Source organism: Gopherus evgoodei, chromosome 1 (assembly GCF_007399415.2).
Source record: "Gopherus evgoodei ecotype Sinaloan lineage chromosome 1, rGopEvg1_v1.p, whole genome shotgun sequence".
Taxonomy (NCBI): Eukaryota; Metazoa; Chordata; order Testudines; family Testudinidae; genus Gopherus; species Gopherus evgoodei.
In genome coordinates, this window is record NC_044322.1 from 120,806 (window position 1) to 192,191 (window position 71,386).

At 46.4% G+C, this 71,386-nt stretch overlaps 4 protein-coding genes and 2 pseudogenes across 4 annotated transcripts; 3 read left to right on the forward strand and 3 right to left on the reverse strand.

The window, feature by feature from the left end:
- Nucleotides 1-2,140: 2,140 nt before the first annotated feature.
- On the forward strand, nt 2,141-3,094 carry LOC115645433 (olfactory receptor 52E4-like). Its single transcript, XM_030550085.1, has one exon. It carries the CDS (start codon nt 2,147-2,149, stop codon nt 3,092-3,094), a length of 948 nt encoding a protein of 315 aa, XP_030405945.1. The 5' UTR covers nt 2,141-2,146.
- Nucleotides 3,095-9,125: 6,031 nt separating this feature from the next.
- On the reverse strand, nt 9,126-10,073 carry LOC115645438 (olfactory receptor 52E2-like). Its single transcript, XM_030550099.1, has one exon. It carries the CDS (start codon nt 10,071-10,073, stop codon nt 9,126-9,128), a length of 948 nt encoding a protein of 315 aa, XP_030405959.1.
- A 14,492-nt stretch (nt 10,074-24,565) lies between these two features.
- LOC115647895 (olfactory receptor 52R1-like) lies at nt 24,566-25,546 on the reverse strand. The gene has a single exon (XM_030554817.1). It carries the CDS (start codon nt 25,544-25,546, stop codon nt 24,566-24,568), a length of 981 nt encoding a protein of 326 aa, XP_030410677.1.
- A 7,223-nt stretch (nt 25,547-32,769) lies between these two features.
- On the forward strand, nt 32,770-33,718 carry LOC115647903 (annotated as a pseudogene).
- A 9,899-nt stretch (nt 33,719-43,617) lies between these two features.
- Nucleotides 43,618-44,564, forward strand: LOC115645445 (annotated as a pseudogene).
- Nucleotides 44,565-57,342: 12,778 nt separating this feature from the next.
- Nucleotides 57,343-58,290, reverse strand: LOC115647917 (olfactory receptor 52R1-like). Its single transcript, XM_030554846.1, has 2 exons — nt 57,603-58,290; nt 57,343-57,533 (listed from the first exon to the last, which is right to left on the reverse strand). Exons 1-2 carry the CDS (start codon nt 58,288-58,290, stop codon nt 57,343-57,345), a joined length of 879 nt encoding a protein of 292 aa, XP_030410706.1.
- Between the last annotated feature and the right edge of the window lie 13,096 nt (nt 58,291-71,386).

The window sequence follows — 71,386 nt, forward strand, 5'->3', positions numbered from 1 at the left end:
AGATTTTCCCTGAGGTGTGTTCTAGTTGGGATGCTCTCCCTGCTATACATTTTGGAAAAGGTTTGGTGTTTTCTGCACTTTCACATTTTGAGGAACCGGGAAGGGTTGCGGAGGGTTGCAAGGGTGAATAGGAATCAAGAGGACTTGTAGCCAATGGGTGCAGGGGATAGACCGGAGTATCACACTGTCACCAGGAAAAGGCAGGTCTACATGATTGGGGACTCCTTACTGAGAAGAATAGACAGGCCTGTAACTAGAGCTGATCGGGAGAACAGAAGGGTGTGCTGTCTGCTGGGTGCTAAGATAAGGGATGTGGACCTGAGGCTGAGAAGGATCCTTATGGGAGCGGGCAAGAATCCATTGATTGTCCTTCACATGGGAAAGAATGATATGGCTAGATTCTCACTGGCACATATCAAGAGAGACTATGCCAGACTGGGGAAGACGCTTAAGGAAATCGAGGCTCAGGTGATCTTCAGTGGGATTCTGCCGGTTCCTAGAGAAGGGCAACAAAGATGTGACAAGATTATGGCGAACCAGAGATGGCTCAGGCAGTGGTGCTATAAAGAGAGCTTTGGGATGTACGGCCACTGGGAAGCATTTATGGACAGAAGAATGTTCTCTCGGGATGGACTTCACCTGAGTCAGGAGGGAAATAGACTTCTAGGATGGAGGCTTGCCCAACTGATTAAGAGAGCTCTAAACTAGGAATTTAGGGGAGATGGTTGGGAGATTTCCAGGTAATCTCCACGCTGAAATTAACCTTGAGAGGGAAGAAAACAAAGTAAGAGGAATACAGCCTTAGACAGAAGAATTGACATAAGGAGGAAGGGTAGTGTAGATACCAGTCTAATACGTGATGCTGGTGGTACAATGTCTGTGCCTAACCGGGTAAAGAATGTCAGTGAAGCCAAAAGGCAAAAATTAAGATGTCTGTACACTAATGCGAGGAGCCTAGGGAACAAAATGGAGGAACTAGAGCTACTGGTGCAGGAAGTGAAACTGGATATTATAGGGATGACAGAAACACGGTGGAGTACAGGTTTTGAAGGCTATGTGCTGTTTAGAAAAGACAGAAATAAAGGCAAAGGTGGTGGAGTAGCACTGTATATCTATGATGAGGTTAACTGTAAAGAAATAAGAAGTGATGGAATGGATAAGACAGAGTCTGTCTGGGCAAAAATCACATGGGGAAAGAAAGCTACTAGAGCCTCCTCTGAGATAGTGTGTAACAGACTGCCGGGATCTGATTTGGATATGGATAGAGATCTCTTTAATGTTTTTAATGAAGTAAACACTAATGGGAATTGTGTGATCATGGGAGACTTTAACTTCCCAGATATAGACAGGAGGACAAGTGCTAGTAAGAATAATAGGGCTCAGATTTTTCTGGATGCGATAGCTGATGGATTTCTTAGCCAAGCAGTTGAAGAACCAACAAGAGGGGCTGCCATTTTAGATTTGGTTTTGATGAGTAGAGAGGACCTCATAGAAGAAATGGTTGTAGGGGACAACCTTGGTTCGAGTGATCATGAGCTAATTCAGTTCAAACTAGATGGAAGGGTAAATAAAAATAGATCTGGGACTATGGTTTTTGACTTCAAAAGGGCTAACTTTAAAGAATTAAGGAAATTAGTTAGGGAAGTGGATTGGACTGAAGAACTTGTGGATCTAAAGGCGGAGGAGGCCTGGGATTCTGGGATTCTGTGGCCTGCTTTGTACAGGAGGTCAGACTAGATGATCATAATGGTCCCTTCTGACCTTAAAATCTATGAGTCTATAAGGGGAACGGCCTACTACAGTGGCTATCCAGGCTGGCTGGTGTTTCCTACTGGTGCCTATTAAGGTTTCCCACACCATGATGTGTAGGAATGAGCATTGTCTGGGTCATTTCTTCATAATTCATTTCTCTAAGTAATGAAAATATCATTTTTCAATGTGTGAAAAGCAATCAATCTGCTTCATCCATGACAACAACCTCCAGTAGTGCATGCAGTGTCTCATGTTAACATTGTCTCGCTATCTAGGCATTTGTACTGCGGCCATCACCCTAGAGCCTGGGCACAGACAGGAAGTCAGAGGAACATACGGTACATGCACTAGACACTGTTCTTCCTCAGAGCTGAAATACCTTCTCCCCTACTCCATGTCAGATTCCAATACAACTGAATTCACCAACCCCTCCACCTTCATCCTGCTGGGCATTCCTGGCCTGGAGACAGCCCATGTCTGGATCTCCATCCCTTTCTGCACCATTTATGCCATAGCCGTCTTGGGGAACTTCACCATCCTCTTCATTGTCAAGAGGGATCCCAGCCTCCATGAGCCCATGTACTATTTCCTCTGCATGCTGGCCGTCACCGATCTTTTACTATCTACGTCCACCATTCCCAAAATGCTGAACATCTTCTGGTTCAGTTCCAGGGAGATCGATTTCAGTGCCTGTCTCATCCAGATGTACTTCATTCACTGCTTCTCAGGGATGGCATCTGGAATCCTCGTGGCCATGGCTTTTGATCGCTACATGGCCATCTGCCATCCCCTGAGACATTCCACCATCCTGACAAACTCTGTGGTGGTCAAGATCGGCCTGGCAGTGGTTCTGCGTGGTGGTATGCTCGTAATGCCCAACCCCGTCCTGGCAAGGCAGTGGCCATATTGCAGAACCAATATCATTCCCCACTCGTACTGCGAGCACATAGCCGTGGTGAAGCTGGCCTGTGCTGACATCCGCATTAGTAGTTACTATGGACTCTTTGTGGCGTTTTTGATGACAGGTCTGGATGTATTTTTTATCACTGTGTCCTATATCCAGATCCTCAGGGCCATCTTCAGCCTCCCCACAAAGGATGCCCGGCTCAAGACTTTTGGTACCTGCAGCTCCCACCTCTGTGTCTTCTTAACATTTTGCATCCCATCTTATTTCTCCATCCTTACACACCGGTTTGGCCAGAATATCCCCCTGCACTTCCATGTTCTCCTTGCTAACGTGTATCTCCTGGTGCCCCCCATGCTGAACCCCATCATCTATGGAGTGAGGATCAAACAGATCAGAAACAGTCTGCTCCGGTTCTTCACTTGTAAAGGGACCTAAAGTTTTCTCCCGCTGCTTTGGCTTTCATGCTGAGCTCCATGCAGAGCTGGTTGGTGCCTGGTGCCACACCCTCTTCCCTGAATCACTGACTGGACAGTCAAAGAGACATTAAATCTTTTCCTGATTTCAATGTGCTGTGTCAGCATTAGAACTTGGAGAATTGGTCTATGTAGAACTCACTGGGTTGCCACTTTTCTATTGCTGGTAATGGACCCCCAAGTCCCCATGCCGTACCCCCGCCTCTTCTGCCAAGGCTCTGTCCCTGTGCCTCCTCTTTCCATCATACTTTGCTCCTCTACTCCCTACCCTCGTCACATCCTGGATCATTTTCACCTCCCTTACCCACCCCCAGCTGCAAGGAAGTTGTTTCAGATTTCTGTCGGGGTGACCACCGTAACGGTGATTCCTGGGGCTACTTACGGTCTTGAAAACTCTATTTTTTGGCAGATAACTTAGCAAGATATGAGGCAAGAGCACTGTATCTAATTCTAATAAAAAGAGAGAAGATTAAATAAATACTAGACCCACTCCACTCTAATACTTACGTTCTCACATCAACTCCTCCTGTATCTGATCAGGACTTGGGAGGTTTGGGGGGAACCCGGGCCTGCCCTCTACTCCGGGTTCCAGCCCAGGGCCCTGTGGATTACAGCTGTCTATAGTGCCTCCAGTAACAGATGCATGACAGTTACAACTCCCTGGGCTACTTCCCCAAGGCCTCCTCCAAACACCTTCATTATCCTCACCACAGGATCTTCCTCCTGATGTCTGATAACACTTGTACTCCTTAGTTCTCCAGCAGCACACCCTCTCACTCTCAGCTCTTGTGCCTCTTGCTCCCAGCTCCTCACACACCCCAAACTCACTGACTAGCTGGGAGGCTTTTAACTAGTTCCAGCCAGCCCTTCATTGGCTTCAGGTGGCCCAATCAAGATAGTTATCTCCACTGCCTTCTAGAAAGATCTCAATTGGCTCCAGGTGTCTTGATTAACCTGGAGCATTTGGTTACCATGGTACTAGGAATTTGGTTAGCCTGGGGCTAACATACCTGTTCCTTACTACTTTAGTGTAACCATCTGGCCTTGCCCCATCACACAGAAAGGTAGATTTTAAGTGGCTATAAGTAATAAGTGTATCGATCAATGTAGATTCCTCAAGAAGTAAAACAAAATGGCAATCTGAGTTCTGTAAACTAGACAGGATTTGAGTCAAGCAATGTCTAACCCTCATGGTACAGTTTTCCACTCCTCCATACACAGGCTGGGATTTCTCCTTTCCAGCCTGGGACCACCTGCCCAGTCAGAGTCTTTCATAGTGTTGCCCTGTGGATGGTAATTAATTTTTTACAAGCAAAAGCCCCCAGTACCATTAGTGGGAAAGTTCAGGCACAAGAGGTAGTCCAGCTGTACGTGAGCTGGTCATACATCCTTTCATGCAGCAGGCAGCAGGCTTAAAACAAATAAGAGGAAGTTCTTCTTCACACAGCGCACAGTCAACCTGTGGAACTCCTTGCCTGAGTAGGTTTTGAAGGCTGGGACTATAACAGCGTTTAAAAGAGAACTGGATAAATTCCTGGTGGTTAAGTCCATTAATGGCTATTAGCCAGGATGGGTAAGGAATGGTGTCCCTAGCCTCTGTTTGTCACAGCATGGAGATGGATGGCAGGAGAGAGATCACTTAATCATTACCTGTTAGGTTCACTCCCTCTGGGGCACCTGGCATTGGTCACTGTCGGTAGACAGATACTGGGCTAGATGGACCTTTGGTCTGACCCAGTACAGCTGTTCTTATGTTCTTGCTTCAGTGTGTCTTAGTAGGGACCGTTATCCATATTCTGGCTAGAATGTCCACAGTTAAGTCCATCAGATGGGGATATGTTTCTTCCATGATCCATTGTGTTCATTGAGGGGTCACCAACTTGAATAATCCATTCACAATCTGCTGTCTAGACTGAATGTAACCTACCTTGTGGGAACTACCACAGGAGCAAACACATTTGAAATACTTGTACATAGTCAATGTTCATAACTTTAGGTACAAAAATGATACGTGCATAAAAATAGGGTAATGATATTCAGTAAATCATAACATTTCCATTGATATATTACATGAAATAGAGAGGAGAAAAGCAAGCTGAGGTACATAGCAAAAGACAAGGAACGAGTGTTTTCCACGCTATCCATCACACATGCTGAAATTGTCGCTTTCTCACTTTCCTTGTTCAGTGACAAAGAGTCCTGTGGCACCTTATAGACTAACAGACGTATTGGAGCATGAGCTTTCGGGGGTGAATCTCTGCCTCATCAGATGCATATAATGGAAATTTCCAGAGGCAGGTATACACATGCAGGCCAGAATCAGTCTGGAGATAATGAAGTTAGTTCAATCAGGGAGGATGAGGCCCTCTTCTAGCAGTTGAGGGGTGAACACCAAGGGAGGAGAAAGTGCTTTTGTCCTTGGCTAGCCGTTCACAGTCTTTGTTTAATCCTGAGCTGATGGTGTCAAATTTGCAGATGAACTGAAGCTCAGCAGTTTCTCTTTGGAGTCGGGGCCTGAAGTTTTTTTGCTGCAGGATGGCCACCTTTAAATCTGCTATCATGTGTCCAGGGAGATTGAAGTGTTCTCCTACAGGTTTTTGTGTATTGCCATTCCCAGTATTTGACTTGTGTCCATTTATCCTTTTCCGTAGAGACTGTCCAGTCCGGTCGATGTACATAGCAAAGGGGCATTGCTGGCATATGGTGGTGTATATTACATTGGTGGACGTGCAGGTGAATGAACCGGTGATGGTGTGGCTGATCTGGTTAGGTCCTGTAATGGTGTCTCTGGTGTAGATATGTGGGCAGAGTTGGCATCGAGGTTGTTCCATGCACTATAAGGTGCCACAGGACTCTTTGTTGCTTTTTACAGATCCAGACTAACACGGCTACCCCTCTGATACTTGTTCAGCGGGTGTCACTTGCACTCAGAAATTACTGGGTGGGCACAAGCTAAAGCAGAGGACACATGACCTCACCACATGACTCTTCCTTGCCCCATCCCCAGCCTGGGGCCTTCACACTCTTTTCTGCCCAGGTGCCATTTAAAGTTGCCAGGCACCTGGTTTTCAACTGGAAAAGAGGATCCGGCAGTATCTAGTTACTGCAGGGTGGAGGGAAACCTTGGGTCATTAACCCATGGCAGCCTGTGCTACCCCGGAGCTGCCTCCTACCTGCAGGCAGGCTTCTTATCAGGCTGTAGGAGCTCCCAGCCCAGCCCCAGGCAGAGGGAGCCCGGCTGGACATGGGCACCATTAAGGAAGGCACAGAGAAGGCCAAGAGAAATGAATAGGTTATGGAGAGATTAATAAGACTGAGACTTTTCAGCTTGGAAAAGAAACGACTAACGGGGGCTATGATGGAGGTTCTATAAAATCACGACTGCTGTGGAAAAGTTGAATAACGAAAAGTTATTCACTACTCATAAGACAAAAACTAGGGGTCACCCACTAAGTTCTTCTAAGCTGTGTGACTATGCAGCAGGCTACCACAGGCCGTGCAGGATGGGGAAAGCACCCCTCCCTCAGCCCAGCACCTCTCCCTGGTCCCAAGGTGCTGCACCGAGAGAGAGCTGGGGTGCATCTTCTCTCTCTGCCACAGCCCAGGTGTAGCCTATAGGGCTCACCTGCTTGCTTGCCTCTATATCTTTTCTTATGGATTTCTTATTGCCTTATGGGTTTGATTCTTTGCTTTATTTCAATAGGTTAAGTTAAATAGGTGGTGATGCGCTAAAGCAGAAGGGCCACACATGAGGTGTTAAAGCAGGCTGGCATAAGGGCTTTCCTAAGTTCATACTCTTTTCCACGTAACAGGTCCACCACAGCTTGGAAAAACCCGAAATAACCGGGTAGGACAGAAATACCAAATGTGACACCGAACCAGAAAAGGGCCACAGTAATGAATTGACATATATGATAATAAGTAGAGATCATTGCTATACTAACCTACAGGAAAAGACACTCCACCACTGGTAAAGTGAGGAAATACACACAAGGAAAAGGGAAAAATCCCCTGCTGAACATGCATCAAACACCATGTTGTCAGTCTAACATATTGTAAACGTGGCATCCCAGCCTAGGGGCAGCAGGAGGAGATGTCGTCTTTGGGAGGTGGCAGACTGATGGCCACCAGTGATGATGGGGAAGGTGATGGTGATGAGGAAGAGGATGGCTATCACTTCAGGGTTGGTGTGAGTCTATGAAAGTGCAGATGTACATTCTTTATCTAGCTTGTTAAGTTGGGGTATTTGTGACTGTGAAAAGGTATTAATAAATGATATTAAATATTAAAAAAGGTCTTATAGTGTGAGTGTTGTAACTGTGCACATCAGAATTCCCTACTATATAGTAATTTAAATAATATTGGCCTGATTTTGGGACAAGAACCTATCAGCCCTAGACTGATCACTGGGGGTTCTTAAGTAATCAATATAATTAATACACAATCTAAAGATTAGAGAACATGGGGCATCCTGCATTCTAAGCCTGTCAACCCTGGCCCTATCCCAGAGCCTGCAACCCCGTGCACGCTAATTCTCTGCCCCATCCCTGAGCCTCTTCCTGCTCCCTGAACCCCTTATCCCTCGTCCCACCCCAGAGCCAGCACCCCCAGCTAAAGTCCTTGTACCCCCACACCCTAACCCTCTGCTCCAGCCCTGAGCCTCCTCCCATACTAAAAACCACTTGGCCCCACCCCTGCCACACATCACCTCCATATTGGTCCACATACCAAAATTAATTCCACACATGGATGTAAAAAGTTAGAGGGAATACCGGTCACCCAGTGAATAAATAAGCAGCTGATTTCAAGCAACCAAAAGGAAGTATTTCTTCACACCAACCTGTGGAACTCTTTGCCAGGGGATGTTGTGAAGGACAAAACTACACCAGGATTCCATTAAGAACTAGATCAGTTCATGTAGGACAGGTCCATCAATGGCTATTAGCCATGATGGGCAAGGATCCGAAACCATGTTCTGTGCCTCCCTCACCCCTGTTTGCCAGGAGCTGGGACTAGATGAAAGGGGATGGATGACTTGGTGATTATAGCATTGGCCTGCTAAACCCAGAGCTGTGAGTTCAAACCTTGAGGGGGTCTCTTAGGGACCTGGGGTAAAAATCAGTACTCGGTCCTACTAGTAAAGGCAGGTGGCTGAACTCAACAGCCTTCTAGTTTTATAATATAGGTATAGCTCCATATATTATTATTATTATTATTATTATTATTTATTTTGTATACCTGTTCTGTTCATTCTCTCTGGGGCACCTAGCACTGGCCACTGATGAAGACAGGACACTGGGCTAGATGGACCAATGTCTATTCGTAGGTTCTTATGTTTTTATATGGACTGCAGAGGTATCTTCCCCCTGCTGTATCCCACTAGACCCCCACCCCCTTCCAGAGCTGAGAAGGAACTCAGCAGAGCCTCTCTCTCTCTGCAGTGTTAGGAACAAAGTAAGAATACACATTAATTTTATTTTTAAATTTAAGCCTAACCAGTGTCCCGGAAGTGAATTGCCATAAGACGTAAGAAAATGTTACTCCTAGAGCTGAATGGGTCTAATATTTGTTTATTTACTATATTGGGGAATTCGATATAGTTTTCAAATGTCTAAGTTGCCCCTGGAATCACAGTTATCGTTGTCTCCTCCACACCAAAATCTAAAATTGCAGCCCTTCCACTGGGGAGGAAAGACATGGAGAGGATCCAGTGAGTGACAGGGAGACGAGAGGAGAGGAGCAAGAGACAGAGGAGAGGAAGAGGTGGGGTAAGGCATGTGGTCTCAGGGGTCGAGTTACCTGCAGTTAGAAAGGTGGCAGCCCAGTGAGTAATACATAGACAGATTCCCCACTTTGTCATGCTTTCAGAGCACAGGTAAATCAGGAAAGGATTTAACGTCCTTAAATAACCCCTGATTCACGGAAGAGGACCCAGCACCTGTCACCAGACAGCTCTCCACAGAGCTCGGTCTGCAGCGCACCAGGAGAAAACTTTACATCCCTTTATGAGTAAAGAGCCGGAGCAGCCTGTCTCGGATCTGTTTGGTCCTCACTCCGTAGATGATGGGGTTTAGCATGGGGGGCACCAGGCGGTACATGTTGGCCATGAAAACGTGGAAATATAGGGGCACACTCTGCCCAAATCGGTAAGTGAGGGAGGAGAAGAGAGCTGAGATATAAAAGGCTGAGATGGCACAGAGGTGGGAGCCACAGGTCCCAAAAGTCTTGAGCCGGGCGTCCTTTGTGGGGAGGCTGAAGATGGCCCTGAGGATCTGGATATAGGACACAGTGATAAAAATCCCATCCAGACTGAGCCCACAAAATACCATGAAGAGGCCATAGTAACTGCTCACGCTGATGTCAGCACAAGCCAGCTTCACCACGGCCATATGCTCACAGTGCGTGTGGGGGATGATGTTGGTTCTGCAATATGGCCACCTCCTGGCCAGGACAGGATGGGGCATTACGAGCATGCCACTGCACAGCATGACAGCCAGGCCCATCTTGGCGACCACAGGGTTTGTCAGGATGGTGGAATGTCTCAGGGGATGGCAGATGGCCACATAGCGATCAAAAGCCATGGCCACGAAGATCCCAGACCCCATCACTGAGAAGCAGTGAAGGAAGTACATCTGAGTGAGGCAGGCACTGAAATCGATCTCCCTGGAATTGAACCAGAAGATGCTCAATGTCTTGGGCAGGATGGATGTGGACAGACACAGGTCAGTGACAGCCAGCATGCAGAGGAAATAGTACATGGGGACATGGAGGCTCGACTCCCTCTTCACAATGAACAGGATGGTAAAGTTCCCCAAGATGGCTATGATGTACATGGTGCAGAAGGGGATAGAGATCCAGACATAGGCAGCCTCCAGGCCAGGAATGCCCAGCAGGATGAAGGTGGAGGGGTTGGTGAAGTTGGTTGTATTGGACTCAGACATGGTGAAGGAGTGAAGGTGTCCAATTCTGAGGCAGAATGGTTTCTCCTGCATGTACTCTATGTTTCTCTGACTTCCTTTATGTGCCCAGGGTCCTGGGTGATGGTTGCTTTTCAAATGCCTGGATGGAGAGACAATGTTAATATGAGACACAACATGCATTGCTGGAGGCTGTTCTCATGGGTGAAGCAGATTGGTCGCTCTTCACACACTGAAAAAGGACATTTGAACAACTGACCCTGCTAATACCAATTCCATATTTCATGATGCTCCCTGTGTCAATAATTCCTACATGTTGTGGTGTGGGAAACCTTCACAGGCACCAGCAGGAAACATACATCTCATTGTTCCTGAGGCCTTGTCTACACTGCCTATTGCTTTTGCCAAAAGGCAGCTTTTGCCAAAGAAACTGGGGCGGTATATATACTACAAAGCCACTTTTGATGATGGAACTCCTCAGTTTCAGTGATGTAATAAAACCACCTTGGCAAGAGTTGTAAGGGTTTGTACACACAAGTTTTGTCATCAAAGTGCCTAGTTAAACACTCGCACAGTTTAAACTCAGTTGCTGTGCTTATGTCCTTCCCCCTTGAAAGCCCAGTAACTTTGAAATTCCCCTTCTGGTTTGCTCAGTGTGGGGTGTTCATATCACATCTTCCTGGTGGTTCTGGTGGCTCCACACAGCCAATGCTCTCCCGGTAGGACCACAGCAGAACTGCTGAATATGCACAGAATATGGGGAGAGGAGGCTATGAGGTTCCAGCTGTGCTGGAGCCATAGGAATCGGTTTTCACGGAGCTTCTGGGGAAAGAGCTCTGATCGGGACATGCTGCAGTGCAGAGCAAAGGTGAAGAAGAGAAGCGCCCCACAACTGCCATTTTTATAAGGAGTCAGATGTTATCCTTGGCAGCAACCCCACCTCCATGGCCAAGAGTCCTGTGGGTACTTCGGCTGGGCTGGAGCTGGCGGAAGCTGGACCTAACCCAAAGGAGGAAGTCATCGAGGAAAAGGTGGGGCAGAAGAAGATGTGGTTCCCAGGTCAGAGTCGCCCAGGAGGTGGCCAGGTAGTCTCAGTAGTCACAATCAGGCGAGTCAGAAGCAAAGAGGAGACCCCTGGTAAGTGGTTTTGCTTTATGAAGTGTGGAGGTGGGTTGGGGGCAGAGAAATGTACACAGCTGGCTGGGTTTCTGTGTGCTGGGCATTTCCCAGTACAGCTAGGCAGCGTGGTGGAGCAGATTGTTGATTCTCACTGAGATTTCACAGGATTCCTCCAGAGAGATCTTTAGGAAATTTTCCTGCTGGTACTCAGCAATCCTCTGCTGGAGGGTCCTTGGCAGAGCTGCTTTGTTCCTTCCCCCACTGAGGGACACTTTTCCATGCCATTCGGTAATTACTTGGGCCAGGAACAAAGCAGCACCCAGAGGAGCAGCACAGGGACCTGGGCAGAAGCTACAAGCATGTAGTAGCTGCACCCTTGCCTCCTTGCTTCCCTTCCAATGTGAGATACCTGCCACAATGACCCCTGCCTGTGGAAAAGGGTGGGAAACTGTAGACAATTGCCCCCTGAGAAGTGCTCTGCACCCTTCTCACATTGTTTTTATCCCAGGCACAATGTCCTCTGTCTCTGCACCGCTTGTGGTGTTTGCTGGCATGTGTGCTTCCCAAGGGCCAGCAGGAAAGTGATTGGTGTGTTACCAAAGGTGTATTTTAGTATCGTTTCAATGCTGTAGGTACACTTAATAAGAATGCTTCTGTTTATTGTTTCTTGTGCTTCACCAGACAAGTTTTTGAAGGGCAGCATCCCCTCCACTCCAGCCGAGCATCTCTGCTGGATTAGAAAGTGCCCAAGATGGAGCAAGGAAGATATGTTCCAGGAGGTGCTGCAGTATTGTGATACCTACAAGACAGAATGCAGGCAATGGAGCGAAAGTGAGGACGAAGAAAGCAGGAACGAAGAAAATGAGGCATACTCGCAATGGAGAGGCTGATAAAAGTTCTGGAGTGGCAACTCATCGTGCTGAAGTCCCTCCTGACACTCCAGACTTAGCAAATGCAACTCACCCTCTCCTTCGGCACATTCAGAACTCGTTCCCATGATCTCTCAAAATGGCCCGCATACATTCCTCTCCGATACCTGGTACTTTGGGTCAGCCCTCCCCTGGTACCTCGCCCACCAGGAATGTGCATGTGTCTGTGTGCGTGTGCATAGTGTTGTGGGGGTTTTGGCTATAAAAGCAAAGTTGTTTGAATAAAACACACTCTTTATTTGTTTCCATGGAAGTTGTGACAGCAGATGGCAGCAGCAAACGAGCAAGCAATTTTATCATTTATCCTGGGCCTGAACAATCACAACTGCTTCCTACCCTACTGACACTGGATGTCATTATGCAATACAGTCCCAAGCACAGCAACATACATTACTGGTTCTCAGCTTCAAAGTGTTGCCTCAAAGCCTTCCTGATTCAGATTTCTCCTCTTGTGCCCCTCTAATGGCCTTGGTGTCTGGCTGCTCAAAAAAGAGAAAAGAAAGGCAAATACAGGTCAGTGCTGGGTTAAAAGTAAACAATTTAACAAAATGAAAGGAATGTTTTAAAAATTATTTGACATAGTTAGGAAAGAATGGAAAAGCTGGTATGTGAGTAGTGTAAAAAATAGTCTAGGAATATAATCAATGCCAGTCAACAGCATGGTTTATGGAAAACCGGCCTTGTCAAATAAGGAGAGTGCATGTTTGGTTGATCAAGGGAACCGGGGAGATGCAATACACTTCAATTTCTCTGAGGCATTTCATTTATTAGAGGAAAACATTGAGAGAAACAACATGAACACTGCAAAACCAGTGGAGCGCACATAAAATGGACTAAAAACTGGCTAACTGACAGATCTCAGAAAGCCGTTGTCAGTGGGCCATTGCCAGTGAATGGGACTGTTTCTAGTTAGGTTCTGCAGGGATCAGTTCTACGCTGGATGCTGTTCGATATTTTCATCAATGACCTGGGAGCAAATAAAAAATCACTGCAGATAAAATTTGTGATGACCCAGAAGCTGGAAGAGTGGTTACAATGAGGAATCCAGGGCAGCACAGTGATTGATCTGGAGCATTTGAAGAGCTGGGCCCATGCAAACAAAATGTGTTAATACAGACAAATGCAAAGTGATCCTCTTGGAACTGGGAAGGGAGGCTCAGCCCACAAGCAGGCACTATTTTATGGAATGCAGGGACTCAGGAAAGGATTTAGGGGTCATTGTGGGCAACCAACTCATTGCGAGCTCCCAGTGCAATGCTGTGACCAAAAGAGCCAATGCAACCCCTGGATGCATAAACAGGGGAGTGCTGAGTTGAAGTAGAGGAAGGATGTTGCCTCTGCACATGACACTGGTGAAATCAACTGCCTCCAATTATGAGATCCACATTTCAAAAACAATCTTGAGAAATTGGGAAGGGTGCACAAAAGAGCCACAAAAATGATTGGAAGCTGGAGAAAATGCCTGACAGAGAAAGACTTAAAGAGCTTCATCTATTTATCTCAACGAAAAGATGATCAAGCAGAGACTTTCCTAGGGAGAAAACCTTGGGTAATGGACTCTGTAATATAGTGGAGAAAGGCAGAGGTAGGCCCAATCACTGGAAGCTGAAGCCAGACAACTTCCAGATGGAAATAAGGACCAAATTTTTACCTCTGAGGGTGATTAATCATTGGAACAAACTGCGAAGGGAAGTGGTCGATTCTCCAGCTCCCCATTTGTGCTGACCCAGACAGGATGTATTTCTGAAAGATCTGCTCCAGGGTTTGTCTACACTGACAATTCTACAGCAGAGCTGCCATAGCGCTTCAGTGTAGACACGACTTACACCGTCGGCAGGGGTAACCCACCTCCCCGAGAGGCGGTAGCTAGGTTGATGAAAGAATTCTTCCGTTGACCTCATGCTGTCTACACTGGGATCAGATTGATATAGCTACATCTCTCAGGGCCAGTTTGGGTCACCAGTGTATAGGACGGATGTAGAGAAACTGGAAAGGATACAGAGGCAAGAGACAAAGATGATCCAAGAGATGGAAAACAAGCCAGATGAGCAAAGGCTGAAGGAACTAGGAATGATAATTTGGAAAAGAAGAGACTGAGGGGGGGACATTACAGCACTTTTCAAATACTTGAAAGACTGCCATAAAAATGGCATGCATCTGAGGAAGTGGATATTCACCCACGAAAGCTCATGCTCCAAAACGTCTGTTAGTCTATAAGGTGCCACAGGATTCTTTGCTGCTGCCATAAAAAAGATGGAGAAAAGTTATTCTCTTTGTCACTGAGGGCAGGACAAGAGGCGAAGCACATTTAGATGAAATCTCAGGAAAAACTTCCTAACTCAGACCAGGAGGACAATGAAACACATGCCCTTGGTGGTCATGGAAGCTCCTTCAATAGGGGTTTTCCAAAGGAGGCTGGATAATCATCTACCTTGGATGTTTTACACAGATCAAATCGTGCATCTTGGCAGGGGATTAGACTAGATGACCTTTACTGTCCCTTCTCACTCCATTGCTCTAAGATTTCTGTGATGAAAAATCCCAGTGTAGACGGGGTCTTAGTCAAATAGTAGTTATAGAGTCAATACAGAAGTGACTGGATGAAATGTAATTACCTTTGTTATACAGGAGATCATACTGGATGATCTAATGGTCTCTTGTGACTTTAAACTCTAAGAATCTATCAATAAAGGAAGAAGATCTGGCATTTATATTTACTCTGTCTCATAAACCACAAACAAGATAATATTCAATTACATTGGAAGTCTGAACATACAACATTCAGAAAAGAAAATTGTTTACATAATCTGCACTTGGCTTGTGGAACTCCTTGGCACTGACATTACTGGAGCAAAGAGTTTAGCTGCATGTGATTCACAAATAGATTGATGGTGCTAGTGGCACCAACTTTACTTCAGGCTGTCTGACACCTTCAATTAGGAGACCTCATTTTCAGTTGCTTATAAATTTGCCAAACTTTAACCCTTTGGACTAAAATTTCCCACACTGGGTGTCTGCTTCCAACTGAATTGTTTTTTAAAAGTTTCAGGCATAATAGTTCAGCTGACTTCTTGAGTGAAGCCAGGAGATATGATGTCTTGCCCATGTTTAAAAATTCTTAGAATTGTTCCAGTGAGGAGCATGCCTTACAGGAGATAAAAGCCAGGTAACGGTCCCTGAAATGCAAGAGCAGGAGATGATAGCTGGCTCCAGAGTTCTTATTCCACGGGCAGTTTTCCCTCACTGAAAAGTACGAGCCACTGAATTGAGATGTGTATTGTACATCTACTGACACCTTTCATCCTGAGCAATCCGCTGTGTCACTGAAATGCAGCCACCTTGGGGCTGGAGGGCATCAGCTGGGGTAGCACAGGGAAGAGGGACATTTTGGCCAGTGATACTGGAACAAACCCATCCCCTGTGGCAAGGGCCTTGGGATGTTTAATGGCAGCACAGAGCAGAAAGGACCCCAGACTTACTCTCTATCCCAGCATGCCCACATTGCACTGGGATTGTTGAGCAGAGTTCCTCAGCAAGAGATAGATACCTGTAAATCCTGAGATGGAAGTGTCTTCCCTGGGAATCCCCCTCAGTTAGCCATGTCCCACACCACTCTCAGCCCAGCATCTGCAGCAGCATCCCACACCGAGAGCTGATACAGGGGTGTGCACCATCTATAATATAGCTCTGAGCAACCCCAGTGGGGTTTGTTCAGCCTCTAGTGAAGAAGCGGCATCTGGATGTAAACAGGCTGGAGACAGGAGATAATCTAGCCAATGTCTCACTTTCCATGTCTGAGCTTCTGTGCTAATTCTCCAGCTTTAGGAGTAAACAGTAAATAAGGGACCTTCCCAAAGGGAGATGAGAACTCTTGGGCTCTGTGCTGAATCAGAGAGGAATTGGCTGCTCTGTACGTTTGTGAATATTTAAAAAATATATTTGATTAGGTAGAAAACTAGGGACAATACCTGCATTTCCATAGGGTCTGATACCCTGTAAATGCCCAAGATGGATGGGTAAGTAGTAGACAGACAGATCTGGAGACAGATGGCTAAGGGGAGACACAAACACTTTCTGCAGGCACACAAGGCTGTCGCTAAAGAAGGAGAGATCAGTACTTCTCATCAGTAACTATCATCAGAGTGTGCAGCACCTTTCACTGAACGGTCTTCAACACACCTAGCAAAGGAAAGTCATTATGAACATATTATAGAATCATAGAATCATAGAATATCAGGCTTGGAAGGGACCTCAGGAGGTATATAGTCCAACCCCCTGCTCAAAGCAGGACTAACCCCAACTAAATCATCCCAGCCAGGGCTTTGTCAAGCCTGACCTTAAAAACCTCTAAGGAAGGAGATTCCACCACCTCCTTAGGTAGCCCATTCCAGTGCTTCACCGCCCTCCTATACAGACAGGTAAACTATCCTTATTATACAGATAGGTAAATTGAGGCACGGGGAGAGGTGACTTGGCCAAGGTCTCACAGAGACTGAGTGGCAGGATGACAGACAGAACCCAGGAGTCCTAACTTCCTTGCTGTAATCACAGTCTCTCCATCACACCAAGGGGGAAATGGACTCCAGCTCTGGCAGGGGCTGTTCATTGGGTGGGTTGCAGAGGAAAGGCTGGCAGAGGGTGTCTGAACCTTCACCATCCTCTGAAGGTGAATCTGAGGTTTTTAGAACTAGCTGGAGGTTGTGAGCTCCCCACTCCTGTGAGGGGTGAACCCCAGGACTCCACTTCTGCTCCCACTCAGAAACCTGCCAACGCATCACAGTCACTTCAGGGCAACAGACTCAGGAAAACCAACACCAACAGAACGTTCCCGTGGACAGAGGGCAGCTGTTGCAGCTGAAAGCCCAGTACCTGGCAACCCTAAATGGCTCCCCCATGCTGAAACTAAAAAAATGGAGGAGCTTCGATTCCCACAGCTGAACTCTCTGCCTGCTCATCCGGCTCATTGCGGGTATTTCTCCGGTGCGGAGCACCTGGGTTTTTAAGCACTGGAATGAGACTGAATGAATTCTCCTGTCCAAGCCCAACAGGGGCACCGTGTCCACCTGATCTTTCAATCTGGCTGCAGACAAAGGCCTCAGGCTTTTAGGCCTTACACTGCGGCTACAGGCCTTATCATATGGCTACAGAAAAAGGGCCTGATCCTTACAGTATGACCAGGCCCCGGAGGTCCCCATGACAGGCCCCGTCATACACCAGGTATCGCCAGGCCCCAGGGGGTCCCCGGGAGCTGCCCCAGGTACGACTGGCCCCCAGGGGATCCCCAGGAGCTGCCCCTGGTACGACTGGCTTTCAAGGGATCCCCAGGAGCTGCCCCAGGTACGACTGGCTCCCAGGGGATCCTCAGGAGCTGCCCCAGGTACAATTGGCCCCCAGGGGGTCCCCAGGAGCTGCTCCAGGTACGACTGGCTCCCAGGGGATCCCCAGGAGCTGCCCCAGGTACGACTGGCGCTCAGGGGGTCCCCGGAGCTGCCCCGTTCTGCCCTAGGTCCATCCAGGTCCATCACACAGTGCAATATTCCCACTGGTGACCAGGGCCAGAGCTGCTGGATGGCGTCTGTCCCAGGGCCCCCTCCCTGGAAGAGTCTCTCTGCTCTGCAGTACGAGGGGCTCCTCAACGTGCAGGAAAAGGGCCTGATCCTTACACCTTGCTGGAGAATCCCACCAGAATTGAGGCCTGAGCAAAGACTCTGAGCAGCATAAGTGCTGAGTTCCTCTCTGTTCTGGGAGGTGAAGGGCTTGCGGGGATAGTCTGGGGAGATAGGAACTCCAGGTGGTCTTTTTCCTGAATCTTTGTCTAACTCACTTGGTGGTGGCAGGGATACTGTTCAAGGACAAGGTTGAATTTGTGCCTTGGGAAAGTTTTTAACCTAAGCTGGTAAAAATAAGCTTGGGGGTTTTTCATGTGGGTCCCCACATCTGTGCCCCAGAGTTCAGAGTGGGGAAGGAACCCTGACATGGTGGCTGCGCGGTGGGATCATTTTGAACCAAAAGCCCAGTAAGATTTTAAAAGGACAACTTTTTTTCCTCTTTGGCTGCTTGGAAAGCAGAGCGGGTTTTGGTTGGTTGTTTTTTGGTGTTTTTTTCAAGTTGCAGCTGGAAGTTTTTTTCTCCGCCTCAAGGCAGAGGTGTGAAGTTGCAGCAAGAAAATTCACAAGCTAAACCAAAAGATAATCGAATGCATTTCTTTGCTATCACTTACTATTTCTCAATACTAGATGCTTAGTCCAGATATGCTGAAGGAGATGTATTTTTCCTGCCCTGGTTCCTTGCTGGCTCGAAGAGAACAAAACAAAGACACAAACAAAACCTCCCCCCACAGATCTGAAAGCGTCTTCTCCCCTCATTGATCCTTTTGGTCTGGTGCCACCCAGGTGATCTGAGCTTCTTAACCCTTTACAGGTAAAAGAGGAATTAACCCTTTACAGGTGAAGAGGGATTTTATGCTACCCTTAGCTGTATGTTTATGACATCATCCCCATCCCCACTCTTCCTCCTCCCTCCCAGCACCCCCTGCATGCTGCAGAAAAGTTGATCTGTAGCGGGTGGGAGGCACTGGAAGGATTTGATTGACAGGGCTGCTGGTGGGTGAGCAGCTGGTTGCCAATAGGTCCTAAGCAACTGTTTTTTTCCCATGAGTGCTCCAGCCCTGGAGCATCCACAGAGTCGGTGCCTATGAGCTGTGGAGCAGCATCAGTGCTCAGGTTGCTTTGTGCAGGCTACTGGCGGAACATTAGGCTCCTACCGGGTCAGGAAGCAGATGAACTGGGGTTTGAGAAAGGCAGCAGTGCCTACATTCAGTATTTACCTGAGTACCTTTGTGGATCTAGCCCTGGACGTCTTTCTTGAAGATGCTTTAGTCAAACACAAGTTAAGGTTGTTCAAAGCCGTGGGGCTAGCTGGCGACGCTTGGAGGAAACAGCCAAGTTCACAGACATCCACCTTTTACTTTAAAAAACTTTTTCCTCTGTTCTTTGTACAAGGAGCATGGTCCCTGTGGAAAAACAGTTTTTATCTGTTCTTTCTGTCCTCCAGTGGCTGTAGTGTCTCAGTTCCTTTCCCTGCTAGAACCCAGGCAATGCCCTTTGCTAGGTGTCTAACAGCTGTTGCACCATCAGGGAACAAGGATATGGTGTGATGCTACGTGATTGAATAGGGCCATTTTTGCTAAGTATAATTATCCTGTTTACATGCACGTATCAGCTTTGTGTCTGAAGTTATCATTATTAACAGTCTACTAGTATCTTACACCTTTACCTCTGAGGATAGGACGAAAAGCAATGGGCTTAAATTGCAGCAAGTGCAGTTTAGGTTGGACATTAGGAAAAACTTCCTTTCAGGGTGGTTAAACACTGGAATAAATTGCCCAGAGAGGTTGTGGAATCTCCATCTCTGGAGATTTTTATGAGCAGGTCAGACAAACTCCTGTCAGTGATGGTCTGGATGGTTCCGGTCCTGCCATGAGTGCAGAGGACTGGGCTATCTGACCTCTCGAGGTCCTTCCAGTCTTGTGATTCCATGTGTTGTATTCCTGTGTAAAACCCTTCTGGTGGATAAGACGAGATGTTGGTGGCCCTTGGAGGAGACTTAGCGATTACAAAGGGCCATAGAAGAAAGGCGCCTACGCAAGACTATGGGAAAGGCTGATCGTGTGAGTCATCAGAGCATGTAAGGACATAGAATATGCTCATGTGACCCTGGACTCATCTTAACTCCATTTCTCTGCACTGGGTTTCACACAAGGAAGCTCTGAACAAGGACTGGTGACCCCAACCTGCTTGGGTAATTTCTGGAGAGACTTTTGCAAGCAGGCAGTTTAGTCCATCACTGCTGTGATCCTGATCTCTGATCACTGAAAAACCACTCGGATGTCTCTGATCTATGAACCATTTGTAACTCTTCTTCTTTTCTTTTATTACTTAACCTTTCGTGTCTCTTGAGATTAGGACTTTACAGGTGGTGAAATTGACGTTCACTGACTGCTCATCGTGGTGTCCAGAGATCGGTGACGAGCCAAGGGCTGGGATGCCTTGGGGCATGGTATATTTGGCTTCTAGTTAACCAGTGCGGTGAGACAGAAGTTCCTCACTTTTGTTCCTCACTTTGTGTACAACCACCAGTCGGGGGGTGAATCTGCCTGTAGATGTGCGGCCTCACCCCTGCTCCGCTCCTGCTGGTCTCTCCGGGAATTAGCTCAATTCCCAGCCCAGAGCGCCCTCTGCAGGCCAGTGATCCGCCTGTCCTCTGGCCCCATCTCCCTCCCTGGACGCCAATTCCCCTTTAACTGGGGTGCTGCCCCCTGGCAGTAACCCCTTTCTCTTAGGGTTTCTCCTCCCCAGGGAACCCCCACCCACTATCCCCACCTCGCCTCAGTATCAGGCTACTGCCAGTCATTGTCTAGCCCCACGCCCTGGGGCAGACTGCAGCATCAGCCACTCATCACGGGCAAGGAGGGTTTGGACCCGCTGCCTTGGCCTGCCCCTACCCCCGGGCTGGCCTCTGCAACCCCCAGTACCTGTTGGCCTTGTGCTAGGCCGCAGCCTGGGCCTTTCCAGGCTGGAACTGCCCAGCTCCTCTGCCTTTCCCCAGCCCTGCTCCACGGAGGTACCCTGTGTCCAGCTCCCTGCACCCAGGCCCATCTCCCTCGACAGCCAGAGGGAGACTCCTTCTGGGCCTCTGGCTCACAGCCTTTTATAGGGACCAGCTGGGCCTGACTGGGGTGTGGCCCAGCTGCAGCCACTTCCCAATCAGCCCAGCTTAGCAGCTCCCGGCCACAACCTTTCCCCAGGGCAATTTGTTCTGAATCTGGCATCCTCAGCGGCATCCTACTGAGGCATGGTGATATATGGACGCCACTGACAGGTGTTTCACAGACTATCCTTGGGTAGCCCCCTCTTACAGATGGGGAAATTGAGGCAGCAGGAATGAAGTGTCTTGAGCCAAGAACAGCCCACAAGTCCCTAGCTGCCAATCCCTTGCTTAGTCTCGCTCAGACCTGGCTTGTTTAGTCCATGCACCCACTTGCACCATTTGAGGATTTGGCCCAAGTCATTTAACTAGAGATAAGGCATCAGCAGAGACCAGTGAGCTGGGAGGGAAGATGCCTATTTATTAGGTTTAGGGTTCTGCTACCAAAGGGCCATAATCAGGGCTGTTGAGTCGCACACTGCACTGATGTGGTTCCTTGCAGCACATCATTGGACTCTATGCGCTGTGCACGGTTCCGGGTAGCGTGTCATCCCTGGTAAACAAGCAAGACAAGGCTGAAAACTGAGCTGTGTGGAAACTTGTTTTGTGGCCAGAGTTTTTAGCTGTTTCTTTGATAAATTCCTCTTGCTGAAGAGCTGCAATTCCACTGATCACAAGACACAAATAGCCTTGGTGTGTCTAATACAGCCCAGGGGAGCAATGCACATTCATGACCAGAGCGGTGGTGCTGCAGGGAGGGTGGATTGCGGTGTCGGAACTCCCAGTTTCTATTCTCAGCTCTGCCACCAACTCACTGTGTGGCCTTGGGTAAATCACTTTACCTCTGTGTCACTCAGTCCATCCATGACACGGGGATAATGCTGCCTAGCAGCCTAGCTACAGAGCTTCTATACCTAGTGATCAAAAGCGTCACGCAAAGCGTCTGTTAGAATCAGCTTCACTGTCCAGCTTTAGCCCCTGGGCAACGCATCCACTGTAGCTCCAGAGAAGGTGCCATGTATGTGTGTAAACAGTCGGCTAATGGAAGGTGTGTCATTGATCTCCCTCCCTGTGAGCTACCAATGCCTCTGCCCAGCATCCTCCCTTCCCAGGTAATGCAGGGGACAATCCTTCCACATCTCTCAGCTGTTGTCCTCCTAGCGCCAAAGCTGATCCCTTGCCCTGCTGTGATGATGCGGTTCTGGCGGGACCCAACTGAGAGTGCCAATTCAGGACCAACTGCTCAAACAGGGCAGTCACAGCCCAAGGCTGGGGTTTTTCCACCTCTAAGGCAAACCAAACCAGCCAGACAAAAACGACTTCGGTTTCACCCCACTGGCTAACCACAAGTCACACAAGCAATTTCCTTAGACAGTCTCCCAGTATCACCACCAGTGCCACCCGTCCTGGGGATGAATGGTTATGAAAACCAACACCCCAGTAAAAGAAAACGGTTCTCTCGATCCCAAAGGACCAAGCCCCAGACCCAGGTCAATATGCACAACAGATCTTACTCACAAATTACGCTGTTGCCAATCCTTTAGAATCTAAAATCTAAAGGTTTATTCATAAAAGGAAAAAGATAGAGATGAGAGCTAGAATTGGTTAAATGGAATCAATTCCATATAGTAATGGCAAAGTTCTTAGTTCAGGCTTGTAGCAGTGATGGAGTAAACTGCAGGTTCAAATCAAGTCTCTGGAGAATATCCCCCGCTGGGATGAGTCATCAGTCCTTTGTCTAGAGCTTCAGTTTATAGCAAAGTCCCTCCAGAGGTAGGAAGTAGGATTGAAGACCAAATGGAGATGAAGCATTAGCCTTATATAGGCACTTCCAGGTGTAAGAACACTTCTTTGTTCTGACTGTGGAAAATTACAGCAAAATGGAGTTTGGAGTCACATGGGCAAATCCCTGCATACTTTGCTGAGTCACAAGGCGTATCTGCCTCCTCTCAATGGGTCAATTGTGTAGCTGATGGTCCTTAATGGGCCATCAAGCAGGCTAAGCAGAGCTAACACCAACTTGTCTGGGGTGTTTCCCAGAACTGCAGCACCAATTTGAAATACAGACAGTATACAGCCAATACTTATTACTTCAACTACATCATGATACAGACATACAGACAGCATAATCATAACCAGTAACCCATAACCTGGTCTTAGACACCTTATATGACCCCCATTACATAAGATTTGGTGCCACTACAGGACCTTGGTTGCAAACCATGTTCTATATGGTCCCAGTTTATATCAATAAAGTCACACCTGCCCCCGAGGCCTGGCTCAAGGCAAAGGGCTCCCAGCTCATCCCCATTCCAGGGCTCTGCCTGCTACAGGCCCCCCACCGGGAGGAACAAAGGGGAGCTGAAAGCTAAAGAAATAAACCACACAAGGGTCTCTGCCCTCAGGTCTCTGTAGCTGAGCTTCAGGGCCCACAAGCTGTACGGTGCACAATCCTGCCCACCGGCCTCACAGCCCTGCTCCCAACCCTCAGCTGCTTTTATACGGCTTCCCGGCTTCCCTCTCCGATCCCGACTGGCCGATCAGCCCCAGCGCTGCATCCTCGCTGCCCTCACTGCAGGCTCCTTTTCAGGCTGCAGCAGCTCCCGTCACAGCCCCGGAGCAGATGGACGGGGAGGTGATCCAGTGAGGGACAGGGAGGGGGAAAAAGAGCGAGCAGCAGTGGTGGGGACTTGGGGCAAGAGGTGGAGAGGGGAGTGGGGCACAGAGGCAAGAGATGGAGCAGGGGCTGTGTCTTGGGGGAATAGGTGCAGAAGTATCTGTGGCCTTGAGGGGAGATGTGTACCAGGGGCATGGCCTTGTGGGGAGAAGCGGGGTAAGGGGAAGGGACCTGGGGGTTATGGTGGTTAGTTCTCTGAAAACATCCACTCAGTGTGCAGCAACATGAAAAAAATGAATAGAATGTTGGGAATCACCAGGAAAGAGATAGATAATCAGACAGAAAATATCAGATTGACTCTCTATAAATCCATGGTACTCCCACGTTTTGAATACTGTGTTCGGATGTGGTTGCCCCATCCCAAAAAAGATATATTGGAATTGGAAAATGTTCCAAAAGGGGCAATAAAAATGTTTAGGGGTATGGAATGGCTTCCTTATAAGGAGAGATTAATAAGACTGGGACCCTTCAGCTTGGAAAAGAGACGACTATGGGGGGATATGACAGAGGTTTATAAAATCATAACTGGTGTGAAGAAAGTAAATAAGGAAGTGGCATTTACTCCTTCTCATAACACAAGAACTAGGGGTCACCAAATGACATTAATAGGCAGCAGTTTAAAACAAACAAAAGGGAGTATTTCTTCACACAACACACAGCTAGTCTGTGGAACTCCTTGCCACAGGATGTTGTGAAGGTCCATCAATAGCCAGGGTGGGAAGGGATGGTATGTGTTTGCCAGCAGCTGGAAATGGGTGGCAGGGGATGGATCACTTGATTCCCTGTTCTGTTCAGTCCCTCTCGGGCACTTGGCATTGGCCACTGTTGGCAGACAGGACACTGGTCTAGATGGATCCTTGGTCCGGCCCAGTATGGCCGTTCTTATGTTCTTATATGTGCAGAGGTCCAGTTATCAGTAATTAGAAGGATGGCAAACCAATGAGTTCTACACTTACCGATTCCCCAGTTTCTCACACTACACAGCACAGTAAGCTCAGGAAAGGGTCTAATGTCTCTCTGGCTGCACAGTGAGTGATTCAGGAAGGGGACCCAGCACCATGTCACCAGCCAGCTCTGCACGGAGCTTAGTCTGAGAGCCAGAGCACCAAGAGAAAACTATAGGTCCCTTTATGAGTAAAGAGCCAGGGCACCCTGCCCCGGATCTGTTTGGTCCTCACCCCATAGATGATGGGATTAAGCATAGGGGGCACCAGGAGGTACACGTTGGCAATGAGAACATGGAAATGCAGGGGCACATTAAGGGCAAACCAGTGTGTGAGGGAGGAGAAGCGAAGTGGGATATAAAAGGCTAAGATGGAACAGAGGTGGGAGCTGCAGGTCCGCAAAGTCTTGAGCCGGGCGTCCTTTGTGGGGAGGCTGAAGATGGCCCTGAGGATCTGGGTATAGGACACTGCGATAAAAATCATATCCAGACCCTTCACACAGAATATCATAAAGATGCTGTAGTATCTACTGACGTGAGTGTCTCCACAGGCCAGCTTCACCACAGCCATGTGCTCACAGTATGTGTGGGGGATGATGTTGGTTCTGCAATATGGCCACCGACTCGCCAGGAAGGGATAGGGCAGTACGAGCGTGATGCCACGCATCACCACGGCCAGACCAATCTCAGAAACGACAGAGTTTGTCAGGATGGTGGAATGTTTCAGGGGATCACAGATGGCCACGTAGCGATCAAAAGCCATGGCCACAAGGATCCCAGACTCCATCATTGAGAAGCAGTGAATGAAGTACATCTGGGTGAGGCAGGCACTGAAATCGATTTCCCTGGAATTGAACCAGAAGTTACTCAGCATTTTGGGCACTCTGGCTGTGGACAGGAGCAGGTCAGTGATGGCCAGCATGCAGAGGAAATAATACATGGGCCCATGGAAGCTCGCTTCCGTCTTCACGATGAACAGGATGATGAAGTTCCCCAAGACAGCTATAGCGTACATGGTGCAGAAGAAGATGGAGATCCAAGTGTGGGCCGCCTTCAGGCCAGGAATGCCCAGCAGGATGAAGCTGGAGGGGTTGGTGAAGTCGGTTTTGTTGGAATCTGACATGGTGTAGGAGAGAAGGTGTCCAACTCTGATATGTTCCCAGGATCCAGGGTGATGGTTGCAATACAAAAGCCTGGGTGGAGAGACAATGTTAATAAAAGCTACTACATGCATTACTGGATACTTTTCTCATGGGTGAAGCAGATTGGTTCCTCTTCACACACATTTTCATTTTCCAAATCTGAAAGTGTAAAAAAAAACCCCAAACCTCCCAAAGCTTTGCCAATTCATGTATCAAGGTGTCATAACTTTAGTCCCAGATTTGGACCTTAGCGTCCAAAATATGGGGGTTAGCATGAAAACCTCCAAGGGGTCCCCAAATCCCTTGAGTCTCACAACAAAGGGAAATAATCCTTTTTCCCTTCCCCCCTCCAGGTGCTCCTGGAGAGAATACACAGACACAGCTCTGTGAATCCAAACAGAGTGACTCCCCCTCTCCGTTCCCAGTCCTGGAAACAAAAGCACTTTCCTCTTCACCCAGAGGGAATGCAAAATCAGGCTAGCAAATCCAACACACACAGATCTCCCCCTGATTTCTTCCTCCCACCAATTCCCTGGTGAGTACAGACTCAATTTCCCTGAAGTAAAGAAAAACTCCAACAGGTCTTAAAAGAAAGCTTTATATAAAAAAGAAAGAAAAAATACATACAAATGGTCTCTCTGTATTAAGGTGACAAAATACAGCGTCGATTGCTTAAAAGAATATTGAATAAACAGCCTTATTCAAAAAGAATACAAATCAAAGCACTCCAGCACTTATATTCATGCAAATACCAAAGAAAGGAAACCATATAACTTACTATCTGATCTCTTTGTCCTTACACTTAGAAACAGAAGATTAGAAAACAGAAACTACTTCTCCAAAGCTCAGAGAAAGCAGACAGAAAACAAAGACCCAGACACAAACTTCCCTCCACCCAAAGTTGAAAAAATCCGGTTTTCTGATTGGTCCTCTGGTCAGGTGCTTCAGGTGAAAGAGACATTAACCCTTAGCTATCTGTTTATGACACAAGGGGAAACATTCCAAGCAGAACTACCTGAGGGAAAAGACCTGGGTATCATCAACAGCTGTTCCATGGACATACCTGCTCATTCATAGTAGTGGCCAAAACAAAGAAACGTTCAGATGCCTAAGGAATGAGGAGACATCAACCTGCTCCGGAAACGCACTCAGTTATGATCCCCCAGTCTCTATAAAGGATTAGCAGATGGAAAGGAGACTTCTAAGACAGGCTGTGAGAATGGAGGAGGAAGCCATATGGCAACAGACTGAAAAATCTGGGACTGTTTAGATTAAAGAAGCCCCAAAGAAAGGGGCATATGATAGAGGAGAACAAAATAACAGAATGGAACTGATTGCATTCCAATGGAGAAACAGAGAACAGTTCCCAGCCAGTAATTTCTACAGACATTTAGTGTTTCAAAAGGGCTAATTCCTCAAAGATGGCAAATTATCCACAAAACTGATTGGGAGGAAAAATATATTCAGAAAAATGGGAAGGAAAATTGGGAGTTCTTTAAGAAGAGAGTATAGATAGCTAACAAGCAACAACTGCACATTCAGAAAGCAAAGAACTCATATCAGATGAGGTGATTGAATACTTTCTAGTCCATTAGCAGTCAAGGAGGGTGTTAAGCAGCAGCTACAGTAGAATCTGAGAGTTGCAAACACCAGAAACATCAACTTTTAAAAATTAAAGGGAAAGATTTTTAAAAAGGGATTTGACAAGATTAGGAAAAAATGGAAAATCTGGCATGGGATTAGTTAAGAAAAAGTCTAGGGATATAATTAATGTGAGTCACCAACAGGGTTTATGGAAACAGGTCTTGCCAAATAAGTTTTCATCCTTTAATGGCTGTACACATTTGGTTGACCAAGGGAACTGCACATGTACAATAGACTTGGATGTCTCTGAGGCATTTGATGGAGTTGGGGAAAACATTCAGATAAAAACACTGTCCAATATCAGTAGATCACATGTAAAATAGACTAAAAACTGGCTAACGGACCAATTTCAGGAAGCAGTTGTCAATGGGGTATTGCAGGGAATGGGGGTGTTTCTAGTGGGGTTCTGCAGGGATCAGTTCTAGGCCCGATGCTATACAACATTTTCATTAATGATCTGGAAGCAAATAGAAAATCACTGCAGCTAAAAGAGTGGAGGATCCAGACTTGTCAGAGTAATTACATGAGGCAGCCAAGGCAGACACAAATGTTTCATACAGTCAAATGCAAACTTATCATCTCGGAACAGGGAACACAGGCCTGATCCACAGACTCGATCACTGTATTATGGAATTGAGGGACTCTGAAAAGGATTTAGGGGTCACTGTGTAAACCAACTCATCGTAGTGGTGACTTGGAGCAGGAGAAGGATTTTACCTCTGCATATGGCATGGATAAAACCGACTGCATCCAGTTCCGGGGTCCACATTTCAAAATTTGAAAATTTGGAGAACTTGCAGAAGAGGCACAAAAAGGATTGGAGGCTGCAGAAAATGCCGACCAGTGAGACACTTAAAGAGCTTCATCTATTTATCTTATCAAAAGGACGATCAAATGGAGAATTTCATGGGGAGAAAACCATGGGTAATAACGGACTCTGCAATATAGTGGAGAACGGCAGAGCTAAGCCCAAGCCAGATAAATTTCAGGTGGAAATAAGGGCGAGGTGTTTAGCACTGAGGGTGATTAACCATTGGGAGAAACTGTGAAGGGAAGTGGTGGATTCTCTAGGTTCCTATGTCTGCAGATCCAGACTGGATGTTTTTCTGGATGATCTGTTTGAGGGCTTGTTTACACTTAACATGCTACAACGGCACTGCTGTAGCACTTTATTGAAGAGACTATTTACCCATCAGCGTAGGTAATCCACCTCCCTGAGAGGCAATAACTAGGTTGACCTCATGGTGGGGTCTACCCCCGGGTTCGGCTGATATAGCTACATGTCTAAGGGAAGAGGATTTGATATTTGAAAGGCTGCCATAAAAAACGATGGAGAAAAGTTGTTCGCTCTTGCAACAGAGAGTCAATGGGTTCAAACTACAACAGAACAGATTTTGATGAAATCTCAGGAAAAAACTTCCTAACTCTAAGGCCAGGAGGACAATGCAGATGTGGAAGCTCCTTCACTAGAAGTTTTCCAAAGAAGGTTTGATATTCATCTGTCCTGGATGGTTTAGAGAAAACAAATCCTGTATCTTGGCAGGGGGATAGACTAGATGTCCTTTGTGGTCCCTTCTCACCCTGTGGGTTCTATAATTCTATCATGTGAAATCGTACCATAGACCAGATCTTTGATAAACACAAGTCTTATAGACTCATAGACTCTAAGGTCAGAAGGGACCATTATGATCACGTAGTCTGACCTCCTGCACAAAGCAGGCCACAGAATCCTACCCATCCACTTCTACAACAAATCCCTAACCTATGTCTGAGTTATTGAAGTCCTGAAATCGTGGTTTGAAGACCTCATGCTGCAGAGAATCCTCCAGCAAGTGACCCATGCCCCATGCTGCAGAGGAAGGCGAAAAACTTCCAGGGCCTCTGCCAATCTGCCCCGGAGGAAAATTACTTCCCAACCCCAAATATAGCGATCAGCTAAACCCTGAGCATATGGGCAAGACTCACCAGCCAGCACCCAGGAAAGAATTCTCTGCAGTAACTCAGATCCCATCCCATCTAACATCCCATCACAGACCACTGGGCATACTTACCTGCTGATAATCAAAGATCAATTGCCAAATTAATTGCCAAAATTAGGCTATCCCATCATACCATCCCCTCCATAAACTTATCAAGCTTAGTCTTAAAGCCAGATATGTCTTTTACCCCCACTACTCTTCTTGGAAGACTTAGAAACCTTCATCTGATTTCAAGTCTAAACTTCCTAATGTCCAGTTTCTACCCATTTGTTCTTGTGTCCACATTGGTACTAAGCTTAAATAATTTCTCTCCCTCCCTAATATTAATCCCTCTGATATCTTTATAAAGAGCAATCATATCCCCCCTCAACCTTCTTTTGGCCAGGCTAAACAAGCCAAGCTCTTTGAGTCTCCTTTCATAAGACAGGTTTTCCATTCTCCGGATCATTCTAATAGCCCGCCTCTGAACCTGTTCCAGTTTGAATTCATCCTTCTTAAACATGGGACCAGAACTGCACACAATACTCCAGATGAAGTCTCACCAGTGCCTTATATAATGGCACTAACACCTCCTTATCTTTGCTGTAAATACATCGCCTGATGCATCCTAAAACTGCATTAGCTTTTTTAATGGCCATATCACATGGGCGGCTCATAGTCATCCTGTGATCAACCAATACTCCAAGGTCCTTCTCCTCCTCTGTTGCTTCCAACTGATGTGTCCCCAATTTATAACTAAAATTCTTATTATTAATCCCTAAATGCATGACCTTGCACTTTTCACTATTAAATTTCATCCTATTACTTTTACTCCAGTTTACAAGATCATCCAGAACTTCCTGTATGATATCCCAGTCCTACTCCGTGTTAGCAATACCTCCCAGCTTTGTGTCATCCGCCAACTTTATTAGCACATTCCCGCTTTTTGTGCCAAGGTCAGTAATAAAAAGGTTAAATAAGATTGGTCCCCAAACTGATCATTGAGGAACTCCACTAGTAACGTCCTTCCAGCCTGACAGTTCACCCTTCAGTAAGACCCGTTGTAGTCTTCCCTTTAACCAGTTCCTTATCCACCTTTCAGTTTTCATATTGATCCCCATCTTTTCCAATCTCACTAATAATTCCCCATGTGGAACCCGGGTCAAATTCCTTACTGAAATCGAGGTAAATTAGATCCACTGTATTTCCTTTGTCTAAATAATCTGTTACCTTATCAAAGAAGGAGATTAGGTTGGTTTGGCAAGATCTACCTTTTGTAAAACCATGTTGTAATTTGTCCCAATTACCATTGACTTCAATGTCCTTAACTGCTTTCTCCTTCAAATTTTTTTCCAAGACCTTACATACTACAGATGTCAAACTAACAGGGCTTATCCCTGATATCTTTAACATCCTTTATCAATTTTTTTAACTTTAAATTTGTATTCCTTGAATTTTTCCCTTTTCCCACTTAATTCTATATTGCTTTTGTTCTCCATAATAGCTGCCTTTGCTTTGCCACTAAACCTGGTTTTCAGAGATATTACAGGTTGGGAACTGTTCTCTCTTTGTCCATTGGAATCTAATCAGTTTCAGTCTTTATTTTTCTGTCCTCTATCATATGACCCCTTCTTTGTCTCTTCTCTAAACTAAACAGTCCCAGACTTTTCACTCCATGATGTTCACAGCTTGCCTTACATATCCTATTTTTATCTGCTATATTCTTTATAGAGACTGAGTGACCAAAATGGAGTGTGTGTCCAGAGCAGGTGTCATGGTATAATTCCCCACTCTGAACCTTAGCGTCCAAAAGATGGGGTACCAGCATGAATTCCTCTAAGCTCAATTACCAGCTTAGTACTTGTAGCGCTGCCACCAACCAGGAATTCCAGTGCCTGGTACACTCTGGTCCCCCAAAAAACCTTGCCTGGGGACCCCCAAGACCCAGACCCTCTGGGTCTTGACACAAGGAAAGTAAACTCTTTCCCTCACCGTTGCCTCTCCCAGGCTTCCCCTCCCTGGGTTACCCTGGAAGATCACTGTGATTCAAACTCCTTGAATCTTAAAACAGAGAGGAAAATTCACCTTCCCCCCTCCTTCTCTCTCCCCCTCCCAGACTCTCCCTGAGAGAGAAAGTAATCCTAACATGGAGAGAAATTAACCTTTCTCTCCCCCTTCCCTCCTTTCTCCTCACCAATTCCCTGGTGAATCCAGACCCAGTCCCTGGGGTCTCACCAGAATAAAAAAAATTATCAGGTTCTTAAACAAGAAAAGCTTTTAATTAAAGAAAGAAAAAAACAGTAAAAATTATCTTTATAAATTTAAGATGGAATATGTTACAGGGTCTTTCAGCTATAGACACTGGGAATACCCTCCCAGCCTAAGTATACAAGTACAAATTAAAATCCTTTCAGCAAAATACAAATTTGAACTCCTTCCAGCCAAATACACATTTACGAATAAAGAAAACAAACATAAGCCTAACTCACCTTATCTATCTAGTACTTACTATTCTGGACATATAAGAGACTGTATTAAAGAGATTGGAGAGAAACCTGGTTGCACGTCTGGTCACTCTCAGAACCCAGAGAGAACAACAACCAAACACTAACAGCACACACAAAAACTTCCCTCCCTCAAGATTTGAAAGTATCCTGTCCCCTAATTGGTCCTCTGGTCAGGTGACAGCCAGGCTCACTGAACTTGTTAACCCTTTACAGTCAAAAGAGACATGAAGTACTCCTGTTCTATTAACCCTTAACTATCTGTTTATGACAACAGGTTATTCTCCATCCGATTCACTAGGCATCCAAACATTGTCTTTGTTTTTTGTCACTATTGTGAATGAGCAGGTGTTTCTGTGCATCTGTTATCAATGACACCCAGGTTTTTTCCCCATAGGAGTGTTTCACTTGGGATCTTTCCCCCGGCACATGGTTGGTCAAAAGTTTGTTTTTTTCCCACTCCCAGACTTTGAGTAACTGGGTGAATGGGTTTCACTGCATTAACAAACAACGAGAGATGACCAATATTCACACTCTTAAGGTTTGCTATAAGATGATGTGTGTGAAATATTGATGCATGGGGCACCATCAAATATGGAACTGGCATTAGTAGGGTTAAGTATCAGAGGGTAGCCGTGTTAGTCTGGATCTGTAAAAGCAGCAAAGAATCCTGTGGCACCTTATAGACTAACAGACGTTTTAGAGCATGAGCTTTCGTGGGTGAATACCCACTTCCTCAGATGCATGCATCTGAGGAAGTGGGTATTCACCCACGAAAGCTCATGCTCTAAAACGTCTGTTAGTCTATAAGGTGCCACAGGATTCTTTGCTGCTTTTAGTAGGGTTAGTTATCCATAATTCATTTATCCAAATAATGAAAATATTTTTCACTGTGTAAAGAGTGACTAATCTGGTTCACCCACAAAAGCATCCTCTGGTTGTGCATGTAGTTTCTCATATTAACATTCTCTCTCTGTACAGGCGTTTGAAAAGCGACCATCACCCTAGACCCTGGGCAAATACAGGAAGTCAGTAGAACATACGGTATGTGCAGGAGACATCGTTCTGCTCAGAGTTGGACACCTTCTCCCCTATTCCATGTCAGATTCCAACACAACCAACTTCAACAACCCCCCCACCTTCATCCTGCTCAGCATTCCTGGCCTGGAGGCACCCCATATCTGGCTCTCCATCCCCTTCTTCCCCATGTATGCCATAGCCATCTTGGGGAACTTCACCATCCTGTTCATCGTAAAGAGGGAGCCGAGCCTTCATGGGCCCATGTACTATTTCCTCTGCATACTGGCCATCACTGACATGGTCGTGTCCACATCCATTGTGCCCAAAATGCTAAGCATCTTCTGGTTCAATTCCAGGGAGATCGATTTCAGTGCCTGCCTCACCTAGATGAACTTCATTCACTGCTTTACAGCAATAGAGTCTGGGATTTTCGTGGCCATGGCTTTGGATAGGTATGTGGTCATCTGCCATCTGCTGAGACATTCCACCATCCTGACAAACCCTGGGGTGGCAAAGATTGGCCTGGCCATGGTGCTGCATGGCATCATGCTCATACTGCCCCATCCTGTCATTGCCAGATGATGGCCATATTGCAGAACCAACATCATTCCCCACACGTACTGCGAACACATGGGTGTGGTGAATCTGGCCTGTGCCAACATTGGCATCAGTAGTTACTATGGTCTCTTTGTGGTATTCTCTGTGATCAATCTGGATGTTTTTTTTTATTGCTGTGTCCTATACGCAGATCCTCAGAGCCATCTTCAACTTCCCCACAAAGGATGCCCGGCTCAAGACCTTTGGGACCTGCATCTCCCACCTCTGTGTCATCTTAGCGTTTTACATCCCATGTCTCTTCTCTTTCCTCACACATCAGTTTGGCCACAATGTGCCCCTGTATTTCCACAATCTCATGGCCAACATGTACCTCCTGGTGCCCGCCATGCTGAACCCCATCATCTATGGGGTGATGACCAGGCAGATCCGGGACAGGCTGCTCCAGCTTTTTACTGATAAAGGGGCCTAAAGTTTTATCCTGGTGCTCTGGCTCTGAGATCAAGGTCCATGCAGAGCTGGTCAGTGACATGGAGCTGGGCCCCCTTCCCTGAATCACCTGCTGGACAGTCAAAGAGACACTAAATCCTTTGCTGACCTTATTGTGTGGTCTCAGGATGATAAACTCGCATTTGGTCTACGTACAACTAATTGGGCTGCCCCCTTTTCTACTTGCCCCAAGGTTCCTCCCTCCTCCTCCAAGGCCCTACCCTGGTGACTCACTTCTCTCCTCCCCTCCCGCATCAGTTGCTGGATCATCTCTGTTGGGTTTTTCTTTGGACACGATGGACAGACAAGTAATTAGAATATCCTCTGTCTTCAGACATGACCAATGGACACACTGGAATGCACAGAGACTGGAGTCTTCAGTTACAGATTGTGTTTATTGTGGCAGGAGCTTAGCCTGCAGAATCACTCTTTCCCCTCCCGCACATCCCAAGGAGTGAGTCCAGATGTTTGTTAGACATCCCTCCTTTGTTGTAAGCATTAACCCTCTCCCTACCCAGGTGGGCAGCTCTGGTCTTGCTCTTGGCCCAATAAATGTTCTCTAATTATCTTGCTAAACTCTCCACCCCATTTGTGTTTTCCTTTGTATTCTACCTTTGCCTTATAAGGGCTATTGAGCACTCAATTATTGTTGGCAAGTAGCTTTGCACCTTCTGTGTGCATGTGTCATGGGACTTCCCATGCTCATCTCTTGGTTCCTGGAAGACAGAGCACCTGCAAGATTGCGAGCTTCTGTTGGCAGTTTACCAGAGAGAGCAGATATCTGATAGAGTTTAACACCCACAATCTCTTTGACGCTCTTCACCCCAAAGCACCTCATATTCACCATGGTGATGGAATTATGCTTTGTATCATTCTAAATGTCTTGGTCTGCTAAACACTGATGTCTCAGTGGGTTGTATTCACTGTCATTGTATGTGAAGCTATGAAATCTTCCAATTTCTGAGTTACAAAAGCATGATATGAGGCTGGAAACATTCAAAACCAGCATTTAAGGTATAGCAATGGAGTAGGCAGACAGACTGGAGGGGATCTCGAGAGGTTATCAAGTCCAGTCCCTGCACTCATGGCAGGTTTTAATTGAGATTCCTACAGAGGACAGCATGGTTACTTACCAAATCATGTCAGGGTCACCAGTGTGCTTAGGCACCCCTGAGCAAACTGCCCAATGTCCACAAGATCCAATAAGGGACGAAGGCACCCAACCTAGTGTATTGTCGATGAATCATGGTACTAGTATCCCACAGATTCCCATGGACCATTCATACATTCACACCCCTAACAATGGACCAACTCAGTGAACAGTGAGATTTTCCAGTCCTCCCTGAGGCCAGAAAAAGATACTCCCTCTAAGATGCTACTTCATATCCTGATACAAATAAATTATGAACTGTTATCCTGACCTTATCTTTTAGGAGGGCTCAGTGTGCTCCTGTTATCCTTCGGGAATGTTTTTATACCATCCTTGATATCAGGATGTTCTGTATCAGAGGAGTGGCTGTGTTAGTATGGATCTGTAAAAGCAGCAAAGAGTCCTAGTGGCACCTTACTAGACTAACAGATGTATTGTAGCATGAGCTTTCATGGGTGAAGACCCACTTCGTCGGATGCATGTTCTGGTATCACTTGATGTTGGCACAAGTTTGCGTGAGCACTCTGTGACTAGAACTTCTTATGAATGGGTGTTTCTGCAATGTCAACCCTGTTCTTGCCAGATTCTGTGAGCGCCCCCTGCCTCGTACCAGAACTCTGACAGAAGGGCTTATGTCTCAGGCTCTCTTCCTATTACAGGTACTCAGGTAGCCATGGAGGGAGACCTCATTGTGGAAGGATACAGAGGAACCCCCAGGGGGTCCTCTGAAGAACCAACATTCCCAGCACCTATCACCAGAGCTCCTGTAGGAGTGTCCAGCAATGACCGCTCTCACACATTTTTACTGTAAACACAAAACAACCCCACCTTCAGCTGGGCTTACGAACAAGTAGCCCGGGTTGACAGAGCCATGAATGATCTCTTGAGAGCTGAACCATGGCCACAATTCGAGCTAACAATCGATTACCTCTACCATATCGATCAGGACCCTCAAACTCAGGAAGTCAGAACCCAGTTAGTCACCTTCCTCTGCCATAGAAAGGCCGTTGTGAGGTTTGCCCATGATAATCCCACAGCTGGCCATTTGGGGGCAATAGAAGACACTGGCTCAAATCCTAGCTCCCTTCTTCTGGCTGAAGGTCCGTCATGAGGTGAGAGATTATTGTAGTTCCTGCCTCAGTGCCAGATGGCTGGGGGTGTCAAAAGTTCCCATGGTCCCCTTGTGTAGTGTGGGTCCCCTTTGAGAGGGTCGTACTGGACCTGGTGGAACTCTTCCTGAAGAGAAACACTGGTTTTTGTTACAGCCTTGTCCTGATGGACTATGCTACCCACTTACTCAAGGCCGACCCACTATGCAGTGGAGCTGTCAGAGATATATATCTGAGTTGGGCTGCCCCAGAAGATTCTCACTGATCAGGGGACCAACTTTACTGCCTGGTTGCTCTGCCAGGCGTGCACAATACTGGGCAGAAGACACTACAGACCTCAGTGTACTACCCCCAGACAGATGGCCTTCCTGAATGTCTCAGCAGGACTTGAAAAGTTTCCCTCAAAAGAATCACACCAGTGGGACCAATGGATTCCATCAGTATTGCTTTCTAATAGGGAAGTATCCCAATCTTCCCCTTTGAGCTTCTATATAACTATCAGCTGTATCGAATGAGAGAGGCCTGATGACACACCCCATCGAGAACCCAGGGACTCTTGCAGTATATCCTGCATTTTCAGGTGCCCTTACGAAAGAAAATCTGCAGATGGCTCAAGGATCCCAGGAGAGATACTACAATCAGGGGGCCTGGGCCCCCAATTTGAGCCCAGGAACAGGGTGCTCCTGCTTTTCCCTAAGAGGAGCATAGTGCAAGAATGTGACATGCTACCAGAACAGATGGGAGAGTTTTTATTAGTAGGAGGATGCGAAAGCCTTGTGCCTTTTGCTAAAGTGCACCCAGAAACCAAGGGTTTGGAAGCTGTGTTATCAATGGAGGTAGCGGATGATAACCGCATTGATATGAAAATTAGCAATGAAATCTCCCCTGAAGCTCAGGCTATTAAAGTGTCCACTGCAGCAAGGAGGAGTGTTCTGCTGGAAGTTCAGAGTGAAGGAGGAAAGTCCCAGAACTGCTGAGAGAATCTCCTTTATTCCTCTGCAGCAGGGGAAGCTGCATGCTTGCAGGGGTAGGGGTGGTTGAGACAAGCTCTGCCCCGGAGCAGAAGGCAAAGGTTCCTCACATGGGGAGGAGAGTCTATTGCCTGTCTGGGAGAGAAATGTCCACGTTGCAGCTAATTCAGAGACAAACACAGTGCTAGGGGGAATAGGAAGATGTGTTCCAGAGGGTAGCCCAGAGAAGGATGATGGACTCGTAGAAACCACTAAGGAGGTGGAGGAGGGTTACTTTGACACTGTAGCAGGAGGCAACACCACCTCAGAAAGGGCGGGGGTGGAGCACCTCTCAGTGACACAACTGTCCAGTCTGTTAGCTGTGAGCCCTTCACAGCTGAGCAGGGGATAGATCCCACCCTAGAGAGCACAGGGGTTTGTGTCCTGGGGAAGAAGAGAAGGAAACTGGGGGAAAGGAATAGTGAGAGAAGAGGAATGTCTTCTGACTGGTCACATGAGAGAGGATACCCAGAACAGAATGGCTGGTTTATCATCTCTGCACCCAGGTACCGAACCTGAGGCTTTGAGAGGAAACTGTGTAATGGACCTCCAGGAGGGCAGCAGTCACACAGCTGACCTCTCAGGGATGGTGGTAGGGGTGACAGAGAATACTTTAATCTAGGTCCATATTTGTCAGGACTTCATTCCCAATGAGTTTTTGAAAATGAACTCTGTCTCTTTAAGACAGGATGTGGATCCTACTGAAGAAATGGTTGTCTGTGAAAATGCCAATGACCCACCTGACAGAGGGGAGGAGGTCATCACCTGGGCTGGTAGGCAGAGCACTGCAGAGAGTTCAACAGTAACCATATTCCACTTTGCATCCCAGGAAACTCTGTCACACACACCTAATGGGTGAATCCATTTCCCTCTTCTGAAGCCTTCATTTAGTGACAGAGAGTCTGTGGTTAAGGCAGAAAAATCAGGACTTGTGGGATCAGTTTGTCATTTTCTTGCTGGCCTTCACCAAGTCAAGTCACCCTTTGTCTCAGTTTACCTACCTGTGTATTGATCATAGTCACTTTCCTTTGCTAGGTGTTTTGAAGACCCTTCAGTGAAGGGTTCTGCACAGTGATGATAGTTACTGATGAGACTTATTGATTTCTGATCCCTTAGTGACAGCCCTGTGTGTCTCCAGAAACTGCTCATGTCTCCCCTCAGTCATCTTTCTCCAGATCTGTCTGTCTACTATCCAACCAGGCATCCTGGCCATTTACAGGGTATAGACATCTGCACATTGTCCTGAGCTTTCTTCCTAGTCAGCTACGATTTTAAAATAGAAACAAATACACAGAGCAGCCAATTGCTCTCTGACTCAGCGTAGAGCCCGAATGTTCTCCTCTCCCTTTGGGAAGGTCTATTAATTACTGTTTACTCCTAAAGCTGGATAAAGAGCACAGAAGCACATAGATGGAAAAAGAGACATATGCTAGAGTGTCTCCAGTCTCCAGCATGTTTACATCCAGATGTCACTTGTCCCACAGAGGCCAAGTGAAGTCCACGGAGATTGCACAGAGCTATATAATAAGCAGTTCATACACAGTGTTGGCTCTTGGCGTGGGATGCTGCTGCAGATGCTGGCGTGAGAGAGGTGTTGGACATGGCTATCTGAGAGGGATTCCCAAGGAAGACATTTCTGCCTCAGGATTCACAGGTACCCATCTCTTGCTGAGGAACTCACCTACTCAGTAAACCTAGTGCAACACTGGTGAATGGGATAGAGAGAGTAACTCTATTGTGCTTTTCACACTGCATAGCCATTAAATATCCCAGGACCCTTGCCACAGGGGGTGTGTTTAATCCACTATGATGGGTCAAAATGTCACTCTTTTTTGTGTACCCCCACCTGCCCCAGCTGATTGTCCCCAGCCCCGAGGTGGCTGCATTTCGGTGGCACAGGGAATCCTTCAGGATGAAAGGTGTTAGGAGATGTACAATACAAGCTCAAATTCTTAGGCTGTGGCCCATAATTTGCTCAGGCCTCTGCTAAGGCAAAAATTCCCCTTGGAGTAAGAGCTGATTAAAGATCTCAGGAGCCAACTGTGTGTTAATACGGAGACACTGTCACCTCCTCTGGCATTTCAGGGCTCTGGTTGTTAACGTAAGAACATAAGAATGGCCGTAATGGGTCAGATCAAAGATCCATCTAGCCCATATCCTGTCCTCGGACAGTGGCCAGTGCCAGGTGCCCCAGAGGGAATGAACAGAACAGGAAATCATCAAGTGATACATCTCTTGTCATCCATTTCCAGCTTCTGGCAAACAGAGACTAGGTGCACCATCCCTGCCCCTCCTGGCTAATAGCCATTGATGGACCTATCTCCCGTGAACTTATTGAGTTCTTTTTTGAACCCTGTTATAGTCTTGGCCTTCACACATTCCTAAGGCAGGGAGTTCCACAGGCTGACTGTGCACTGAGTGAAGAAATACTTCCTTTTGCTTCTTTGTTTGAAACCTGCTGCCTATTAATTCCATTGGGTGACCCCTAGGTCTTGTGTTATGAGAAGTACGTAACACATTCCTTATCTACTTTCTCTACACCAGTCATGATTTTATAGACCTCAGTCATATCTTCCCTTAATCGTCTCATTTCCAAGCTGAAAAGTCTCAGTCTTATTAATCTCTCCCCATATAGAAACTGTTCCATACTCCTAATAATTTTGTTGCCCCTTTCTGAACCTTTTCCAATTCGAATATATCTTGATATGGGGCACAGCACATCTGCACGCAGTATTCAAGCTGTGGGCATACCATGGATTTATATAGAGGCAATGAGATATTTTCTGTCCTATTCTCTACCCCTTTCTTAATGATTCCCAGCATTCTGTTCACTTCTTCACCTGCTGCTCCACATTGAGTGGATGTTTTCAGAGAACTGTCCACAATGATTCTGAGATCTCTTTCTTCAGTGGTAACAGCTAATTTACACCCCGTCATTTTATACATACAGTCGGGGTTCTGCTTTCCAATGTGCATTATGTTGCATTTATCAACATTTAATTTCATCTGCCATTTGGTTGCCCAGTCACTCACTTTTGAGAAACTGGCTCCAAGCCCATTCCACTAGCCCCATTCCCCTCCCAACAGAAACCAGGCATCCTGGCTCCCAGTCTCTTCTCGCTCCAAGCGGCCGGAATCCACTCTGGAGGATTTACAGATTCTCTACATCCTTTCTATACAGCAGTGTCCAAGGTTGGATACAGTACTGCAGCTGTGGCCTAAGCAGAGCTGAACAGAGCGGTCCGATCACTGACTGAGACTTGCACGTTCTGCCTCCACTAATACAGCCTAACATTGCATTTGTCTTTTCTGAAACGGCAAGAAACACCCACTCCCCTGAGAGACTGTAGCTATAGCAACCTAACCCCCATGTGGACAGCATAGGGTTGATGGACAAATCATTCCATTAACCTTGCTATCACATTTCAGAGAGGTGGATTACACCCTGCCTTCGGTGTAAGCAGTGTCTACAACTGAAGCGCTATGGCAGCACCACTGCAGCAATTCAAGTGTAGACAAGCCCTCCAGCAGGTCTCCCAGAAAAGCATCCAGTCTGTGTCGGCAGACATGGGGAGTTGGAGAATCCACCACTTCCCTTCGCAGTTTGTTCCAATGGTTAATCACCCTCAGTGCTAAACCTTTGCTCCTTATTTCCAACTGGAACTTGTCTGGCTTCAGCTTTTAGCCATTGGGCCTTGCTCTGCCATTCTCCGCTAGAACACAGAGCCAGTTATGACTATTTAGGATAAATAGAGGAAGCTCCTTAAGTCTCTCAGTAGCCAGCATTTTCTGCAGCTTCCAATTATTTATGTGGCTCTTTCTTACCTTCTCCAATTTTTCAACATTGTTTTATAAATGTGAATCTCCGGTCTGGACAGTCAGTTTTCACTAATGCCATGGACAGAGGTAAAATCCTTCCACTGCTCCAACTCACCAACACCTGTTTACACATGCAGGGATCGCATCAGCCCTTTTGGCCACAGCCTGAAACTGGGAGCTCCACAGTGACTGTTAAATCCTTTCCGAACCTCCATTCACTGACAAATTGGCCATTGACATCTGCTTTCTTAGATCTGTCAGTTAGCCAGTTTTTAGTCCATTTAACTTGTGCTCCACTGGTGCTGTAGAGTGTTCATTACTTTCCCCTACAAAATCAAATGCCTCAGAGATATCAAAGTCTATGGCCTCTGCACGGTTCCCTTGATAAGCCAAACGCCCTCTCATTAAGGGATAAATTCAGATTTATTTGACAAGACCAATTATCCATACATCATTTTATTGACGGGCATTAATTATATTCCAAACTTTTTTTGAACTAATCAAATATCAGCTTTTTCATTATTTCTTATCTTGTCAAAGCTTTTTTTCTCAACATTACCTTTCTTTTTTATAATTTACTTTTAACAGACACCTGTCCTGCGTTTGATTCTTTCTTTCTTTCTTTCTGCTGCCTGAATGTGGATTTCTGGCTCACAAGGAGCTGTGTGATTGATTGGTCAGTTCATAACTCTGTTGTTCAACAGTCGATGCTAATGGACTGGAAAGTATTTCATCTCCTAATGTGAGCTTCTTTCCAAATGCAGAACAAAACTGTCTCTTGAACACATCTACCTTTTCTCCAATATAGACAAGTTTCTTTTCTCCCTGTAGGAATCATCCTAAAGGTTTTCAAGGGTTTCTTTTGTACATCATATACTTAATAACCTCCTTTTTCTGATCCTTAGCTCCACCAATCATCGATATTTCCATGGTATTTTAACATCCCTCATTAATTTTCATAACTTCCAATTTGTGTTGTTTCCTATCTATTTTCCCTTTCCCCCTTTTGTTATATATTACTCCCCCTGTCTAATTTCTGCCTTCTATTTAATAAACTCTTCTTAAAGAACTACCAATTTTCATTCACATTGTCCTGTCTAAATTTTTCCTCCAAATCAATTCTGCTGATAATTTGCCTCAGTTATCTGGAATTAGCCCCTTTGAAGCACAAAGTGTTTATAGATATTACCAGTAGGGAACTTTCTCTCTTTGTCCATTTCCATATAATCATTTCAATTCTTTATTATCCTCTCCTCTATCATATCTCCCTTCTTTGACTCTTTCCTAAACAGTTCTTGACCTTTCAGTCTGTCCACAAAGGACAGGCTACGCCATTCCGATAGCCTGTCTCAGAAACCCCTTTTATATCAACTGCATCCTTTATGGACACTGGGTGACCAAAACGCAACTTGTGTGCAGAGTAGGTTATTGTCCATCCCATTCCTTATGTATCCCAAGATTGTCTTTGTTTTGGCCACTGTTGCAAAAGAGGATGTGTTTCCATGGAACTGCTTGAAATGACACTGTGATCTTTTCCCTGAGGTCTATTCTTGTTGGGGTGTTTCCCACAGCACATGTCTTGCCAAAGGTTTGCATTTTGACTACACTCTGATTCTGAGCTACTGGGTGAATGTGGAACTCCCTACAGCATGCACTTTCTAGCCTGGCTTTCATTGCAGTAACGAACAATAATGCTGTCATAAACAGACAGTCCAGAGTTAATTCCTCTTTTACCTGTAAATGGTTAAGAAGTTCACTTAGCCTAGCTGACACCTGGCCAGAGGAACCAATGAGGGAACAAGATGTTTTCAAAGAGGGAGGAGGAAAATCAGTCTTTGTCTGTTCAGAAAAGTTTGTGCCGAAATAGAGGATCCAGGAATCAGCCATCAAACATTTCTTAAAAGTCGTACTTGTTTAAAAAAGGATTGTATTAAATAATGTTTATTTTCTTTTGTGACTTCATTTTGCATAGAGGGGGAATCAAATTGGGCTTCTTTGTTAAATAGGGTTTTGCCCACAGGGACATCCTCTGTGTTTTGAATCTGTTGTCTGTGAGAGAAGCTTGCATGCTAATCTCACAGAGGTTTTTTTCTCACCCTTCTTTAACTAAAAGTCTTCTTTTAAGAAACTGAATGATTTTTCCTTGTTTTAAGATCCAAGATTTTTTGGATCTGGGCTCACCAGGAATTGGTGGGAGGTGAATCAGTCTCAGTCCTGCCACGAAAAGGGGGATAAGGACTGGGGAAATATTTCACGGGTAAGACAGAGTTTCCAAATGATTCTCCCATAAATGTTTGTTTAAACTGTTTGATGGTGGCAGCTGCTAGATCTAAACTGTTAAGTAAGCTTAGGGGTTATCTCATGCAGGTCCCCACATCTGTACCCTAAAGTTCAGAGTGGGGGGTGACACCTTGGCAAATGTATAACCAGTATCCTCACTCATTTTATTCATGCGGATACCTATTAATGTTTCCCACATCACAACACATTATTGACACATGGAGCAGCATAAAATATGGAATTGGCATTAGAAGGCTCATTTGTTCAGAATTCATTTTTCTGAATAATTAAAATGTCATTTTTCTGTGTGTGAAGAGTGACCAATCAGCTTCACCCATGAGAATGGCCTCCATTAGTACATGCAGTGTCTCATATTAATATTGTCTCTCCACCCAGGCATTTGTATTGTGACCATCACCCTACAGCCTGGGCACATACAGGAAGTCAGGAGAACATACGGTACATGCAGGAGAGACCGTTCTGCCTCAGAGTTGGACACCTTCTCCCCTACTCCATGTCAGATTCCAACACAACCGATTTCACCAACCCCTCCACCTTCATCCTGCTGGGCATTCCTGGCCTGGAGGCGGCCCACGTCTGGATCTCCATCCCCTTCTGCACCATGTACATCATAGCCATCTTGGGGAACTTCACCATCCTGTTCATTGTGAAGATGGAGTCGAACCTCCATGGCCCCATGTACTATTTCCTCTGCTTGCTGGCCGTCACCGACCTGATCATGTCTACGTCCATCCTGCCCAAAATGCTGAGCATCTTCTGGTTCAGTGCTAGGGAGATCAGTTTCAGTGCCTGCCTCACCCAGCTGTATGTCTTTCACTCCTTCTCAGTGATAGAGTCAGGAATCTTCGTGGCCATGGCTTTTGATCGCTATGTGGCCATTTGTGATCCCCTGAGACATGCAACCACACTGACAAACCCTGTGGTGGCTAAGATCAGCCTGGCCGTGGTGCTGCGTGGCAGCATGCTCGTATTACCCTACTCCTTCCTGTTGAGGCAGTGGCCATATTGCAGAACCAACGTCATCCCTCAGCCATACTGTGGCCACATGGCCGTATTGAAGCTGGCCTGTGCCGACATCCGCATCAGCAGTTACTATGGCCTCTTTGTACTATTCTGTGTGATGGGTCTAGATGTCATTTTTATTATTTTGTCCTATACTCAGATCCTCAGGGCCATCTTCTCCCTCCCCACAAAGGATGCTCGTCTCAAGACTTTGGGGACCTGCAGCTCCCACTTATGTTCCATCTTAGTCTTTTACATCCCAGGTCTATTCTTCTCTCTCTCTTACCGGTTTTACCAGAATGTGCCCCTGCATTTCCACGTTCTCATAGTCAATGTGTACTACTTGATGCCCTCCATGCTGAACCCCATCATCTACGGGGTGAGGACCAAACAGATCTGGGGGAGGGTGCTCCGCTCTTTACTCATAAAGGGACATAAAGTTTTATCCTGACTCTCTGACTGAGTCTGTGCAGAGATGGCTGGTGACAGGTGCTGTGCCCTCTTCCCTGAATCACTTACTGGGCAATCAGAGAGACATTAAACCCTTTCCTGACCTTACTGTGTATTGTCAGCTTTGGAATCAGTCTGGGTACAGTTCATTAACACATAGGGTTTCCACCTTTCAGTATTTGGTAACTGAACTCTTGAGTCTCCTGCACCCTCTCTTACTATTCCCTCAAGGCTCTGCCCCTTGCCCCACCTATTGCCCCAAAGTTCTGCTCACTTAAGAACATAAGAACAGCTACACGGGGTCAGACCAAAGGTCCATCCAGCCCAGTATCCTGTCTTCCAACAGTAGCCAATGCCAGGTGCCCCAGAGGGAGTGAACCTAACACGTAATGATCAAGTGATCTCTCTCCTGCCATCCATCTCCATCATCTGACAAACAGAGGCTAGGGACACCTTTCCTTACGCATCCTGGCTAATAGACATTAATGGACTTAACCACCAGGAATTTATCCAGTTCTCTTTTAAATTCTGTTCTAGTTCTATCATTCACAGTATCCTCAGGCAAGGAGTTCCACAGGTTGACTGTGCGCTGTGTGAAATACTTCCTTTTGTTTGTTTTAAACCTGCTGCCCATTAATTTCATTTGGTGACCCCTAGTTCATATATTATGGGAACAAGTAAATAACTTTTTCTTATTCAGTTTCTCCACATAACTCATGATTTTATATACCTCTTTTCTTTAATCCTCTGAACATTTTCTGATGCCAGTATATCTTTTTTGAGATGAGAAGACCACAGTATTCATAATTTGAGCGTACCATGGATTTATATAAGGGCAATAAGATATTCTCCGTCTTATTCTCTATCCCTTTTTTAATATTTGGGGTTATTTTTTCCAACGTGCATTACTTTACACATCGGAAAAAACGTCTCCGTTTCCCTTCCTCCATCACCCACTGGATCAGCTCTGATTCCTCCTCCCCCCCCCAACTGGGCTCACCCTGCCGTAGGACTGGGAAGGAGCTTGCAGTGAGTGCAGTGGGGACCCAGCTCTGGGGCCCACAGGCCACTCAGCAGCAGAGGGGGAAGCCAGGAAGCCCCACACAAATAGCTGAGGCTTGGGAGCAGAGCTGTGAGGCAGGCAGGTAAGGCTGTGCACCGGACAGCTTGTGAGCCCTGACCCTCGCCTACCAATTCCTGAGGGCAGAGACCTTTGTCTGCCTTATTTCCTTAGCTTTCAGATCCTCTTTGTCCCTCCCTTCTGGGGGCCTGTATCAGACAGGATTCCTGCAATGGGTGTGGGCCGGGAGCTCTTTGTTATCCAAACTTTGGTGCACAAATGAGTCTTTAAAATGTATTGTTCTAAATAATCAATGCAGTGCACACTGCCTGAGTCCATTTCAGGTGATAGCTAAAGTTTGCCACTTTTGCCCTCTTTTTCGTTTGTTAAGGATAGAGAAGGGCTGCAGCCGCATGAGCAATGTAGTTGTCTAAACAATATCTTCTGTGTGAAGTAATGGTACCTCTCCTCTCCCTTCTTTTCCCCAGCTACTTAAATGTGTTCAGGGTCATGATTCCTTCCTCCCTCCTCCCCCCATAAATTGCTGATTAAGGAAAGTTGTGCTTACAATTGTTGTAAAGAAACATGTGTTTGATGCTATAAACAGTAAACATGGGCAGGTATAATTATATGCGTGATATGGCTATTGCTATTCATTATATGGGGGTTGATATCACTAAAGAAGGGTTTGAGGCTGTTTTACAAATGTGTGTATTTACATAATATCTTAGATAAAAGAGTGTCAGGTGATTAACCTGGGGCTTACTCAACAGTTGGGTCGAGGGGAACAAGTACTGCAATAAATGGGTCCGTTCTCTCAATCCGCCTCTGGGTCCTCCTCTTCCTTCTTTCCATCTCTAATGTGATCATTGTATGTGAAGTTATAAAGATTTGCTATGTACGTGAAAAGTGCAAACTCAGGCATTTAGGGATTAATAACAAGAATTTTTGTTTTAAGCTGAGGACTCATCAGCTGGAATTAACAGAGGAGGAAAAGGAACTCTGAGTATTGGCTGATCACAGGATGACTATGAGCTGCCAATGTGATGTGGTCATAAAAAATACTAATGCGGTCTTCGAATGCATCAGGCGAGGTATTTCCAGTAGAGATAAAGAGGCATTAGTACCGTTACACAAGGCACTGGTGAGACTTCATCTGGAATACTGTGTGCAGTTCTGGTCTCTCATGTTTAAGAAGGATGAATTCAAAGTGGAACAGGTACAGAGAAGCACAGCTAGGATGGTCCGAGAAATGGAAAACCTGTCATATGGAAGGAGACTCAAAAAGCTTGGCTTGTTTAGCCTAACCAAAAGAAGGCTGAAGGCAGATATGATTGCTCTTCATAAATACATCGGTACCAATGTGGACACAAGAACAAATGGTTATAAATGGACCATCTGGAAGTTTAGACTTGAAATGAGATGAAGGTTTCTAATCATCAGAGGAGTGAAGCTCTGGAACAGCCTTCCAAGGGGACTAGTGGGGGCAAAAGACATATCTGGCTTCAAGACTAAGCTTGATGAGTTTATGGAAGGCATGGTATGATGGGATAGCCTAATTTTTGGCAATTAATTGATCTTTGACTATTAGCGGTAAATATGGCCAATGGCTTGTGATGGGATGTTAGATGGGGTGGGATCTGAGTTACTACAGATAATTCTTTCCTGGGTGTTGGCTGGTGAGTCTTGCCCACATGCTCAGGGTTTAGCTGATCATCATATTTGAGGTCAGGAAGGAATTTTCCTCCAGGGCAGACTGGGGGATTCTCACCTTCCTCTGCAGTGTGGGACATGGGTCACTTGCTGGAAGATTCTCTGCACCTTTAAGTCTTTCAACCATGATTTGAGGACTTCAGTGGCTCAGACATAGGTTAGGGATTTCTTACAGGAGTGGGTGGGTGAGATTCTGTAGCCTGCACTGTGCAGGAGGTCAGACTAGACGATCATAATGGTTCCTTCTGACCTTAAAGTCTATGATTCTATGTGTTACTGAAAGATGCTGTGAAGCTGAAAGCACACTCAGCTCGCTTTTGGGGCACAACAATGAAGAGGCTACGCAGTGATAGTGACCCTTCAGAAAAGACAATGGACTCAGTGTTCATCCAGAATTTGAGTTATGGCTGCTATGACTCTGGGGCATGCACGATCCTGTGACCTGACCACAGGAAATGAACTCCATTTTGGTATCTGTATTTTTCCACAAACTGGGCTGGGAACTTAGCTTGGAACAAAGGGTACCCACCATGTGAAAGACGATAAAAATGGGGAGTGCCATCATCACTTGTCTTCACTCCCCTCACAAGAGAAAACCTGGCCAGACAGGAGAAACAAGGATTAAACTGGTGGAAGTGGTGGTCTCAGGCTAAAGGGATTTCTGGGCTGTTAATGGGAGCTTGGTGAACTGCTTCTATCATCAGTGAGGGTGAGATATTGCTAATTCAAATCCTATCTGTCTAGTATATGAGGCTCTGTTAGCTTTTTTGGTTATTTGCTAAGTAATATGCTTTGCTCTGTTTGCTGTCACTTATAATAACTTAAAATCAATCTTTCTGTCATTAATAAACTTGTTTTATCATTTATCCTAACCTGACTTTTGAGTGAAGTGTCTGGGGAAATCTCAGCTTGAGAAACACAGGCTATTGCATATCTTCCCCACATCGAGGGGAGAGGGAAACTAACTATATTAATGACCTTGAACAGTACTGATCTCCGTGCAGTGCAAGATAGTATAATTCTGGGTTTCTACTGCAGCAGGGGTGCAAGGCTGGGGAGCTGGGAAATCGTCTGGTGCTCCACTGTAAAACGATAAATGGCTTAGGTAAAGCATTCAGGTGACTTGCTTGGGTGTGTGATGCCACCTCTGTGGGGCTGGGTGACAGCAGTCCCTAGGGAGAGTGGCTGTGTAACATCAGGAGAGCAGCATGAGAAAGGTCAACCCAGCTGAAGTGTTAGGAGACACATCGGTTCCAATGTCTCCCAGACTTAACCCTGCATGACAACCTCTCACAACCATTTCTATCTAGTAAAGGCCTATACAATGCTCAGGATTTCCTTTCTTTCTAATATACTTAAAAATCTTCTTCTTTTCCTTAACCTGCTAGCCATGGATTTGTCTCTGGTGTCTTTTGCTGCCCATATCCATTTTCCATACTTCATAACTTCTCATTTCTATCTATTGTTATCCTCTTCTCCTGCTTTAGAGGCACTGATGGATCATCTCCTCCTGTTAATTGATGGATGGCAGACACTCATACTCAGCCTTCTGGATCTCTCTGCATTGTTTGAACCTGTTGGCAATGAGATACTGCTGTCTCACTTAGCAGGCAGCCGGAGTCCAGACGGTTGCTCTAAATTGGTCTGAATCCTTCTTGACAGAATGTACCCAAGTAGCGGTGGAGTCCCACAGGATCAATTCTCTCTCTGGGGCTTTTCAACATCGCCATGCAGCTTCTATGGGAACTGGTCATACAACATGGACTCTAACAACAACAATATTCAGGTAACACTGAGCTCCTCTGATCCTTCATGTACGACAACACTGCTATCACTAAAACCATTCGTTTCTTGGACAAAATAGCTGTCTGAAACTAAAGCCAAGCAAGACAGAAGTGAGGATAAGTCCTTCAATGGCTGTTAGCCAGGATGAGCAGGGATGATGTCCATAGCCTCTCTCTTTCAGAAGCTGGCAGTGGACAAGTGGGGATGGATCACTTGATGATTCCCTGTTCTGTCCATTCCCTCTGGCGCACCTGGCACTGGCCACTGTCGGCAGATACGATACTTGGCTGGATGCACTTTTGGGCTGATCCAGTGTGACTGTTCTTACATTCTTATGTTCACTGAGGTATGGAATGGCATGTTGGTGTTGTATTGTGTTTACCTAGGTATGGGTATCTCTTGTGATATCTAAAGTAGAGGAATTGTTTTGGCAAGCTGTAACCAGAGTTCCATGGGGGGCCACACTGAAATTGTTCAGTTAGGGGAAACTGCAAAAATAAGATTGACAATCCCCCAAATGGACAGTTCTTCCTTTACCAAGCCAGTAACAAAAGAGCTTTCACAACGTTTTACTGGTTACACAGAAACCAAAACACAGTTCCCTCAAAGCCCCCCAGCCTTGGGCTTCCACCCAGACAGTAAGTCAAGTATGATGATCATATAAAATCCTGTTCATCATCTAAAACATCACATATAAAAGTTCTGGATGTCCCAAAGGATCAGACACATCACCTCCCTGGTCAGTTAATATTTCAGATCTTACCCAAATACACCCTTCAAGCCAATTCTTATTAACTAAACTAAGATTTATTTATACACTGGTTTGATTATTTACATGTACATTGGCCAAACCGGACAGTCTCTATGCAAAAGAATAAATGGACAAAAATCTGACATCAGGAATCATAACATTCAAAAACCAGTGGGAGAACACTTCAACCTCTCTAACCACTCAGTGACAGACTTGAAGGTGGCAATTTTGAAACAAAAAAACTTCAAAAACAGACTCCAAAGAGAGACTGCTGAACTCAGTTAACTTAGGTTAAGATACAATTGACTTAGGTTTAAACAGAGACTGGGAACGGTTGGGTCATTACACTAATTGAATCTATTTCCCTATGTTAAGTTCTCCTCACCCCTTCTATGGGTCATCTCGATTATCACTTCAAAGGTTTTTTTTCTCCTGCTGAAGATAGCTCATTTCAATTGATTGGACTCTTCCAGTTGGTATGCGTACTCCCAACTTTTCATGTTCTCTGTATGTATAAATATCTCCTGTCTGTGTGTTCCATTCTATTCATCTGAACAAGTGAGCTACAGCCCAAGAAAGCTTATGCTGAAATAAATGTGTTAGTCTCTAAGGTGCAACAAGTACTCTTGTTCTTTATATCCTATTTACCGCAAATCATTTTTCCAGTTTGTCCAGATCATTTTGAATTTTCATCCTATCCTCCAAAGCATTTCCAACCTCTTCCAAGTTTGGTATCATCCGCAAACTTTATAAGTGTACTCTCTATGCCATTATCTATATTGTTGATGAAGACATTGAAAAGAACCAGACCCAGAACTGATCCCTTTGGAACCCCTCTCGTTATGTCTTTCCAGCCTAGAATCTTCTAGTCCAATCCCTTGCTTAAAGCCAACTCCAACTAAATCATCCCAGCCAGGTGTTTGTGAAGCCTGACCTGAAAAAAACTTATAAGGAAGGAGATTCCACCACTTCCCTAGGTAACCCATTCCAGTGCTTCTCCACCCTCCTAGTAACATCATAAGAACATAAGAACAGCTGTACCGGGTCAGACCAAAGGTCCATCTAGCCCAGTATTTGTCTACTGACAGTGGCCAATGCCAGGTACCCGAGAGGGAGTGAAGCTAACAGGCAATGATCAAGTGATCTCTCTCCTGCCATCCATCTCCATCCCCTGATGAACAGAGGCTAGGGACACCATTCTTTACCCTTCCTGGCTAATAGCCATTTATGGACTTAGCCACCATGAATTTATCCAGTTCCCTTTTAAACATTGTTATAGTCCCAGCCTTCACAACCTTCTCAGGTAAGGAGTTCCACAAATTGACTGTGCGCTGCGTGAAGAAGAACTTCCTTTTATTTGTTTTAAACCTGCTGCCTATTAATTTCATTTGGTGACCCCTAGTTCTTGTATTATGGGAATAAGTAAATAACTTATCCTTATTCACTTTCTCCACATCACTCAGGATTTTATATACCTCTGTCATATCCCCCCTTAGTTTCCTCTTTTCCAAGCTGAAGAGGCCTAGCCTCTTTAATCTTTCCTCTTATGGGACCCTCTCCAAACCCCTTGTCATGGTATAATTCCCCACTCTGAACCTTAGCGTCCATAAGATGGGGTACCAGCATGAATTCCTCTAAGCTCAGTTACCAGCTTAGAACTTGTAGCGCTGCCACCAACCAGGAATTCCAGTGCCTGGTCACTCTGGTCCCCCCAAAACCTTGCCTGGAGACCCCCAAGAACCAGTCCCTCTGCATCTTAATACAAGGAAAGTAAACCCTTTCCCTCAGCATTGCCTCTCCCAGGCTTCCCCTCCCTGGATTCCCCTGGAAGATCACTGTGATTCAAACTCCTTGAATCACAAAACAGAGAGGACAATTCACCTTCCTCCCTCCTTCTCTTTCTCCCTCCTAGACTCTTCCTGAGAGAAAGTAATCCTGGCACAGAGAGAAATCAGCCTCTCTCTCTCCCCCTTCCCTCCTTTCTCCCCACCAATTCCCTGGTGAATCCAGACCCAGTCCCTTGGGGTCTCACCAGAATAAAAAAACAATCAGGTTCTTAAACAAGAAAAGCTTTTAATTAAAGAAAGAAAAAACAGCAAAAATTATCTTTGTAAATTTAAGATGGAATATGTTACAGGGTCTTTCAGCTATAGACACTGGGAATACCCTCCTAGCCTAAGTATACAAGTACAAATTAAAATCCTTTCAGCAAAATACACATTTGAACTCCTTCCAGCCAAATACACATTTGCAAATAAAGAAAACAAAAATAAGCCTAACTCACTTTATCTACCTAGTACTCTCTATTCTGGACATATATGAGACTGTATTAAAGAGATTGGAGAGAAACCTGGTTGTACGTCTGGTCCCTCTGAGCCCCCAGAGTGAACAACAACCAAACACTAACAGCACACACCTCCCTCAAGATTTGAAAGTATCCTGTCCTCTGATTGGTCCTCTGGTCAGGTGATAGCCAGGCTCACTGAACTTGTTAACCCTTTACAGGCAAAAGAGAGATGAAGTACTTCTGTTCTATTAACTCTTACTTATCTGTTTATGACACCCCTAATCATTTTAGATGCCCTTTTCTGAACCTTTTCTAGTTCTAGAATATCTTTTTTGAGGTAAGGAGACACATCTGTGCACAGTATTCGAGATGTGAGTGTACCATGGATTTATATAAGGGCAATAAAATATTCTCTGTCTTATTCTGTCTTATTCTCTATCCCCTTTTTAATGATTCCTAACATCCCGAGGTCACGGCGCAGACCCGGAAGTACAAAAGCTCACCTGCAGAGCTCAGTTGAGAGTCAGCCGCCGGAGAGACCAGACGTCTGTGACCAAGCTCCCTCATGGGAGACAGCAGCAGGCCACGGCAAGCCTGAGGTCTCACCTGGGCCAGGCTGAGCCTACCCCGAGGAGGATGGCTGAGCCTGCCCCTTTCCAGCTACCCCAAGGAGGAGCTGAGCCTGCTCCTACCCAGCTACCTCAAGGAGTAGCCAAGCCTGCCCCTACTCAGCTACCCCGAGGAGGAGCTGAGCCTGCTCCTACCCAGCTACCTCAAGGAGTAGCTGGACCTACCCTTCGCTACCTACCCGGAGGAACTGATGGTGTTCGAGACAGCCGAGGACTCTAGCAGGACCCAGCTACCCTACGAGGGGGAGTGTGGCAGTATCCTGGGGCAGCCGACCCCAGTCTGGCTGCAGCACAGCCAGAGCCTATGTCAGTGTGTTGCGGCCAGGATCTCCACTGACAGCAGCTAGTTTCCGCCACTGCTAGGGCCCCGGGCTGGGACGCAGTGGAGTAGGAGGGCCTGCGTCCCTCCTGCCACCCACTCCTTGGGTGGCAGACTCCCCCTTCTCCCTGGCCTGGAGAGGCTAGGACCTCCTGCTACTGAATTACTGACTCAGTCCCTGCTTAAAGGCCTGAGTCCCTAACTGTGTGGTTGCTGCCCCGCCCTGACCTAGGGGCCTGGGCGGCCACTTGACTATTGACGCAGCCCCTGCTAAAGGGCCGGAGCCCCTAACAGTGTGTTTGCTGTCCCATACTACCGTACTGTAATTGCCCTTTTCTGAACCTTTTCTAGTGCTAGAATATCTTTTTTGAGGCAGACCCCAGACTGACGGCGAACTAGAGCAAGGCGGTGGAATACCCCACAGCCCCGCCGAGGGACGAACCTCAGACGAGCCCTCTTACACCCCCTCAAACTGAATTTGAGACTATTGGTCCTTGTTCTGTCATCTTCCACCACTGAGAACAGTCTAGATCCATCCTCTTTGGAACCCCCTTTCAGGTAGTTGAAAGCAGCTATTAGGATGAGGCCCTGTTCTAGCAGTTGAGGTGTGAAAACCAAGGAAGGAGAAACTGCTCCAGGATTAAACACAGACTCTTTGCTGTTTCAATTGATCTGGGGAATTGGTATGAACATCCAATCCAACATCTAGGGTGCTGTATTATGAAATGCAAGGACCCAGAATAGGATTTAGAAATCATTTTGTAAAACCAACTTGTGAACTCCTAGTGCGATGCTGTGGCTGAAAGGACTGATGTCATCCTTTGATGCACAAAAATAGGAGCGGTGAGTTGGAGCTGGGGAAGGATATTTCCTCTGCACATGGGATTGGTGAAACCGACTGCGTCCAGGTCTGGGGTCCACATTTCAAAAAGGCTGTTGAAAAATTTGAGAGGGTGCAGAAAAGAGCCACAAAAATGATTGGAAGCTGGAGAAACTTGAAGAGTTTCATCTATTTATCTTCTCAGAAAGATGATGAAGTGGAGACTTTCCTAGGGAGGAAACCATGTGTTGTAACGGGCTCTGTAATCTAGCAGAGAAAGGCAGAGCAAGCCCCAATGGCTGGTAGCTGAAGCCAGACAAATTCCAGCTGGAAAAAATGGCCAAATATTTACCATGGATGTGATTAACTGTTGGGACACACTGGGAAGGGAAATGGTGGATTCTCCAGCTCCCCATGTCGGCAGATCCAGACTTAATGCTTCTCTGGAAAATCTGCGCTGCAAAAAGGCACGAAACAATTGTTTGCCGTTGCTCTGACGGAAGGAGGGGCGACTGACGACATGGCTTACAGGGAATTAAAATCAACAACAGGAGAGGCTTTGCATTAAGGAGAAACACAAACCACTGTCACAGAGAGTGGCCCCCTCAAGGACTGAACTCAAAACCCTGGGTTTAGCAGGCCGTTGATTTAACAAAACAAATCAGGTCAATTTCTTGTTTTGACATCTTTTACATCTTAGGCTGGCAGCAGACAGTGCAGTACGACTGCAAGCCATCATCATCTCCTGGTCGCTCACCAGAAGACTGTGCCGTACAACTGCTATCCATCATCATGTCCTGGCTGCTCACCAGAAGACTGTGCTGTACAACTGCTAGCCATCATCATCTCCTGGCCACTCACCAGAAGACTGTGCCATACAACTGCTAGCCATCATCATCTCCTGGCTACTCACCAGAAGACTGTGCCATACAACTGCTAGCCATCATCATCGCCTGGGTGCTCGCCAGAAGACTGTGCAGTACAACTGCTAGCCATCATCATGTCCTGGCTGCTCACCAGAAGACTGTGCCGTACAACTGCTAGCCATCATCATCTCCTGGCCACTCACCAGAAGACTGTGCCATACAACTGCTAGCCATCATCATCTCCTGGCTACTCACCAGAAGACTGTGCCATACAACTGCTAGCCATCATCATCTCCTGGGTGCTCGCCAGAAGATGGTGCAGTACGACTGCTAGCCATCATCATGTCCTGGCTGCTCACCAGAAGACGGTGCAGTACGACTGCTAGCCATCGTCATGTCCTGGGTGCTCGCCAGAAGATGGGAATGACCTGGCTGAGTCACTCCCATGTCTGCCCAGGAGCCCCTGACTGACCTCACTGAGGTCGACTAAAAGAGCACCCAGGAATACGATGACGATGGCTACCAATTGTAATGCACTGTCTGCTGCCAAAAGGCAATGAGCTTCTGCTTTGTATCAATGCAGTCCCATGTCTGCCAGCACCCAGGAGACGTACAGTGACAGTGAGCTGAGCGGGCTCCATGCTTGCCCTGCTATGGTGTCTGTTCAGGTAACCCAGGAAAAAAGGTGTGACACCATCATCTGCCGTTGCTTTCAGAGAGGGAGGGAGGGAGAGGGGGGCCTGACGACATGCACCCAGAACCACCCATGACACTGTTTTTGCCCCATCAGGCATTGGGATCTCAACCCAGAATTCCATTGGGCAGCAGAGACTGCAGGAACTGTGGAATAGCTACCCACAGCTACACACAACTGCCCACAGTGCAACGCTACAGAAATCGACGCTCACCTCGGTACTGTGGACACAGTCCGCCAACTTAATCCACTCAGAGCAGGTCTCGGCAACCTTTCGGAAGTGGTGTGCCCAGTCTTCAGTTATTCACTCTGATTGAAGTTTTCGCGTGCCGGTAATACATTTTAACATTTTTAGAGGTCTCTTTCTATAAGTCTATACTATATAACTAAACTATTGTTGTATGTAAAGTAAATAAGGTTTTTTAAAAGTTTAAAAAGCTTCATTTAAAATTAAATTAAAATGCAGAGCCCCCTGGACTGGTGGCCAGGACCCAGGCAATGTGAGTGCCACTGAAAATCAGCTCGTGTGCCGCTTTCGGCACCTGTGCCATAGGTTGCTTACCCCTGACTTAGAGCATTTTGTGTGGACATTTCTAGTGTAGACATACCCTAAGTTAAGGATCATTAGGTGAGATAGAAAGCATTGCTAGGCACTTAAAAGATCGGAAGCAAAGGGTAGGAATAAATGGTGAGAATGGAGACAGGTAAATAGCGGTGTCCCTGGGTCTGTCCTGGGACCAGTCCTATTCAACACATTCATAAATGACTGGGAAAAGGGGTAAACATTGAGGTGGCAAAATTTGCATATGATACAAAACTACTCAAAATAGTTAAGTCCCAGGCACACTCTGAAGAGCTGCAAAAGGAACTCTCAAAACTGTGACTGGGCAACAACATGGAAAATGAAAAGCAATGTTGATAATGCAAAGTAATACACATTGGAAAACATAATCCCAACTATACATATAAAATCATGGAATGTAAATTAGCTGTTATCACTCAAGAAAGAGATATTGGAGTCATTGTAGATAGTTCTCTGAAAACATCCACTCGATGTGCAGCGGCAGTCAAAAAAAGCAAACAGAATTTTTGGAATCATTAAGGAAGGGGTAGATAATAAGACAGAAAATATCATAATGCCTCTCTTGAATACTGCGTGCAGATCTGGCCACCCCACATCGAAAAAGATATATTGAAATTGGAAAAGATTTAGAAAAGGGCAACAAAGATGATTAGGAGTATGGAATGGCTTCTGTAGGAGGAGAAATTAATAAGCCTGGGGCATTTCAGCTTGGAAAAGAGATAACTAAGGGGGGATATGTTTGAGGTCTATAACCTCATGATTAGTGTGGAGCGATTAAATAAGGAAGTGCTATTTACTCCTTCTCATAATACAAGAACTATGGGCCACCAAACGCAATTAATAGTCAGCTGGTTTAAAACAAACAAAAGGAAGTGTTTATTCACACAAGGTACTGTCAACCTTTGGAACTCTTTGCCAGAGGATGTTGTGAAGTCCAAGGCTATAACAGGGTTCAAAACAAGAACTATATAAATTCATGGGGCAGATAGGTCCATCAATGGCTTTTAATCAGGATGGGCAGGGACATCGTCCCTAGCCTCTGTTTGCCAGAAGCTGGGGATGAGCGGCAGGGAATGGATTACTTAATTATTTCCTGTTCTATTCATTCTGTCTAGAGCACCTGGCATTGGCCATTGTTAGAAACAGGATAGTGGCTAGATGGACCTTTGGTCTGACCCAGTATGGCATTCATATGTTCTTATTTTCAGTAAGTGATTCAGGAAAGATGTCTCTGCACTCCTGAACACCAGGAGAAAACTTTAAGTCCCTTTATGAGCAAAGATCCAGAGCAGCCTGTTCTGTATCTGTTTGGTCCTCACCCCGTATATGATGGGGTTCAGCATGAGGGGCACCAGGAGGTACATATTGGCAATGAGAACATGGAAATGTGGGGCCACATTGTGGCCAAATTGGTGTGTCAGGATGGAGAAGAGACCGGGGATGTAAAAGGCTAAGATGACACAGAGGTGGGAGACGCAGGTCCCAAAAGTCTTGAGTCGGGCATCCTTTGTGGTGAGGCCTATGATAACCCTGAGAATTTGAGTATAGGACACAGTAATAAAAAACACATCCAGACCTGCGGTGAAGAATACCAAAGACAGGCCATAGTAATTACTGGCACTAATGTCAGCACAGGCCAACTTGACCACAGCTATGTGATCGCAGTAGGTATGGGGGATGATGTTAGTTCTGTAATAGGAACACCGCCACACCAGGAAGGGATTGGGTAGTACGAGTAAGCTGCTGCGTAGTACTACAGTGAGACTGATTTTGGCCACCATGGGGTTTGTCAGGGTGCTGGAATGTCTCAGGGGATCGCAGATGGCTACATACCTATCCAAAGCCATGGCCACAAAGATCCCAGATTTCATTGCTGAGAAGCAGTGAATGAAGTATATCTGCATGAGACAGGCACTGAAATTGATCTCCCTGGAATAGAGCCAGAAGATGCTCAGTGTTTTGGGAACAGTGGTCTTGGACAGGACCAGGTCGGTGACGGCCAGCATGCAGAGGAAATAGTACATGGGCCCATGGAGGCTCGGCTCTATCCTCACAATGAACAGGATGGTGAAGTTCCCCAAGATGGCTATGGCGTACATGGTGAAGAAGGGGATGGAGATCCAGACATGGGCCACTTCCAGGCCAGGAATTCCCAGTAGGATGAAGGTGGAGGGGTTGTTGAAGTCAGTTGTGTTGGAATCTGACATGGAGTAGGGGAGAAGGTGTCCAACTCTGAGGCAGAACGGTGTCTCCTGCATGTACTGTATGTTCCCCTGATTTCCTGTATGTGCCCAGGCTCTAGGGTGATGGTCGCAGTACAAATGCCTGAATGAAGAGACAATGTTAATATGAGACACTGCATGTGCTACTGGAAACTGTTCTCGTGGGACAAACAGATTGGTCACACTTCACACACTGAAAATGACATTTTTGTTATTCAGAGAAATTAATTATGAAATAATGATCATACTTATGCAAATTCCATATTTTATTGTGCTCCATGTGTGGGAAACGATAATAGGCACCAACAGGAAACACTAGGGTAGATATGCCTTATAATAGGAGGGAGAATAAACTGCTTTGGATCTGTGTTCAGTTATGGTGACCCAGTCTCTATAGAGGATCATATAATATCAGGCTTGGAAAGGGCCTCAGGAGATCATCTAGTCCAACCTCCTGCTCAAAGCAGGGAACATTCCCAGATTTTTTTTTTATTAAACCCCAAGTTCCCTAAATAGCCCTCTCAAGGATTGAACTCACAAGCCTGGGATTAACAAGCTAATCCTCAAACCACTGAGCTATCCCTCCATAGTAGCAGATAGAAAGGGGATTTCCAAGAAACTCTATGGGCTTGTCTACATCAGAAAGTTGCAGCGCTGGTGAGGGAGTTACAGCGCTGCAACTTTGAACGTGTACACATCTGCAGGGCATCACCAGCGCTGCAACTCCCTGTTTGCAGTGCTGGCCGTACTCCCGTTTTGTCTCGGGTGTAGAGGATCCAGCGCTGGTGATCCAGCGCTGGTAATCCAATGTAAACACTTACCAGCGCTTTTCTTGACCTCCGTGGAAGGATGAAGCCTCTGGTAATCAAGCTGATCTCCTTTCCCGGTTTGCTCTCTCGTTCCCGGAACCGCCGAGCAAGCGGTTCTCCTTACCTGCTTGCTCGGGGTTCCGGGAACTAGAGAGCAAACCGGGGAAGGAGACCAGCTTCGCCGCGGTTTGCTCTCGCGTTCCCGGAGCCACCCAGCAAACCGCAGGGAAGGAGACCTGCTTGCTCGGGGTTCCGGGAACGAGAGAGCAAGCCGGGGAAGGAGACCAGCTTCGCCGCGGTTTGCTCTCTCGTTCCCGGAACCCCGAGCAAGCAGGTCTCCTTCCCTGCGGTTTGCAGGGTGGCGCCGGGAACGCGAGAGCAAACCGCGGCGAAGCTGGTCTCCTTCCCCGGTTTGCTCTCGCGTTCCCGGAACCCCCCTTGAAGCCGCCCAACAGCGCTGCAGTGTGGCCACATCTAACACCACTTGCAGCGCTGGTTGCTGTAAGTGTGGCCACTCTGCAGCGCTGGCCCTATACAGCTGTACTAATACAGCTGTAACAACCAGCGCTGCAAAATTTTAGATGTAGACATGGCCTATGAGACTAGGGGAGGCTGCCATATGTAGAAAGACTGGAAAGACTTGGACTGTTTCATTTAGAGAAGAGATACATAAGGGGGCATATGATAGATGAGAGGAAAATAAAGAATGGAACAGTTTACACTCCAATGGACAGAGAGAGAACAGTTCCCAACCAGTAATATCTAGAGATACTTAGTGCTTCCAAAGGCTAAATCCGCAAAGCTGAGGAAATCATCAGTAAAACTGATGGTGAAGAATTTTTCAGAGAGAAAATGGGAATGAAACTTGGGAGTTCTTTAAGATGAGTATATTAAATAGCTGTAAAAAGCAACAAAGAATCCTGTGGCACCTTATAGATTAACAGATGTACTGGAGCATAAGCTTTCAGGGGTGAATACCCACTTCGTCAGATGCAAGTCATGGAAATTTCCAGGGGCAGGTATGTATATGCAAGCAAGAATCAGTCTAGAGATAACAAAGTTAGTTCACTCAGGGAGGATGAGGCCAGTTTGGCTGATGTACATAGCAGAGGGGCATTTCTGGCACATGATGATGTATATAACATTGGTGGCCGTGCAGGCAAATGAACAGGTGATGTTGTAGCTGATCTGGTTAGGTCCTGTCATGGTGTCGCTGGTGTAGATATGTGCATGCAACAAACTTCGATGCCAACTCTGCGCACATATCTACACCAGCAACACCATGACAGGACCTAACCAGATCAGCCACAACATCACCCATCCATTCGCATGCACGTCCACCAATGTAATATACACCATCATGTGCCAGAAATGCCCCTCTGCCATCTACATCGGCCAAACTGGCCTCATCCTCCCTGAGTGAACTAACCTTGTTATCTTTAGACTGATTCTTGCCTGCACATTTATACCTGGTTGTGGAAATTTCCACTGCATACATCTGACAAAGAGGGTATTCGCCCCCGAAAGCTCACGCTCCAATATGTCTGTTAGCCTGTAAGGTGCCACAGGACTCTTTGTCGCTTTTTACAGATCTAGACTAACATGGCTACCCCTCTGATACTTGATTAAACAGCTAAAAAGCCATGATACCACAGTCATGAATATAGACAAATTTGGCTAAAAACCCACTCCAGTGGCAAAGTGAAGGCAGCTATTGTGGGGCAGGGAAAAGCAATATATAAAATATATAAAAATGGGGGGAAATCGAGAATATAGATAGCAAGAACGAGAAATTGGAAGTTATGATTGATAAAGGGCATTAAAGATATCAGGGAAAAATCCTTGCTTGGATGTTATTAAGTATTTTAACAACAAAAGAAATCCTATAAAAGGTTTAGGCAAAATTCTAGAGGGAGAAAGGAAACTTGTTAATGTTGCAGAAAAGGTAGATATATTTCATATATATTTTTGTTCTGCACTTGGAAAGAAGCAATATGATGTACTCATACCACATGAGGTGATGACACACTTTAATGTTCTCCATCAGCAATCAAGGAGAACATTAAAGAGCATCTACATAGAACCTTAGAATTACAAACACCAGAGTTACGAACTGACCAATCAACAACATGTCTCCTTTGGAACCAGAAGTGCAAAATCTGGCAGCAGCTGAGCCAAAACAAAAAAAAAATGCAAATACAGAACAGCACTGTGTTAAATGTTAACTATTAAAAAGATAAAGGGAAAGTTTTAAACAATTGAAATTTAATGAAAAAATGGAAAAGTTGACATGGGATTACTTCAGAAAAAGTCTAGTGATATAATTAATGCTTATCAATAACATGGTTTATGGAGAAGGTGTCTTGTCATATAAACCTGATTTCATTCTTTAATTAGAGTACATATTTGGTGGATCGAGAGAACTGTGCAGATGTGATAGACTTTGATTTCTCTGAGACATTTGACTAAGTAAGGGAAAACACTCAGATAAAAAATGAATTCTCTACTATCTCAGTAGCACATACATTAAATGAAATAAAATCAGGCCACCTGAGAGACCTCAGAAAGCAGCTGACAATGGGATGTTGTCAGCAAATGCAGCTGTTTCCAGTGGGGTCCTGCAGGGATCACTTGTTGGCCCAATGTTATTCAATATTTTCACCAATGATCTGGAAACAAATATAAAATAACCGCAGATAAAATTTGAGCATAATCCAAATATCGGCAGAGCGGTTACAATGAAGTGGCCAGGGCAGCACACTGATTGATCTAGAGTGTTTGGTGAGCTGGGCCATGCAAATAAAATATTTTCATACAATCAGATGCAAAGTGATCCTCTTGGAACAGGGAATGCAGGCAAAACTCATAGACGGGGGCACAGTATTATGGAAGGCAGGGACTGTGAAAACGATTTAGGGCTCACTGTGGATAACCTAATCATTGTAGCTCCCAGTGCAATGCTGTGGCCAAAAGCACTGATGTGATCCTTGGATGCATAAACAGGGAGTTGGTGAGTTGGAGCAGGGAAGGATTTTACCTCTGCGCATGGCATTGGTGAAACTGACTGTGTCCGTCCCGGGGTCCACATTTCAAAAAGGATGTTGAAAAATTGAAGCTAGTGGAGCAAAAAGCCACATAAATGAACCAGGGCTGAAGAAAATTACAGAGTGTGAGAGAGACTTAAAGAGCTTTATTTATTTATCTTAAATAGTAATATTGGGGTCTTTAATCTAGCAGAGAAAGGCAAAGGAAGATCCAAGGGCTGGATGATGAAGCTAGACAATTCCAGCTGAAAATAAGGACCAAATAGTTTACACTGAGGATATAAAGAGAAACTGAAAAGAATCCAGAGGTGATAGACAAAGATGATCTGAGGAACAGAACAGAAGCTATAAGAGAAAAGACTGAAGGAACTGGGTATTTTTACTTTGGAATATAGAAGATTGAGGGGAGGACATGCCAACAGTCTTCAGCTACTTGGGAGGGAAGCCATACGACAAAGGCTGAAGGAAAAGAAGAGATTAAGTGGAGGCATGGTAGTGGTCTTCAAATACATGAAAAGCTGCCATAAAAACGCTGGAGAAAAGTTGTTGTTTCTTGCCACAGAGGGCAGGACAAGAAGCTCTGAGTTTAAGCTACAGCACAGCAGATTTAGACTAAATCTCAGGAAAAACTTCCTAACTGCAAAAAGAGGAGGCCAATGGGACAGACGCCTTGGGAGGTTATGGAAACTCCTTCAAAGGAGGATGTCAAAAGGAGGCTGGATAATCATCTCTCTTGAATGGTTCAGATGGAACAAATTCTGCCCGTTGTGAGGGGGCTAGTGTAGCTGACACTTGCAGTGCCTTCTCACCCTCTTACTGATGTGAAATCGTAGTGTAGACCAGGCCACAGTCAAACACAAGTTATGGAGCTGAATACAGGGGTAATTGGATGAAATTTTATGGTTTGTTCTATACAGGAAGTCAAACTGGATGATTTAATGGTCCCTTTAAATCTCAAACTCTATGAATCTATCGATGAGGAAAGTAGATCAGGCTTTTATGTTTAATGTGTCTCATAACATACAAACAAGGGAACATTCAATTTCATTGTAAGTCTGAACATATAACACTAATAAAAGAAAATTATTTATGTAATACATATTTGGCCAGTGGAACTCCTTGCCACATACGTTATTGTAGCAAAGAGCTTAGCTAAATGGAATTCACGCATGGATTGGTCATTGTAGGTGGTGCTGCTGGCACCGCCATTAGTTAAGCTGTCTGACACCTTCCATCAGAAGACCTGATTTTCAATTGCTTATAAGTTTGCCAATTTTTAAGCATTTGGACAGAAATTTCCCACACTGGGTGTTGGCATCCGGCTGAATTGTTTTCTGAAAGTTTCAGACATAAGAATTTAACTGGCTTCTTGAATGAAGCTATGAGAGATGTCTTGCCCTTGCTGAAAAATTCTGATAATTGTTCCAGGGAGGAGCCTTAACTGACATCGCCAGGCTTTCCAGCAGATAAAAGTCAGGTAACAGCCCCCTTCTCCACTGTTAACAACCAAGAGGGGAGGTGACAGTGTCCATGCACTAGCACACAGCTGGCTCCTCAGGTCTTTACTCAGTTTTCACTCTGAGGGGAGTTGAACAAAGCATAGGCCAGGGCCTCAGAAATTGGCCTTTTATTGCACATCTCCGATCACCTTTCATCCTGAGGGATCCACTGTGCAATTGAAATGCAGCCACCTCAGGGCTGGAGTCCCTTTGCAGATGGGGGATGGGGGTGGCTAGCAAAGGGGGAAATTTTGACACATGACACTGGAGCAAACTCATCACCTGTGCAAAGGGTTCTGGGATGTTCAACAGCTGTGCAGAGCAGAAAGGACCACAGATCTATTCTCTATCCCGTCACACCCACGTATCACTCAGTTTGTTGAGCAGCAAGAGATGGTACCTGTGAATTCTGAGATGGAAGCGTCTTCCCTGGGAATCCCCCTCAGGTGTCCGTGTCCCGCACCTCTCTCACCCCAGCATCTGCAGCAGCATCCCACACTGAGAGCTGATACAGGGGTGTGCACCATTTATAATACAGCATTGTGCAATCTCAGGGGGGTTCACTCAGCCTCAGGGGAAGATGCAGGCATCTGAGAAAAAACAAGCTGGAGCCAAGCCTGTCTTTGCTTCTGTGGTATTCATCCAGCTTTAGGAGAAAACAGTAATTAAGGGACCTTCCCAAAGGGAGATGAGAAATCTTGGGCTCTGTGCTGAGTCAGAGAGGAATTGGCTGATCTGTGTATTTGTGTATATTTTTAAATTATGGTTTATTAGTAATAATATTAGGTCTCCTTAGATTCTGAGGCCCTGTAAATGCCCAGGATGGCTGGGTAGATATTAGACAGACATATCTGGAGAAAGATGACTGAGGAGAGACACAAACACTTTCTGCAAACACATTGGGCTGTAGCTAAGGGATCAGAGATCTGTAATTCTCATCAGTAACTATCATCCGACGAAGTGGGTATTCACCCACGAAAGGTCATGCTTCAATATGTCTCTTAGTCCAAAAGGTGCCACAGGACTCTTTGCAGCTTTTACAGATCCAGACTAACATGGCTACCCCTCTGATCCTTATCATCAGATGATGCAGCACCTTTCATTGAAGGGGTTTCAAAGCACCTAGCAAAGGAAACTCACTATGAACATATCCCAATTATACAGATAGGTAAGCTGAGGTACCGGGTTATCTGATTTGGCCAAGGTCACACAGAGAATGACAGACAGAAACCAGGAGTCCTGACTTCCCTGATGTAACCACGTCTCCCTGTCAGTAACTGAGTGCATAATAACAGGGAAATGGACACATGGTCTAGTAGAGTCTGTTCATTGTCTGGGTGTGACTGACTTCCCAGGGATGCGCCCTGGAACTGACATACCACTAAGCCCTCTGGCGCACCAATCTCTGTCCCCTCTCACACTGTGAGACTGGGACAAGCTGCAATCCTCTCAGGTCTTGCACTTACACAGCTATATACAGTCAGGGACACACCCAGCTGCAGTTACATGAATGATTTCACTAGCCAGCCATGAAACAACAATAGAGAGGATCCAGCCAGCTCCCCAGCCTAGGACCCAAGAGCTGTATCATCTTGCCCTGGCCAAAATCCTGACCAGTATAAGTTTATTTCCCAGCCTGCCCCTCTCTCAATGTGGAGAGGACAATTTTAAGTGATTGTAAGTATTAAGTGCACAGATCAAGGATGGTTACCTAAGAAATAAATACAATCATAATCTAAGTTTTCTACACTGGACAGGATTTGAATCAAGCAGTGTCTCACCCTGATGGTACAAACAATTCACCAGTCTTCTGTATACAGGGTTTCTACCCCTTCAACCTGGGACCACATCCCCAGTTCACTTCCTAAGGTGTTTCCAGGTGTTGAGTTGTGGGGGGAATGAGACCAAGTGATGATGTCGCTTCTCCCTGTTATATCTTCTGCCATGTGGAGGGAACTTCATTGTCCCAAACATTTTTTAAGTGAAAGCTTGCAGCAAAGTTATTGGAAAAGTACAGGAACAAGGTTGTGTCCAGTGTCGCATAAGCTGGTCACATGCATTTGCATGTGTCAGTGAGTTATAACAGGGGCCAATAACCATTTCCTGGCTGGAAGGTTCACAGGAAAGTCCATCAGGTGGGGATAAGCCTCTTCTAAGACCTATTATCAGAGGGGTAGCCATATTAGTCTGTTTCCACAAAAACAATAAGGAGTCCGGTGGCACCTTAAAGACTAACAGATTTATCTGGGCATAAGCTTTCATGGGTAAAAAACCTCAGTTCTTCATGGAGTGAAAGTTACAGATACAGGCAAAGAATAAATGGACACAAATCAAACATCAGGAATGATAACATACAAAAGCCAGTAGGAGAACATTTCAATCTCTCTGTACAGTCAATAAAAGATTTAAAAGCAGTCATCCTTCAGCAAAAAAAATAAAATAATAAAAAAAACCCTTTAAAAACAGAGTTCAAAGAGAAACTGCAGAGCTACAATTCACTTGCAACTTAACTTACAATTCACTTGCAAACTTAACACCGTCCATTTGGGCTTGAATAGGGACTGGGAGTGAGTGGCTCACTACAAACACAAATTTCCCTCTCTTGGTATTGTCACCTCCTCATCAGTCATTGGGAGTGGACCACATCCACCCTGACTGAACTGGCCTTGTCAGCACTGGTTCTCCACTTGTGAGGTAACTCCCTTCTCTTCATGTGTCAGTACATTTCTGTCTGTACCTGTACTTTTCACTCCATGCATATGAAAAAGTGTGGTTTTTTTTTACCCATGAAAGCTTATGCCCAAGTAAATCTATTTGTCTGCAAGGTGCCACCAGACTCCTCATTGTTTCTAAGGCCTATTGTGTTTCTTAATGGACTGTTACCTTGAATGGTTCCTCCCACAATGTGCTGGCTACACTGGATGTAAACTACTTTTTGGGTGTTACTCAGGAGGAAAGACATTGGAAATACTGGTATACAGTCAATATTCATAAAACCATAGCATCATAGAATATCTGGGTTGGAAGGGACCTCAGGAGGTTGTCTAGTCCAGCCCCCTGCTCAAAGCAGGACCAACACCAACTAAATCTTCCCAGGCAAGGATTTGTGAAGCCTGACCTTAAAAACCTGTAAGGAAGGGGATTCCATCACCTCCCTAGGGAACCCATTCCAGTGCTTCACCAACCTCCTAGTGAAAAAGTTTTTCTAATGTCCAACCTAAACCTCCCCCACTGCAACTTGAGACCATTGCTCCTTGTTCTGTCATCTGGTACCACTGAGAACAGTCTAGATCCATCCTCTCTGGAACCCCCTTTCAGGTAGTTGAAAGCAGCTATCAAATCTCCCCTCTCTCTTCCCTTCTGCAGACTAAACAATCCCAGTTCCCTCAGCCTCTCCTCATAAGTCATGTGCTCCAAACCTCTAATCATTTTTGTTGCCCTCCGCTGGACTCTTTCCAATTCTTCCACATCCTTCTTGTAGTATGGGCCCAAAACTGGACACAGTACTCCAGATGTGGCCTCACCAATGTCGAATAGAGGGGAATGATCAGGTCACTCAATCTGCTGGCAATGCCCCTACTTATACAGCCCAAAATGCCTTTAGCCTTCTTGGTAACAAGGGCACACTGTTGACTCATATCCAGCACCTTGTCCACTGTAACCCCTAGGTCCTTTTCTACAGAGCTGTTGCCTAGCCCTTTGGTGCCTAGTGAGTAACAGTGAATGGGATTTTTCCATCCTAAGTGCAGGACTCTGCACTTGTCCTTGTTGAATCTCATCAGGTTTCTTTTGGCCCAGTCCTCTAATTTGTCTAGGTCCTTCTTTATCCAATCCCTACCCTCCAGCGTATCTACCACTCCTCCCAGTTTAGTGTCATCTGCAAACTTGCTGAGGGTACAGACCACGCCATCCTCCAGATCATTAATGAAGATATTGAACAAAACCGGCCCCAGGACCGACCCATGGAGCACTCTGCTTGATACTGGCTGCCAACTAGACATGGAGCTGTTGATCACTACCCATTGAGCCCGACGATCTAGCCAGCTTTCTATCCACCTTATAGTCCATTCATCCAGGCCATACTTCTTTAACTTGCTGGCAAGAACACTGTGGGAGACCGTAGCAAAAGCTGTGCTGCTCAGCACAGCAGTTTGGGAGCTGATCTTGTTCGTGAAGACTGAGGTAAAAAAAGCATTGAGTACATGAGCTTTTTTCACATCCTCTGTCACTAGGTTGCCTCCCTCATTCAGTAAGGGGCCCACACTTTCCTTGATTTTCTTCTCGTTGCTAACGTACCTGAAGAAAGTCACTGCACAGGCTAAGCTCCTGTCATGCCCCCAAGTCTTCGACCCCTTCACATGGATGGGAGAAGGTCCCAGGCGTCCCAGGCCCTTGGCAATGACTGTGCAGCTGGGGACACTTCCCTCGGGCCAAGGGAGGCCCTCCTCTGGCAGGGTATTGCTCACAATCCCCGCTGGAGGGTTGCATCCCCACAGCCAGGGGGTATCTCTTTACCCATCAGCAGGGGTGGAGAGACCCCTCAGGTCCCAGTAGGTGCACTGGGCAAGGAAATCAAATCTCCCCTAGAGAACAGTGAGACAAATCCATTGTCACCAGCTCCACCTGGTCGCACTGCTGGGGTGGGGCTACTCCTGGTGAACCCAGCCTTGTTGCAGGGGAAGGATCACTCAGTCTCCCATGGTAGCAATAGGGGAGACTGATCTCCTGCCCTGTGGAGATTCAGACACATCCCACCGCAGATGGAGAAACCCTGGATCTCATTGACAAGCCCTCCTGGGCCACACAGCTGCCCTTCCTTCCTAACCCCCTTCCAAACCGTTCCACTCCCTCCTTGCCTCCTGCGCAGGGCCGGCTCCAGCTTTTTGCCACCCCAAGTATCGGGAAAAGAAAAAAAGCCGCGATCGCGATCAGTTCTACCCCCACTGCCTCACTCTTCGGTGGCAATTCGGCAGCAGGTCCTTTCCTCTGAGAGGGACCGAGGGACCCACTGCCCAATTGCCGCCGAAGTGCCCAACAGGGCGCCCCTTCCCCTTGGCCCCCCTCAGGCACCTGCTTGCTGGGCTGGTACCTGGAGCCGGCCCTGCTCCTGAGACTCCAGTATCTGTTCCTACCCCTGCCAGGCTAGGCCCAGCGCTGGATGGTCCCATCACCGGCTGTTCTCAGCTGCGTCTCACTCCTACTGCCTGTCCTTGGGGAAGCAAACAACCGGGTGGGGGTCTGGCCCAGCAATGAAAACCCCAAGGATGGGCTGCGTCCTTGGGAAAAGCATTACATTGGTGCTCAGGTACCATGGAATCATAGAATCTCAGGGTTGGAAGGGACCTCAGGAGGTTCTAGTCCAACCCCCCCACCCCCTCAAAGCAGGATCAACCCCAACTAAATCAGTCACTGAACTCTTCAAACAGTAACTAACTCCAGTCCCTGAAAAAGGAACATCCAGCTTGCTGGATGGGGTGAAAAGACCATGAACCTTGCTACTAAAATCCTTCTAGTCATGGAGGCTGTTCCTGGAGCAGAACTCTGTTAAAAATCCTGCCCCTGAAAGGGGACTCCGGGACTGCAGAAGTGACAGATTGCTGGGGAAAGAAGTTTTTGCTCCACATGGGGCGAGGGCTAGGACAGCAGAGAACTAGGGAATTGCAAACATTAGAAAACTGGCAGCTGGATCTGGGCGCACCCACTCATCCAAAGCTTGGGACAGGGTCAGGCCAGGATGATGGGAACCTTCTCTGGCTGCCTTAGTTACATGGAGAGAGGTTATATTCTTACACTTTGCTCTGGAGTTCACAAATAGCACTGAACCCAGCATGGAGAGGAGAGAAATGCTGCAGGAGTGGCCAGGGAAAGGCCGTGAGCTGCACCTCCCCTGGGAGTGACTGTATAGGAAAGCAGTCCCTTCAGGGCTCCCCCATTCCTCCCAGTCTGGGCTCTGTAACTGCTGTTAATGTGTAATACTGTGTATATGTAGGGGGTCTCAGAGGGCGTGTTTTGGTTGCTAGCTCCCAGCAGTAAAAGGGGAGGGGTCGATGGGAAATCAGGACCCTGAGGCACTCCCCAGGAACAATGGGGGAGAGGCCAGTGCTCCCGGTCAGCTTGATTGACAGGGCGAGCAAGTTAATGAGGGAGTCAGGTGCGACGGGGGACGCTGCCTCTATGAGAGCTGGATTGCCTGGGTGAGACAGAGTGGGGCAGAGCTAAGGGTAGAGCAGGGGCCCGAGCTGAGCTGGGGAGCAGAGCTGGGCCTGCCACAGGGGCCAGAAAAGCAGCCTAGGGAGCAGGTCAGAGCTGGGAGCAGAGTCACAGAGCAGCCCACCGAGCAGACCTGCCCTGGGAGCAGAGCTGCAGCCACAGAGACACAGCCCAGGGGGAGCAGATCCTGTGCTGGGAGGAGAACGGGGCCAGCCAGACACAGCCCAGGGGGAGCAGATTCTGTGCTGGGAGCAGAGCTGGGCCAGACACAGCCCAGGGGGAGCAGATCCTGTGCTGGGAGCAGAGGTGGGCCAGCCAGACACAGCCCAGGGGGAGCAGATCCTGTGCTGGGAGCAGAGGTGGGCCAGCCAGACACAGCCCAGGGGGAGCAGATCCTGTGCTGGGAGCAGAGCTGCAGCCACGGAGCCAGAGACTCAGCCCAGAGGGAGCAGATCCTGTGTTGGGAGCAGGACTGCAGCCACAGAGCCAAAGGGGCCAGAGAAGCAGCGTTAGTGCTGAGGATGAGTGGAGCTGGGGCTGGAGCCAGGTGTGGTGAGCAATTGGGACCAGCCAGGCGGGGGACCTTGGGCAAGGGGCCCATTGCAGAAAGACACCCCCAGCCAAGAATCCTTGCAGGCCAGGCTGGGAGGGGGATCTTAACTAGATGGGGGGCTGACGCTGGGAAGAAGGGTCCCACCACCCAAAGACCGGAGGTGTGCGGCCACCACCATTGCAAGTATCTAACCCGCAGCATCCCTGCAGCACAGCCAGGGCCTGAGAAGGAGACCTGGGACCTACAAGGAACAGACTGTGAACTGCCCTGATATTCCACAGACACTGTTTGTGATTTTCCCTGCCACAGAGCAGGGTGATGTGTTTTCCTTTAACCTTTCCTATTTTTTCCTTATTTTTTTTAATTAATTGTTGATTAAATAACTTGTATTTACTTTAAATCAGTGGGTCATAGAATATCAGGGTTGGAAGGGACCTCAGGAAATATCTAGTCCAACCCCCTGCTCAAAGCAGGACCGATCCCCAGACAGATTTTTGCCCCAGATCCCTAAATGGCCCCCTCAAAGGTTGAACTCACACTTCTGGGCTTAGCCGGCTAATGCTCAAACCACTGAGCTATCCCTCAGGGAAGTGACCAGTGCGTAGAGACACCCTTTTCTAGGTGACCACAGCAGGGTTGGGGGTTGGGCCCCCCAGGAATCCTGGGCCCAGCCTTGTTGGGGTTATGAGGACTCTGCCAGACAGGAGAGTGGAAGGGGAGTCTTAAGGGCAGGGAGGCCTCTGGGTAAAGGAAGTGGGAGCGAGGATTCAGATCCTTTCACCAGCCCACTTCACCGGTGTAGTGTAGAAGCCAGGAAAGTTCCCCACAATGGCTGGACTATTCCTCTGCTTACATATACTGAACTGCTTGGAATATATATTGCATGCGGGGTCGCAGCATGTCACTCTCAGGACATTAGAGAGACCAGCTGAGGGAGGTGATATCTTTTATTGGACCAACTTCTGT

Excerpts from the sequence above, each read along its gene's own strand:
- LOC115645433 (XM_030550085.1), top strand. The coding sequence starts at position 2,147 with ATGTCAGATTCCAATACAACTGAATTCACCAACCCCTCCACCTTCATC.
- LOC115645438 (XM_030550099.1), bottom strand. The coding sequence starts at position 10,073 with ATGTCTGAGTCCAATACAACCAACTTCACCAACCCCTCCACCTTCATC.
- LOC115647895 (XM_030554817.1), bottom strand. The coding sequence starts at position 25,546 with ATGTCAGATTCCAACAAAACCGACTTCACCAACCCCTCCAGCTTCATC.
- LOC115647917 (XM_030554846.1), bottom strand. The coding sequence starts at position 58,290 with ATGTCAGATTCCAACACAACTGACTTCAACAACCCCTCCACCTTCATC. Across the intron at positions 57,534-57,602 it reads AATTCTCAGGGTTATCATAG|CCTTTTACATCCCCGGTCTC; the intron begins GCCTCACCACAA and ends GTGTCATCTTAG.